The following is a 71,569-nucleotide window of genomic DNA, read 5'->3' on the forward strand; positions in this document are numbered from 1 at the left end:
GCCACCCACCCTCGGCCCAGGTAAATGTGGAATTACTCAATAGAGCTTGGCACTGAGGGTGATAATGGGCAATCCGCTAAATTAATCGTCTATTAAAAAAAAAATCGCATAGTTAAGGGGATGTGCACTTATAAACCCATTCTTCAGTAGAGAAGTACTTAGGGTGCAGTAAGGAGTTTAAACAAAATTAGTGGAAAAACAGGGAGTTTAAGGGAACAAGAGATCAAGTTTGCCAGACTCCCCCCCACATCAGGTGATTTAAGCTAAAAATGGCTTAAAATATCGCAATCACTTGAAACGCCTTACATAAACTGACCAGGAATCTGGGGCATTCATGCTAGAGACAATTTTCTTCTCCTCAAGATAAGGGATGGGGAATTAGTCATAGGGTATTTCCAGATAATGTAGTTAACACCTCGTGTAATATTAGGTGGGCAGGGAGCTGTGCTCGCGGGACCAAAATCGTTCCTGCCAGTTCTAATAAGGAATGTGTGTATTTTTAAAGTCTGGGTAGCCACTGATGAGTCATTTCCACAATATGCCTCCCTTGGGTGTGAAATGGGGCAGAAAGAGCCCCACACGGCTGTTGGGTGATCTGTTCAGGCATTCATTCATTCATTCATTCATTCACCACGTGGTTGCTATTCCCACGCACACTTGTATGCCAGGCTCAGTGCTAAGTTCCGGAGAGGCACGGGCGAATAAAATCTCATTTTCAAGGGGCTTTTTGCCCATTGGGACACCTGAAAGAGATGTGGGGTTGTACGTGGTGCGGTCCCTATTGGTCAAGGGTCGGGCGGAAAGCAGACCCTATTATGACCTAAAGGTCAAGTGTCCCTCTTGGTGGCAAGGTGATTTGGAAGCACCGGCAAAGCTCATCCACATCACTCTGTTTATAAAGGCAGCTTTCCTCTCAAATTGGTTTTGTTCACTTATTTTTGTACCCCTCATTTTAATTTCCTATGTGGAGCCTATCCCCTGTGCTTATTCTCAGTGCGAGAGAGAGAGAATGGCGAGGCGAATATGAACTTGGGGCCCAACCGTCCCTCTTCACATTTGAGTCCTAACCCTGCCACTTGCTGTGTGTCCTTGGGCAAGTTGTGTAACCTCTTTGAGCTCCAGCTTCATCACGTGGCTGCGGGACTGAGGTGAGGGATCAGCCACGGCCGTCGCCAGTGACTGGGGAGAAGGTGAATGACAGAAGGGTCACCCCGTACTCCTTGACCCCCGCCTCCTTCTGCTGCTTCATTTTGGCTGATGAAGGGTGGAAAGAAGTTGGTCTCCCTGGCTGTGAACCCCCGAAAGGTTGCTTATTTTCTGCTGTGTCCAGCCTGTCTGATCCAGAGACCATGTGACCCCGCAGGATCGTAGAGCTGTACATTGGAAGCTGTCAGGGGGCTGAGAGCCAAGGAGGCCTCAGTCGCTGTGAGGTATTTCCCCACGTGCCAGTGAACTGCAGCCCTCCTCCCTGCTGTTCTTGCTCTTTAGGTCCTTCTGGAACCTGGGTCAGGAAAGAGGCCTGATGAGAAAAGCTTCGCAGGCGGGCTGGTGCTTCTGAGCCTTGTCTTTACAGAAGAGCCCCTGTCTTATTTCCGTGGGCCCTCAGATTATGAGAGGCGTTGGTCTCCCAACTAATTAGATTCAGTAAATAATGGCCCGCGTGGTCGCTCTGTGGATAAAGCGTGTTTCTCATTCGGCTCTTAAAAATATTGTAAATAGGTACCCTACCCCCTTTTCTCATTGTGGGTCACCCAACCCGCCAAGGACCTTAGATCAGACCCCACTGATTTGAAGGAGAAGGAGCGAAGTCCTCCTCTCAGAGCGTAGACAAGGCGGGATAAGCTAGAAGATCGCTAAGTCCAGCCCTTGTCAAAAGGGTGGAATTTGAGGGGAAGCTAAATCGATAGGTAGGCGGGATTATGGCTCCCTTAAAACATACCTTGGCCTGAGCTCACTTTCGCACCTGCCGTACGACCTACCGCAAAGACCCCTGTGGATGTGACTCATGTCGGTTCTTCCCCCAAAGAGTCCACTTATCCACAGCCCCAGGTTCTGCAGGTGCATCGAGGCTGGCCCTCTGCTTGGTTGGGGCGCAGGACTCCAGCTTCGCTGGTCTCTCAAGAGTAAGAGGAGACATCAAAATGTCAACATGGCAGGGCCTTCTCTGAGGTGGTGTCTCTTCTCCTGGACTGAGACTCAGGACAGTGAGACAGGGCTCCAGAAGGCAGCCCCTGAGCCCACTTTCCTTCACTATTGAGTGCCTGCAGGCAACAGCTGAGCCCATGGGCCCGGAGCCGCCCAGAAATCTGTACCAGGAATGCAAGCTCAGGGACAAGAGGAATCTCCCTGGGACCCCACAGAAGCATCCTTAGCCCCTTGCCTGCCGTGCCAGCATGGCCTCTGGAGTCACAGGGCACGGGATCGAATCCCAGTTTCGCCAGTAAGAACCGAGAGAGTCCCTTAATCCCTCCTTGGGTCCTGGCTTTCCGTAAACTTGGGGAAATAAGAACAAACCTATTTCCCAGCGTTGTTGCAAGGACGACACGGGTGTGGTATGTGTGTGTGTTGAAAAAGAGAAAGAGAAAGCAAGCAAGCTTAGGTCAGTGTGGGGCACGTAGGAAGCGTGTAAAAGCAGCTTTCCTGTGAGTCATACCTTGCAGAGAAGGACTCTGTCAAAGTCACACCCACGACAGATTGGAAAGGAAAAAAGAAAATTGACCTGCGATTTTGTTTAGGCAGCAACTGAGTTCGGCTGATGGATTTTGGTTTTCCTTTGCCTCACAAAGGGTATTCAATCACTCTGCACTCATATCTTTAGAAATGCTAAGTACCCACTGGGGCAGGCTCTGGAGGGGGTGCCAGGAACCCCTCTCACCGAGGTCAGAGTCTAGAGCACACACATGACCACATCACAAGGTTCAGGACTGGCAGTGAAGGTGAAGAGAGGTGTCTGTTCTAGGGGGTGACATCTGAACTTGGTGATGACGGAAGGTGTCTCACACACGCCCTGCATGAGAACTCTGTGCGGACCTTCTCCGCCATGTGGTCAAGCCTTCCTGGTTCTCTTCCTCCTGGTCCCAGCCTCTGCCGCCCCCTCCGGTTCCCGAGTTCCACGGTGGGCACGGCTCGTCTCTGGGCGCCTCCGCCTTCCGTGGCCAGAGCTCTGCCGGGTCAGGAGTCCCCCTTGGTCCGTCTGCTTCTCATCTTCCAAAATTCTTGCTGATGTTTCTTGATCCTGGAGTTAAATAAGTTGTGCCCTCTTTATCATGCTTTTAATAGAGTTGCTGGAGGGATCTCTGGCAGACATGCCTGAATACAATGTCCCAACTGGAAGCTCCCCGAAGTCTGTGCTTTTCTCGCCGCACCATCTCCCCGCCGAGCCCAAGGGCGAGAAAGGATCTTGCAGGCAGAGAGGAACACGAGCCCCCGGGATGGCCGATACGTCTACGACCCCCGTGCCGCTCTTAATGTTGAGTGGGTCGCACACGCCAGCTCCGTGTCCGTGCGTTGCACGCGTGCTCTGACTTAGCCATCAAAATCGTATCGGAATCTCAGATTTACGGCTGAGAAGACGGCCGCACAGTGGCTGAGTGTATTTCCCAAAGTCAGACAGCTGTCGCGTGTTGGAGGTCGGCTGTCGGGGCAGCGGGCTGCGGCGGGGGTTGGCATGCATGATCGGCGGGCGGTGCTCTTGGGATCCGTGCGTGAGGGCCCATGTGGCCTTGGAGGGGCACAAGGAGAGGACTGAGCTGCGATGGGGGCAGACACATCAGCCAGTCGTAAGGAGATTGAAACGGGGCGACCCTTCAGAGATGTCGTCATCTGGGGCCAAGGGGCCAAGCAGTCACAGACGTGGGCTGCCTCCCGGAGGGGTGTGTCCTTGGGCAGGGCACGTCCCTTTGGCTGACAGCCGTTTCCAAGGAAGGACTCGGCCCCCAGCAGACATCAACCCAGCAGCTGGGGAAACGATTCCCGCCCCCCTCCCGCCCCCCCGTCCAGAATGGGGGTCTCGGCAGCACACTGCAACACCTGCTACCCCTGGAAGCCATACCTCTGTCACTTGAGTCTGTTCATGTAAGTGGGGTACGGAGATAGAAGAAAGGGAGAGGAAAGAGCTAGAAAGGTAGGCTGTCTTCTCTAGACCAAGAACTGGCCGGTGGCAAAGGGGCCGGCACTGAGCGGGGATAATGGTTATGTCAGATTAGACGAGTACTGTGTTTGGGGAAAACTCTCCGCTTGGGGGTACACGGGATCCTAGAGCAAATTCGGCCGGCAGGTTTCGTTTGACATCCTGAATACTCACGTATCTCCCTTCTCGGCTGAGAAGGGAGAGACAATTTCACTCCTTTCCGACATCATTGGTTTCTGTTCCCTGTTTGAAAACGGTAGTCCTCCCATGCAGGAAAGATTTGGGTAACTCAGGTGGCAAAGCTCCCTTTGTTTAAAATAGCCACTTTTAAGGCTGGGACAGCAACAACATTAAGTTCCAGCACAGACCCTCCTCGTGCAATTTCATCGGTAGGAACCTGTTTGTGCGTTCAGCTGAGGAAGTACCAAAACCAAAGCAGTTTCGAGGTTTAGCACCTTTGATGAAGTTACGAAAGTGCAGCGTGAATGAACACCTTCCCCTTCTCTGTGTCTTCGTCTGTCGGTGGACAAACTGGATGAAAGGCCTTCCGCTTCAGAACGTGTGCCCTAACCATGTACTCGAAGCTCCTGAGTACCAGGGGGCTGTGTCTGCCCACTAGGCTTGTGATGCTGGGCAAAAGGAGTGAATTCTGAGTCTCTATACCCAGCTTCGTTAATATCTGAAAAATAATAATTCGCTGTCCTGAGATTTCCAATCCGCCAAGCGGTCCCCATCTCCTCTTCTCCCTGACACCCCCCCCCACCTCCCCTCCTCTCATACCTCCTGTTCTTACCCACAACCCCATAGGTTCCCAGATCCGGTATTGCTCCATGGGAGACATGCTGGGGGCACATGTATTTGTCATGATAAATGGCTGGCCACATGTTGCAAAAAAGAACCTAAGACAAGAACCATGTGGTTTCCAAGGATGCTGAAATCAGAGAGAGCACAGTTCCCAGTGAGCCAGGGACATGACGAGGTCTGGAGTCAGGCAGATCTGGGTTTGGATCCTCGCGCTGCCTTTCAAGAGCTCTGTGTAACCTTGACCACATTCTACCTCCTTGAACTCCAGTTTCCTGATCTCTAAGGTGAAGTCATTCTCTACCTTGAAGAATTGTTGCAGTCGTAAATGCGCCAGTGTTTCCAAGTTTCTAGAAGGATGTTTAGGACCTATAACCAATTCAATACAACTATGTTGGCAACTATGGTCACCTCGGGCTGCGGGCGCCACCTGAGTGGAATCGGCTTTGAGATTATGGGGACCAACATGAACAAAATGTAAATGTCACAGGTCTGTGTTACTCTGGCCCCCGGGTCCCCCAAACCAACTTGGGTCTCTACTTTGCCGCTGTGCCTGCCCCAACGCTTAGAGTGTGGTTATACTTGGGGTCCTGACCTGTTTTGTCCTGCCTCATGACCTTCAAACTGTTGTTGGTGATGCGTTCTGTGGGCACCCCCCCCCCCACCGGCGGCAGTGTCACACGAGCTTGCCCAGGCTGAGTGTGTGGACCTCTTCCCGACCCCACGTTCAGACGGTCGTGTTGAGAGTATTTACACCACGGGTTTGGGCAGACACTGCGGATCGTCTTCTCTCCCCTCCGTGTTCCAGTGAGTCAGGTGTTAAACTGTCACCGACGCTGCTTTTCACAGACGTGCAAAGCTCCCCACGGGAAAGTAAATTGTAGTTATCTTGCTTGACTCCTCCCCGCCTGCCCCCCACCCCGCTGCCGAAGGGATGACCGTGGCAGTAACCCAGGATTTTTTACGGGCTTAGAAAGGCGATTCTACACTTTAGACAAACCCTACAGTTAGCAATTCATGTATTTGTTCTCTCCCATTGCCTGTTCATTACGGTGAAAGCGTGAACACCCAAGGCAAAGGACGGGGTACGTCTCCCCCATGATAGTGGGAGGTGGTTGATGCGTGGACCCTAGAGATACAGTGGTCCTGAGTCTCAGGCCCTCGCTTCCCAATTAGCAGGAAGTTACACTTCTCAGCCTCTAGGGAGGGATTAAATGGTACTGAAATCTGGAGCAGTTATGGATCTGCCCTTCTCTGTATTACACTTTAAATCAATTGGCCCTTTCCCCAAATCTGGGAACCAGAAGCAGCATTAGAGAATAGTAAATATTAAAAACAAGGGGGGAAAGTGACTCCCTCCCCTTTTTTTTCCCATTAAAAGGCTATCCTTCGTAGGACTGCCCCCTCCTCTGATCACAGATTCAAGGTGACCAGCACAAGGAGCCACTTTTCATTATTTTTTCACGAGTAGCTGAACCCCTGGCCTCCATCCCAGTTTTAGCCTCACGGTCCAGAGTCTGTGAGCAGCCAACTGGAGACATCTCTCCTAACGCAGGATAAATGACAAAGGTCATGGCAAGGGCCTGACTTCTGTGGCCCAAGATGCCAAGCGGCAAAGAGGTTAGGGGCATGGGCAGCTCAGGTGCAGATCCCGGCGACACCCCTTACTCATTGTGTGACCTTGGGCAAGTTCCTTAAGTTCCCTGACCCTCGGATGCCGTGTGTGTTCAACAAGAGTATTATAAATGAGACAGAACCCGTGAAAGGTGGAATGCCTAGGATGTTGAAAGGTCTTGTTGTTGTTGAAAGATCTACAGTGGGGTGCCTGGGGAGCCCGGGCGGTTGAGCATCTGACTTCGGCTCAGGTCACGATCTCATGGTTTGTCGAGTTCGAGCCCCGCGTCGGGCTCATTGCTCCCATTGCAAAGCCCACTTTGGATCCTCTGTCCCCCTGTCTGTCTGCCCCTCCCACACTCATGCTATACCTCTCTCTAAAAAATAAGAACAAAAGAAAGGCCTACTACAATGATAGTGTAAAGTCTTGAACACTAGATGTGCAGTGCTCCTATGTCCCTCTGGCACCTTCCCCTTTCTCCCGCTACCATTGTTAAGAGTGGGGTTCCGGAGCCCCAGGGATTAGGTTCAGCTCCCGACTCTGCTACTTATGCCTTGAGCTTTGCCTCTTTGGGACTCAGAACCCTACCCGTAATTTGGGTTAGTGGCCTCAGAAAGGATCTGGAAGAGCGGAGGGATGACCCTTACTGGAAGCATTAAAGTCACATGCATCCCTCAGCATGGGGGGGGTGAGCAGGTGGCACAAAACCAAAGTTCAATAATCAAGAATTATTTGTTAAGTGATTTTACTTGCTAAGATTCAGTTTACATGTCTGTAAAATGGGGATAATGATACTTCCATAGGGCTCTTGCAAGGATTCAGCAAATATTCTAGGGCTTGTCACCTGGAACGTGCCACAGAAGGGATCAGACCCCATGTGGATTCATCCATTAAGGGGCCTGCCTTGTAAAGCCGGTGGATTGGGAATCCGGAGGGCACAGCCAGCAGAGGACAGATTTTCCACCCCCTTGACAATTTGAGGGCCGGCCACACCACTGGCTTGTATCATTACTGCCACCTTGTTTGGTAGGTACGAGCGTATTTGTGTCCCTTCTCTTATCAGGACATCTCCCATCAGGTGTGGCAGCCAGAAGGGGAGAAAGCAGGGTAAGACTCTCCTTGGTGTAGCCGGTTGTCCCGAGTTCAACATTTCTCTGAACTTTGAGGGCAGGAGAGTCCCAGCCGCAGGTGGCTTGTCAGGGGCCCACCTGGTGGCTGCTGGGAGACAGTCCACAGTCTGCCGACTGTTAACCCAAGGCTTGCCAGCCTGCAAGACCTGCTTTGCCTGAGAAGCAATTGGTAAAAGAGGAAGACTGTAGGGGAAGGGCCTCAGACTCCTTCTGGGGTATGTCCCAAATCATTTGTGGGCAGAAATGATATCCCCAGAGGCAGGGGACACCGAGCCACAAGCTGGGGATTGAAGGACTAAGAAATGGAGATCAGAAAGAAGGAGGTTAAGTGTCCAACTTCGGCTCGGGTCAGGATCCCATGGCTCTTGAGTTCAAGCCCCACATCGGACTCTGTGCTGACAGCTCAGAGCCTGGAGCCTGCTTTGGATTCTGTCTCCCTCTCCCCTTCTCTCTGTCTCTCTCTCAAAAGTAAATAAACATTAAAAGAAAAAGAAGAAAGGAGGAGGAAGGTCCCTGAGGCTCTGCGAATGGCCACTTGGCCAGTCACTGAGCAGGGGACGCGAACACAGCCTGATGGGCCTAGTTTTCCACATTTGCACGTCATTCCAGGAAGCTGTACAGCAACCAGGGTGTGGAGTCAGCAGGAACATTCGTCAGGAACGAGCACACGGGCTCGAACCCAGACACGCTCAGTTTGGATCTTAGCTCCGCTGCTTCCCAGGTGCGTGGCTGCGAGCGGCTTCACCTCCTTAGCCTTTGGCTCCAGGGTAAGCCCTACCTGGTGAAGAGGGTCGGAAGTGCCAATAGGTCATTACCATCATCACCATTGCTGTGTTGTTGCTTGAGTCACACTTGGGATGGGACTCGCCCTCTCTGAGGTGGCTGTCCAGCCTCCCACTCATCCCAGCCAAGGACACAGGAACTCGGGGTGTGTCTGGAAGGAAGGTGATTCACGGGCTGGAAGGTACCTGCCGAGGAAAGACTATAACCGGGCTGGGGGATCGGCCAAAGGCAAGGGGCCGGGGCAGGTGACCCGTGAGTCCCCAGAGGGAAGACCGAAAGGTAGACACGTAGGCTTCGTATCTTCTAGCGTTTGAAAGGAAAGAGGTGAGGGTGCTGGGTCAGCCCGGAGGAGAATTTCCAACCAGAGAAAAATTTAAATATGAAGTTAATATGAAGCAGAGCATGGTTGACAGGGGGCACCTGCCCAAATCATCAGGACTGGGTTGAGATTGTCTTGTAGCTTCTTCTTTTGTTTTTTTTTAATGTTTATTTATTTTTGAGAGAGAGAGAGCACGAGCAGGGGAGGGGCAGAGAGAGAGGGAGACACAGAATCCCAAGCAGGCTCCAGGCCCTGAGCTGTCAGCACAGAGCCCGACGTGGGGCTCAGACTCACGAACCGTGAGATCATGACCTGAGCCGAAGTTGGATGCTTAACCGACTGAGCCACTCAGGGTCCCCTCTCATAGCTTCTAAAATTTGGGGTTGACCGTAGCGAGACGGAACTGTGAGCAGGAGGCCTGGCCAGAGGGTTGCTCATCGGACCATCTCATGCTCCCGTGTGGCCCCGATGCCAGCGGCCCCTGCCTCCCGCCTGCAACATCCTCACCCCTGCGTCTGATGCTGGTTCCCTGATTGTCCCACGGTGCTGCTCTCTTGTGCTCTGTGCCCAGCTTCCCATCTCAGACTTTTGGGTCCAAATCGCAGACACTTTAAACATGCCAGAAGGCATCAGCACTTCTCTACTGAGTGGGATGCTTTCAGCCAGGGAGAATAACCCTCTACCTTCAGGAACTCAGAGTCAAAAGCCAAATTAAGTAGCCACCAAATGAATGGATACAAGTCCACATCCCTGCACACATGGTCACTTTTGCGTGAGATCATTGATTCCTGGGGTCTGAGTTGGGGACCCCAGGAACTGCCATCCTGGTGGGAATACTGTGGGAAAACCAGTTTTCATGTTTGAAGCAGAAACCAGACTAGTAGAATCAGAGGGATGGGATTAATTGCCACTAGGAGGTGTTACAGAGATGCATATGGGCCTTTTATGGAAGGAACACCTGAGCCAAGTGGATTTCAAGACAGATGTCACCACTTACCAGGCAGAAGACATTAGGCCACTCAGTGCCACCTCTGTGCCTCAGCTTTCCCATCTGTGAAATGGGTATCATATCCCACAGGGATGGATGTGAATATTTCCCCAACATTATATCATAAAAGCTTTTAAGTAGAAAACTTGAAAGAATACTGTAGCAGTCACCCATCTACCCAACACCTAGAGTCTATATTTTTATTGCACTTTTTAAAAAATGTTTATTTATGTTTGAGAGAGAGTGTGTGAGTGGGAGAGGGGCAGAGAGAGAGGGAGACACAGAATCTGAAGCAGGCTCCGGGCTCTGAGCTGTCAGCACAGAGCCTGATGCGGGCCTCGAACCCACCGACCGTGAGATCACGACCCGAGCGGAAGTCAGGTCATCTGCTTAACCGACTGAGCCACCCAGGTGCCTCCTGCGGTTTTTCTTTTTTAACTGCACTTGCTTGCTCACCTGTGGGTCCATCCATGCGTCCCTTTCTCTAGACACCATTGCACAGGGAGATTTGGAGATTTGAAGGAGTTATGTGTCGAGGGCCTAGGGGCCGGATGAGAGGTAGGCAGTGGAGTCGGGAATTTTAGAGTGCTTAACAAACATTTGTGGCCGTTGTTCAAATATAAGTGTCCTAGGGATGTGGAGGTGAACTTGGGTCTCTGGTTGCTGCGGCCAGGGAACCAGAGGAGCAGTGGAATCCATGGCCAGCACAGCACCCAAAGATGCTGGATAATGACAGTGAGAAAGATGACTGCCACTTGAATTTTGAAGGCAGTATCCATTGCCCCCTACAACTGAACGTCCCTCAAACGAAGGAAAGGGCAGTCTGGTCTGTATGCTTCCTTCTTAAAACTCTGAACAGAACAGCAGGCCCCTTTGAACTAGCTATCTATTGTGAACTCAGGAAATGGCCAGAGGTTATCACGAATCCTCCCAAGACCACGTGAAGGCTGGTACTATGCCCATTCACAGCTGAGGCTCGAGCCTCAGGATTCGGGTGCATTTCTGGCTTCAGCTCCTGGTCTTTCCCTACCCTCCCATGGTGCCACTGGACCACAGAACACGTGGTCTTTCCTCCTCCTGCTCTTCCTCCCGCCCCTGGTCCCTACAGGCCCCAAGAGGCGATGTTGATTCTTGTTAGAACAGAGGCTAGAGGGAGTCTCTCCCAGCCAATGGTGAATTCAGAGGGCTTCCTAAGGGGAGAAGTACAGGCAGTGAGGGCTGGCTCTTCACTTGATCCGCAGGAGAGTCAGATATTGTACAGGATGCCAGAGCCGGCTCAGTTTTCTAAAGACCTACCTTTGCCGCCTTCTTCAAGGGCTCCAGAGAGTTCCCTGTGCCATCAAATTAAGTTTGGACACTTCAATAAAAAAGTCCCGAAGGAAACTGTCAATTAATGCATTTACACTGAAGCATCATACTTGGGAAAAACATCTTCAAACGCCAATGCTGTTTTCCAGCCATTAAAAAGTTTGCGTGCTGCTTGGTTTCCATAGATACCTGAGGTAATAGGCTCCTTCGCCTCATTGAAGAGTGAGTGTCGCTCCCTTTCTCTCTTTCTCTTTTTTCTTTCTTTTTTTTTAACCTAGCCTTTCATACTTTCTCCCTCCGTCCCCATTTATGAAAACAAAAGATAACTAAATTGAAACCTGGCAATGAGATTTGTCTGAGAAAGACAGCTTGATTTATAAGCTCAAGGGACTTCAATTTTTGCTCACCTCCTTATTATTTCATGACTTCGACAAATAGTGTTGCTACCTGCAGGGAAGAAATGGAGTTTTCAATTGATCAAATGACTTCCCCAGTCCATCAAACACATAAACATACTCGAAAGGGAAATGTTGAAGAGCACCTGAGTTTTGGCAAGTAGAGCAGGGCTGGCAAACTGGGGCGTGTAGGGCAAATTCGGCCCACCGCTCGTTTTTGTAAATAAAGTTTTATCGGAACACAGCCATGTTCCCCGGTGTGCATGCTGTCGGTGCATGCTGCTTTCCTAACAGTGGTAGATTTGACTTGTTGTGACAGAGACTATATGGCCCGCAGAGTCTAAAAGATTCTCTCAGACTCTTTGCAGAACAAGTTTACTTACCCTTGGCATACAGGAAAGCATCAGGGTTTGGAAGGCACTTTAGGGACACGTTAATCTCGCTGTGACTCAGTTTCCGCATCTTTGAAATGGGGACGACAGGATCCTTTCATAGGGTTTTGGGGATGTGAATGATCTAGAACTGTGCTTGGCACCTATTAGGGGAGCAGTAAATATGAATTTTTTTTACCCCAGATTCTTTTGCTAGAAAAATCCAGAGCCACCTAGCTTATGATTCTAGAAGTTCTTTAGAAAACTCAAGGAAAGTGGGAAGACACAAAAGCTAAACAGTTCTACATTATTCCTGGCCCAGGTGCCGGTGCCTGGCCATGTGTCTCCTCCCTGGGAGCAGGCAAGGGAAACTGAGTGGAGCACTGTTCAGGGATGAGACAGCAAACAAAAGAAACCACAACCATCTAGGAAGAAATCTTTAATTTCTATTCAGCTTTAAAGAGTTTGAGAGAGTTTTTTTTTTCCTTTAAACAAACCAGTTCAAGTACATGCCTTCAGATTATAAAAGTACCTGAAATTGCCTAGAATATCAGCATGCATAGCTTGTTAGTATTTACATATATTTACATACGGAAACAAGAGAAAGATCTACAGCTATTTACAGTCTACATAGGAGAAGAGAAAGGCAGCCTAATTGTATTTCCTAAAATACAGTAGATGAGTCGTCAGCACATGCATATTTAGATAATATTTGCATGATAGAATACAGTTTAAAAAAAAAAGACATACCTTTGTAACTTTCTATGCTAAGGTGTTGCATAATCAAGGTAATTTTTTTTGTTTGTTTTGTTTCTAGTCTATTTGCATCAAATGCTTTAAAATGTTCACTAACACCGAGGCAGAATTATTTACCCTGGCAATTAAAGCAACAGCACACGTGATCATTTCCTACTAACTAGCAACAAGCTGCTGGTGAATGAAATATCTATTGTTTCTCATTACCCATCGACCACTGTGACGAGATCTCTCTGTATAAAGGCAGTGCCTAAGCTATCACCATTAATTATGGAAGTAATATAAATGAGATGCTCTCCACAGTATGTTCTAAATGAAATATTAACAAGGCCAGCGTCTTTGAGCCTGAGAAATGATCCGTTGTAGAGAGCTCGCTATAAAAACGCGCAAACCTAATGCAAACAGCGGGCCAGACATGGGTGCCTGCCTGTGAGATCTGAGTTCTCGCAAAGTCCATTCTTTTCATTGGTTTCTGGAAGACAGAGTTAAGAGTTAATGCCTCGCCATGATGTGGTCCCATCACAAGACCCTGTGGGTTTTATTCCACCCCCTCCCCATGCCTTTCGGTGCTACAGTTGTGGAATATTTACATGACCTCGGTGTAAATGAACTGTCAACCTTAAAATCTAAACAAACAGCTTGTTTGGGGTTTGCCCTGAAATCTGGCTTGCTCGCAAAAACAGTCAGCTCTTGGCTTTCTAAAAGATCCAACGTGGCAGGCCAACTCAGCAGAGTCTTTCCATGCAGAGGAAAGGAAGGGGGGAGCTTCTGTTTCACCTGTACTGTTAAGATATTCTCTGCATCATTATATTGGAACGGAACCCATTAAGTCTGCCTGGCAATTATTTCAAAGGTTTATTTCAGTATACATGGCAAATACAGAGACATACATTTATATACAGTATACAGAGCTACTTAGAACTGAGGATAGGAAGTACAGTAAAAATGTAAAATGTTTCAAATTAACACAGGCTAAGTATTTTCTTTTACCTCTTAAAACACCCAGCCATCTTTCAGCACTAGAGTCGAGGCGACCTGGTTGGAAAATTTCAGTTTCTAGCCGTCAGATTTGTCCCGTACGGAAGCATGATGCTATTTTGGGTGGCAAAGTTCTATGGCTCTTCTGCTTCGCCGTTTCGAACTAACCCGTGGAAGCGTGGCTACCCCAGTGCATTTTTCCATCCCAGAGAACTCCCCATTGGAAAAGAAACTGTACTTTGAGCAGTGTGGGTTTTCCGGGCAGCCCTGGCAGGGAATGCCCAGGGAATTCTTCCATGGCTGTGAGGCCATCAGTGGTATCCTCTCTTATTTTTAAGGACACCATCTCTCAGGCCCAGTCCTCTTTAGGTTCTGGTGGGCATGAATCGAAGGGGGAATAAGCAGGATTAGAGTTGCCCACCTGGAATGCACCTGTGCTGTTCCTCTTCCTTCCCCTCATTCGGAGGAACCTGGATGCCTGCCCAAAGCAGGTCTCAGAAAGATGAAAACCATTCTAAATATTGTGCCTCCGCTCTTTTGAGACCAGACATAAATCTGTCATGGAGCCCTGGCAACATTTATGGCAGGGATTCTGGAACACGGAAGAGGTATGAAAAGGGTCTCATTTATTTCAAGGGAAAGTTCAGAACAGTTCATTGAATCGAAAATGCAGGTCCTGAAGCCCTACCAAGGTCACTGCGCCCTTAAATCCTGCTGCTAGCCTAAGTGAAAATCCTCCCGTGCCTGGCCTGCCCAGAACAAACATGGCGTCGGGCCTATTTGGATGGTTGGGATTGGCTGCCTTTTGCTCCCCAAAACTTATGGCTAGTGAGGACAAACATATTCTGTCTTTAAAAACAAAAACAAAACCTTTCCAGCTTTCCGTTCTGAACCGACCAGTATCTGAACTCGTTCCTGCAAATGTTTCTCAGAGGAATAGCAGTGATGTGCCTCCTGACTTTCCATCTCATTCTGCCCTGGTCTCCAAGTCATTCTCTTAAAACTCCATAATGACGTTGCTAGAAATTCATGTCTTTGGTCAAGGGGAATGCTGTGGTCCTTGTAGTCTGACTTGGATTTGGGGACCTATTTGGGATGCCTGAAAACAGACAAGAAAGGTTCTGTGTCACCTTGTGGACTGTCTCTGAATGGAGGCCTGTGGACATGTGGCTTTTTCTTGAAAGCTGTACCACAACTGCTCCCCCTCAAACATTTCACTCAGGAGACCCTTTGAGTTTGGGGCTGTAGCCTGTGCTGGGACCAGCTGCACTCATGGCAATGGATTGGCCTACCCTATTGCTTGGTCCTCCCCTGGAGCCATTGCCATCAAGCTCCTCCCCCCCCCCCCCCAAGGCTGTGTCCTCACTGTCACCTGGGGAATGACACTGCTTCACCTGCTGTGGGGGAGACAAGTCAACCGAGCGGAACCTCTGAGGTTTTCCGCACTTGAGAACCTGTTTTAGCAAAGAAGCGGTTTCCCTGTGGCAAGAGGAGAAAGCCCATTGCTTTAGAGCAGGATGCATTCTCCTCTGTAGGGCTAAGAGTCAGAATGGGACCAAAATGGATGCTCTGGAACATTCTCTCAGACTTTTAAAGCCTCCACAGTTAAAAACAGGTATCTGCACATTCCTGATCTTCTCCACTTTTCTCTATTGGAGAAATTGAGTGTGGTTTGCAATCAATGTTGAGAACAGCCTGTGAGCAAAACTCCTGAAAGTACTGGAAAAAAGTTCTATTTTGACGCCAACAGGAAGTATCCACATGTATCCAAGCCCGTATGGTTTGAAGCCTTTGTGGGAATCAATCGTTAGGAATTAATTAATTGGGGGGCAGGGGGAGAATGGGGCATGGGGACCACAGTTTCCTCTGAACACTTGATGTCACATGTCAGGTATTGTCTTCCAGAAGGCCACACGCATCTTACATGTATGCAAACTTATAGAATGGAGATTTGCTTAGGTTTCACTGGTCTTGATGTGGTTCAGTTCCTGCACTGAAAAAAAAAAAAATACAAAGTCTAGGGTCCAAGAGGAGCTTGGAGGTGGCATTTTGAATCAGGTGACCTTTTCGTGAAGGTCATTTGCTATTGGATCTTCTGAGGTGGTGCTGAGCCTTCAGGTTTGTTAATCCAAATGGATATAATTTCAATTTAGTTCACTGACTAAACCAACAACAGAAAAAATCTCCTTTTAACATTTCTCAGGTGAAAGCATGACAACCCCACTTAATTGCAGGCCATGTTGGGGTATCACACCGTGGCCAGACATGGCTCGGCTGCGAGGAGGGCAAGGAGGCCCTCATCAGGAAGCTTCTGCCAAGGGGGGGGAGACAGGCAACAGGGAGCAGGCAATAGGCGAACATCTGTGTCACCTGTTTGGGAAGGAGGCTTGGCATGCCGACCTGATAAGGCTTCCGGGTGGTTCCGTCTGTGTGGTCATCTGTGTGGCTTTGGACAAGTTGCTTTTAATCTCTGATGCTAACTGGGCTTCTCTGTAAATGGGGCTACATCATAATTGCCTCTGGCTTGGAGAGCTGCGTGGGGGTTAGAGAATCATGCTTATAAAGCTCCCTGGCGGGGCCTGACGAATTATAAGCTCTCGGTACATGCTATCCACTGTTACCCCTTGAATAGTCCCTGTTTGCAACCACTCGTTAGAAGAGCATGACAATTTGGAGGACAGGGTCCTTTGGAATTCTCTGTTCTAGCGTCTCCCATAATTTAGGTAGAAGCTGGTGTGTTGGTTGATTAGCACTTACTTCACGACTGTCAGTTCGATTGCACAAGCATCACGGTGGAGGAAGGGGGTGACTTTTTGGCTGTGGTTGCACTCCCGGGGAAGGCCCATGAGCCTCGTTCCTCTGCAAGCTCCCTTACTCCGTGTAATGACATACGCAGCACATTTTGGGGCTTAAAAGATCGTTCTCAGATGGGAAGGAGGGAACTGATAACATTTGGGGGCCAGTTTGCTTTTGTTTGCCTTTCAAATCAGAGATTCAAACTGTAATTGTTTTTGGAGGAACAGATGTGTACCAAGGTATCCGGAGATGAACTCCGAAACACTGCATTGAGTTTTTCCAGCAGAATGGTTACAGACTCTTCTTTCAGGAGTGTTCTTGGGAGACAGGGAAAGACAGGGTGTGGAGGCAGCCACTGATTCCACCCGAGACACGTGCACTCACTCCCTCTTCTCCACCGAGGCTGTGATAAGTCACTCTGCCACATTCTGGAGCCACCGGACAGGTGGCTGGTTTCGTATCTGGCACATGTTTGCCTAGCAGACCGTGGCGGAGTAACGGGGACAGCTCTGAGGGTTCCAAGAGGCACCTCTGTTGTCTTCCTGCCATCACTGTCCGGGAATTCAGCACGATAGTCACCGCTCATTTCCAAGAGGGCTCTTCTCCCCTGCCCTTGGGTTTCCAAGCTCGGGCTAACTTTCGTGACGGGTTTCTTTACCCAACTACTTTCTGTTGAGTCGATTCACTCAACATTGGCTGTGCGATGTCCTGGCATCAGTATGTCTATAATAAAGCAATCTCCGAACATCTACTGTTCTCGAAATCATTGAATATACAGATGTTCCGTGACTGTGTGTCTACTTTTTTATACGTCTCATAGTTAAATCTACGGCAAGACAGGAATATATTCTTCCTTTTAAGTAAGCATGCATTTTAAAACAGAGAAACTTGAAAACTGAACGTCGTGTAATATGTGTCCTTATTAAAACGCAAGTTATATTAGAGTTGCTAACCAATGCATCACAAATATGAATATGTGGGTTTTTTTTTTCCCTCTACCATATATCATCTATCAGAAACCTCTGTACCTTTCCTTTGAAAGAGTCCATATTCATTTGTATTCCATGCTGACAGCTCCAAAATGATGGCCGGTGCTTCTCAAATAAAGGTTGATGAAAAGCAGCCACTTAACATCTTTATCCCCACAAAGGGTTTTGTGAGGATGGCTCATTTTGATCTCAGGGTCTCAACTCTACATAAACAACTCATTTTTAAAGCCCACCTTTCTGGAGTTGAAGACTGGGCTGCCAATCTGACAAACGATGCCTGAAAGAGAATGACGCACCCTTATTACCAAGATACTCTTAACTTAATCCCCCAAAAAAGAATCGTAGGTGATTTTACATACACTATAAAGATTGAGGGCATACTTCTCCTCTGGCAGCTCACAAATGTTTGACTCGATCCGAAATGGCATTCAGGCATGATTAAAGGTTCTGCTGGGCTTACCCGAAATTCTCAGTCTTGCATCATCCGCACCCCAACTCATGCCGTGCCTACAGGACGGGGGCCACTGCACTCCAGTTCCCAGGGATCGCAACTGCCTGGAACCTGTGAGCTTTGGGTGAGCTGTTCTTAAAACTTCACTTAGGGGAACCCACAGCTCCAGCCGGTGTTGATGTGTCAAGGTATCGCTATTATTTTATCATGCTGGATCAGTAAGCAGTGGTGATAACCACCCGGACGTCGCTTCAGATATTTCATAGCACAGTTGTTAACATTATTTCCTTTATATGGCTCTTTCATCTTTTCTGAATTATGTACTGATGCCCCAAAAAGTGGCATGAAAGCCATCTGATGGTGATTAAAGCACTCTTGAAACAAGTTTTTTTTTTTTTTTTTTTTTATCCGTTTAAAAAATGTTTTATCTTGTATCAGCAGTACCGGTTTATTTACTAATGAGATTTCCCTAATGTGGCTCTGTCTCATTCTGATGATAGGCAGACCAAAAAGCTGATGAGCCAAAAATGAGAACTTGTTATTAAACTGTCATCACATCCGATCATATCAAGATGTCACTCAGGCTGCCACTGGCACAGCCGAAAAGAGAAGAGAATTCCCCGAGAAGCCAGAAGGGGAGTGGGCTTGGGACTGAAAGGTATGGTCACTACTTAAGTGTCCCGACAAGAGAGGCAAGGGAAGTGGGCACCAGCCGAACCGAGCAAGACCCGGGAGGGTGGATGTGCCAAATGGATGTAGTTCATCTTCAGAGCAGAGGTGGTCTTTGCTTTCAGGGATCCCTACTGCCCCATGTTCTTCTCTAGAGCCGGAGTTACTTATGAATGCCATCAGGACTGTGGATCACCACCCCAAGCCTCGTGGCAAAGGAATCAAAGCCAGCTCTTGGGAAAAGACTGGGCTTTTCTAAAACCCACCGAGGGAAGACGCATGCCCCCAAGCTCCCTCATCAGCCTGATTCTGAATCAACGGAAGTGCCAAATTTCTTTGCAAAAATACCATCCCAACAACGCAAGAGCGCCATCCGATACCATTTTAGAAGGTCACAGCAGCAAGATACTACCTTGGGTTCAGAAGAATTCCGCTTTTCGCTTTCCCAAGCCACCTACTTGGATCTTCTCTCCCACGATGTGTGAATGCTGATATTGTAAGCACACTCGCCTGGGGGCGGGGAGCCTTAGTTTGGGGATGAGTTCACTGGGTTTTCTCACCACTTGGGAACTGATGGCAAACCACCCGACCACTCTTTGGTGGTTTTGGCAGCTGCAAAGTAAAATGGAAATCGTAGATATCCTGAAAATGAAGCAAAACACTATCTCCACCTGAACTCTGCTAAGAATCGAGGCCAAAGTGATGCTTGGCTTGAGTTACCAGGCTGAGCCTCTCAATTCTTCAATTTGTCTTTAGAGGCGGTCCGCTTCCCTTTTTCCCCACGTGGCCTGAAGAGGAGTCAGATCAGCCGCTCGGAATTCTTTCGATAAATGTGCCAGGTGCTAAGCTAAGGGTTATTAGGAAGGATAATTCAGTGAGAGGGAATTTGGATGACACACACTTATTTCCATTACACTTGAGCCACACAAATCAATTCGAAAAGAAATAGCTGAATCCAAGAAAATAACTGAGTATCTGGGGAGTGGACATGGCCAGGGGGTCGGGGAAATGAGACACCCATTCCTGTTTAATTAAATTGGAGTCATGTCAGGTGTTCGGATTCTGGACTAATGGGACTTGTCCAACCCAGTCAAGCATCCAGCTATCACTAGGACTCAAGTCGGACGCTCTCCACTCCACAATGCTCCCCACAAAATCCTGTCGCTTGACTGCGTTTGACCATTTGCTTTTCAGACCAATTCAAATGTGACCCTAGAACCCGACACTGAACCTCTCTCCCCCCCACCAAAAAAATAACAAAAAAACAGAAACGAGCAAAATACTCAAGTCTACTTTTTAGCACTGTCCTAAAATGACGACACCTGGACAGAAATGCGTTTCCCTCTCAAATATCTTTAGTGTCTTCCCCTAATGGTGACCTTATCCCCATTACCTTTTTCCATCCTCTTCTGCAACCCCCCCTCCCTATCAGCTGATAATTAGTTGATGCAGCAAGGGCTGTGATCCATATAAATAATCATAAGATGCCAGATAAACTGTATTGGTTTTAAATTAGAGCCGTGCCTATCGTGTCTCCCTACGAACACCAGCCTATTATTTTTAATTATGGCTTGCAAAGCAAAGTGATTTCTTGCCCTCTTTACAGCGTCCCTGACAGCATTGTGTCAGCCGGGATGATATGGTGCCCCATCGGCACACACATCCCTAGCCACAGCACCAACTGTTACTCAGAAGGTGAATCGAAAGTAATCAATTGTACTCATTGCAACTTACAGTTTGAAGTGGCCTGGGAGGAAATGTACCCCCTTAGTCACTGTCCCCTTGCAAATATGGGATGAATATGAAGAAAGGTTTTCATGGGATCTGGATGAATTACTACACGTGTCCTGTGTCTGCTTGAGACACATATGCATGGCAAGAAGAACGTGTGTAGGCGTGTTTTAAACATGTTCACCCAGCAAACCCTTCTCCTAGCAGCGCCATGGGCAAAAAATAAATAAATAAAGAGAGGATCTGGCACCAGGCCCTCCGTGGGTTTTCTATCTGATGGGCATTAGAGTGGTTGGTTTCATTCAGACAGAAGGTTCTGGAAACATCTCGGGGTCAAATCACATCATGCATTCAGAAGTCAACGGGTTGGATGAACTTGTTCCTGCATGTTCAAAGGCATATACCAGCTTTTTCTCTTGGCTCAGAAGAGACCTTTGATGTGATTTATTGGGGCGCGTATTTATTTCTGAAGCCTTTTCCTCTATGAGGTGTAAAAAGTCACACCAGCTTTACGAGCAGCGTTTGTGAACTTGCTTTTTTCCAGGATGGTCACCGCATCCCTTTTACGGTCATGTGCTGAGTTCAGTACCCTCTGCCATGCTGAGATCCGGGTGCAGCCGAACCCGACACGGAGGGGCTTGCTCATGCCCAGACAGGATGAAGTCAGCTCATCACCTCTTTTCTTTAAAAAATAATCACAATGACAATAAGGAGAGTAATAATGATTTTGGCCTTCTTTTTCTTTGATTTCCAGCAACAAGGAGCTGCCACCACCGTCTACTGTGCTGCTGCCCCAGAGCTCGAGGGCCTGGGAGGGATGTACTTCAACAACTGTTGCCGATGCGTGCCGTCCCCCGAAGCTCAGAGCGAAGACACGGCCCGCGCCCTGTGGGTGCTCAGCGAGCGGTTAATCGAGGAAGCTCTCGGCAGCCAGTCCGGCTGAGCGCGAGCGGCCGTGAGCGTGCTCGGCACACACACCGGCCCTGTGCGCGCGCTCACTGCGTGTGTGTGTGTGCGCGTAGCTGCCGACGCTGGGCCCCTGCCAATTTACGATCCCGGGCCTTTCCAGGTATCCCCAGCCTCCCCCCACCCCGACCCCCGCCCCTGACCCAGATCCACCAGACAAAGGAAGTAAGAGCAGTCACAACAGAGGGAAAAATGCCAAGCGCCGGTGAGAAGCTGGGAATGGCAGGGCCAGGGGGACAATCTCCCTTCTCTGGGGCTGGGTGAGGCCCGGGTCTCTTTGCTTTCCTGGTGGCGGCCTGTTTGAAAGCGAACGCTTAGTTGGTATGCGGGTCCCTTGTCTCACTGTGGAAGCCCAAGCAATTCTCTCGCACTGTTTAGAGTAGCCAGGTGCCCCCTGTCTCTCCCCACCCTGGCCACCACCACAGCCATGGCCTTACCATCGCCACGCTGTAGCCAGGAGCTGGTCTTCTCCCGTTGAGGGCAGAAGAGGCGAGTGTCTGTCCTTCTTTGCTGCCTGGATCCAGGAGATCATTGTTTGACTCACCCTGACCAAGCCTGAGCGGGCGCGGTGATGACTGGGGGCCCTTGTTCCAGCCAGCCAGGAGGGAGGTGACACTTAGAAATGGGTGCCATACACAGAGCTGGTGGGTCGCAGAAGGGCTGGCCCGCCCACTCCCTCGCCAAAGCTGCACCCAAAATTCTTTAGAGATTGTAACAAATTCTGCAAATCATGCCCTAGACACCTTGGCAGGCAAGAAAGGAAGCATTGCGTCCGTGAGAATATACAGGATATTTGCGGGAGCAGAGGATAAAAAGTCCTTTCCATTCATTCCTCATTTGCAGTTTCTAGAAGTAACCCGGATCACAGAGGTTCAAGACCTCTGCGTTATCCTGCTGGAGATTTCTGCTTAGACTTCCTGTCACTCCTCCCATCCTATGCTTAATAAAAGAACATGCTTGAATATTATCACCTGAAGTTCGCACTGTTTCTTTAAATGTTTGTTTCAGTTTTGTTTTTTGTTTTGTTTTGTTTTTTTAGAAAAGAAATCTAGAGGAAAAATAAAGCGCTTCTTGTAGACGCCAGGAAAACACCGTTCTTGTTTCTTCTTCTCTGAGTTTGTTTTGTTTTTGTGCTTTGTGGCTGTCTGTGGGCCAAGTTGTCTCCCGCGATTAGCATGCCAGCATCATATTTTCTGTTGAAGAAAGAAGAGAAAAAGAAAAATGACTATTGTTTAATTTCACCTTGAGAGGTTTTGTTATTACTAGCGGGTTATTTCAGTCCTCAATGGCTTGCTCCCCCTGCAATTACCAAGTTCTCCGTGATTAGAGACTCTATCTGTGCATCAGAATGGGGGCGATTGAGGTCTCTTTCTAACTAACCCCCTTTCCCATTCCAGCAGGGATATAGGCAAGTCCACAATGGCATGACAGAATGCTTTGGCCGAAATACCAAGCGGTAGGGTACGTGTGTGTCATTGTTCACCCTGACGATGGCAGTTTCGGGTCAGGCAACGTCATGAGTCTCTGGGCCCCTGGCCCTGTGGTACGGGCAAACACCGGTGCTTTCCAGGGCCCTGAGTCTGGCACATCCTCTCCTCTGGCTACAGTCTCCCTAACAAAATCCTTATTATCACAGCTCCTTTAAAACCATGAACCTGATAATGTCGCTTTTCTGGTCCAAACCCTCTAGAGTTTCTGAGGTTGACTGTTTGCAAAGTGGTGCTCACAGTTCTCCTCCTGGTCCCCACACCTTGGACAGTCCTCTACTACACCGGCTCTGGCCTGGGCCACATGACTTGCTTTAGAAAATTTGAAAAGTGCCTGTGCACTGGGGCTTGCCTTTGCAACTCTGGAACCACAGTCAGGTGAATGAGCCTGGGATAGCCTGCTGGACGATGACATGTGGTTGCTACCCTAAGTGACATCAAGCTAACCATTGGACCTGTGAGTGAGGCCACCCCAGACTAGTCAACCCCAGCCAAGCCAACCGAGATGAGAAGCTCCCCAACCCCAGTAAGAAGAACCCAGATGAGAAGCAGCTCCCAGATCCACAGAACGGAAAAAAAATGAAAGTTTGTCATCTTAAGCCACAGAGTTTCATCATTACTTGTCACGCAGCAGATACTAACTGATACAACTTCTCATCTCATTGAGTAAAGTCCACATTTTTTACCCTACCCTAGGGATTCTTTCATAAACTGGTTCCCAGCTAGCTTTTCAATCTCATGTTCTAGCACTTTCTCCTCACCCGCTACACGAAGCCAATCTAGCCTTCTTGGGTTCCTGAAATATGCCAAGCACACTCCCCGCTCAAGGACTTTGTACTTGCTGTTCCCTCTGCCAAAATGCTTTTCTTCCAGAGACCTGCATGGCTTCCTCTCATACCACATTCTGGTTTCTGCTCAGATGTTACCCCTTTCTGATGAGGTGATATCCAACATATCAAAGTGAACTAAGGGAGAATGTGCTGCCTGCCTGCCTGCCTCCTTGCACTGTTAAGGTTGCTGTGCTGCCTGATTTCCATATGGATCCTGCATCAGGAGGATGAGATGAGGCTTGGGGGAACCTGAGGTGAGTATTCCCCCGAATCAAGAACCTCTCGGGGTGCCTGGGTGGCTCAGTTGGTTAAGCATCTGCCTTTGGATCAGGTCATGATCTCACGGTTTATGAGTTCAAGCTCTGCATCTTCTCTTTCTCTCTGTCCTTTCTCTCTTACCCTTCCCCACTTGCGCGCGCTCGCTCGCTCTCTCTCTCTCTCTCTCTCTCTCTCAAAATAAATAAATAAACTTAAAAAAAAAAAGAGGCTAAGTCAGGTAGACTAAGTCTTCATTTACTCATTCACTCAACATATACTCTGTGCTCCATTGTGGAAACCCAGGGTTTAGGGTAACTATAAAAGAATTTACATCTCGGGTCTGTAGGCGTCTTCACCTTGAACAAGATGAGCAGGTGCAAAGGTGAGCCAGCAGGTGGGCAAGAGCCTCACTCCTTCTTTAGCTTATTCTAAGTCCGAGGCTGCTAGTGCTCACCAGAGGCCAGGTGTGTGTGTGTGTGTGTGTGTGTGTGTGTGTGTGTGTGTTACAAAGAGCACATATGTAATATTTATGTACAGGTAATATATATTTTAATCCTATAATAGTGATCCTACCCTACCATTGTCAGTACTAAATGCAGATACTATGTAGCGAATATGTGCCACTTGCTGGTCTAGGCACATCACGCTCATTTCATGCTCACATCATGGGACTGAGGGTTACAGAAACAAAGTAACCTTCCGACGGTCCCATAGCTGGGGAGTAGCAGAATCTGTAGCAGAACCTGTATTGGAATCCAGGTCTATCACCTTCAAATCCACGCGCCTTCTGCTACATCCCACTGTTTAACGAGTAGCCTATCGACCAGCGGTCGATGCGCACTGAATTTATACAACGAGTGAACGATTCACGAAGGAAGATTATTTGGCGTGTTACCCAAGCACGGGACCTGGCCGTCCTCCCGGTGCCCAGCGCCTAGTATAGACCTGACAAATTATTTCTGTACGTGCCATTTATCCGGTGTCAGCCCCACGGACCTTTTCTCTTGTCCCGGTTGTGAATAGGTCTGCATCTGGCCTTGGTTCCCTAGGATTAGCTTCTAATGGACTCAAAGTCCAGAGTACTCCACCATTGCCCAGCGCCATAGAATCCACCCAGAACAGGAGGAGCCAGTTTCCCGACAGCCATCTTCTTTGGAGGCACTCTCCCAAAGGCAGCCGATTTTCACTTCCATGGCTGATTAAGAGAGACCCCTCTATCAATAGGAAATCAGAAATTGAAGCATCCCCGGTAAAGGCTGAAGCTGTGGCTTGTGGTTTCGCTGTTTTCAAATGGGGTTATGGGTGGTTTTGTTTTGAACTTCAGTGAAGGAGGCCTGATTACTTTCATTAAGGTCAGCACTAGGCCAGAACGCCTTGGCTTGTAAACTGTCTGCCCGTTCTGGTCACCAGGAGGGACCATTTTTAGAAGTTTGCATTAAACACACACACACACACACACACACACACACACACACAGAACACATCTAAAATCACGATACTTCTCCCATGTGTTAACTCTTTGTGCCTTTCAACATGCCCAAGCTAGGTTGGTTGGGTTCATTTTAGAATAGTAAGAGATATCACAAAGTATTTTCCACATGATCACTTAAAACACTGCTCTGAATTACGCCTGATGATGAGATAATGTGCTAACATTGAAGCAGTTCTTAAAAAGGGAAAGAAAGGCTCCAAGACCACCATTCCAACACAGACAGTTTCTTCTTTGTTTACTACGTTGGAAGCCTTCAGACTATTGGGTTTCCTGTCCCCTCTTTTCCCTTCTTCCTTCCTCAAATTATCTCATTCCTTAGTTTTCGGTAATTGTAATGGATGCCGGATATATCCTCTTGCTGGGGGGTTATCATTTGGAAATTCGCATGATGGGGCATTTAGGTCATTTCTAGTTTTTGCTGTTAGAACTAATGGCTTAATTAGCATCTCTACGCGCACAGCTTTTCCCTTCTGTCATTTTACCTCCTCAGCATACATTTGCAGATAGGGAACTATTGGGTCTCAGAGCTTATTTGGCTCTTGCTGTATATTGCCTGATGTCATCTGGATGGGCTACAACCAGCAGAACATGCATGTTTCTGTGTTTTTTCACAACCTCATCGGTGTTGGGTGTTGCCATTTTTTTTTTTTTAACATTTTGACTTCACATTTTCACAATCTGTAACTATTCATACAAAACACTCCCACGCAGACGGTCTCCTTATTTAAGGCAGAAGCATTTTGTCTTTCATTTCCCCACTGGACCACGTTCACAATTTTAATTAGAGTGGAAATTCCAGGTGAACCTACGTTTGGTTTGGGTACATCTGTACCACATTATTCAACCAGCCAATTCCCTGACTTCTTTTCCTCTGTGATCACCGCTGGAGCACTACGGGGACCCCCTCTGCATGCCGTGTGAACACGACAACTGAACACTCAAACCTCTTGGGTTCCTTCCGGCTTCTGCATTTCCCCCACGAGCCAAAGGACTAGTCCGCTCTTGTGAAATGTGCCGCGCCACTCAGGTAGACTGTCACACCTGTAAGCCGATCTGTTTACGAGGCCGTGCCCTGCTGCATCTTGAATGGGAGGAAGTCAAAGCTGCTTTTCATTTTCAAAATAGATATATGCAACAGGAGGATCTCCATCCCTCCTTCAGATTAAAGAGGCTCTGTGTCTCCTCTGGCTTTCCTGATTCCATCTGATGCTCATGAGAAGTCTGTCCTGTTCTTTGGAGCTATGACCACTGCTTCTCTGACGCTGGACACCCGAGATGAGAAAATCCAGTTTTATCAAGTATCACTGCCCAAGTGCTTGCCAACCCTTGGTGCAAAACGTTGAACTGGAACGCTCCGTTGTCCTTTCCCACCTCACATCTTTTGAATTAAACGTCAGTGTCCCCTTTTCACTAGTGAGGGGGACATCTGAATCCTGGGGCCAGCACTTCCGGTGTGATACCGTCCCAGAAATCTCACCTGGCTGAGCCCACGAGGCTCCAAACCACTCTGCATTTGTGGTTTCTCTTGCCCCTCCGATGTCATCCCTCCCTGTTGTGCTTCCTACATTCAGACTTGTTCGGACTCCTCTAAACGGAACAAATGTGGTTTTCATCAGTAGTTTACCTGAACGTGGTTTGATTCGTTCTCTACATCCTTAAATATGACTTATGAGATTGGTTTGGGGGGAGGCAGGGAGTCCTATCGCTGTATTTAAGTACAGTTCATCCTGAAAACCATCGCCGAATGATTTTCTTTTCAACAAAATTCGTTGCTGTTTTTATTAGAAGTGAAAATGAATCCTCGGCATTTAAGTTTGGTGGAAAAAAATCAGAAAAACCGAAACCGCCCATAGTCTCACCGCTCAAAAACAACCAATATTCTGAGATATTTTCTTTGACTCTCTCTTAAAATTCATTTTACACTGTATTAGTATCTTTTAAGTTTTAGCATCATATAGTTCTGATCATAGTACACGGTTTTATAGATTTCAAAATAAATTCTTGATAAATCTCTTATCAAGACTTACGATCCTGCATTCAGTGAACCGATATCCTGTGGTGGCAAGATCATTTTCTTGTTATTGGAGAGTTAAGTTTCCTCCACGACCGTAATCGTTAATATAAATAAAATATAAATATATTTGCATAAGATTTCAGGGGGAGGTGGTTTGGTTATTTTCTTAGCATGGACCCCAAAGAGCATGCAGGGTCAAACAAGTATGGAAATTTTTAAGGCTCCTGGCAAGATGCCTTTTCTGAGCTGCCCACAAGGCTGGTTGGAATCCCTGCCAAGTGTTCTTCTAGAAGAGCAAGTGTGTTTTGACCCAGGTGCATTTGCTGCTGACCAGTTCATTTTCCCCGGATACTCTGCCCCTGGGGCTTGGAAGCGTTGACCTCACTCAGGGCTGCCTGTCAAAGTCCTGGGGCATGGGGGCGCCTGGGTGGCTTAGTCGGTTAAGCATCCGACTCTTGATTTCGGCTCAAGTCATGATCCCAGGCTCATGGGAATCAAGCCCCACATCAGGCTCCACACTGTTAATGCAGACTGCTTGGGATACTCTCCCCCTCTCTTTCTCTCTCTCTCCCCTGCCCTTTCTCTCTCTCTCTCTCTCTCTCTCTCTCTCTCTCAATAAATAAATAAACCTAAAAAAAATTAAAAACTAAAATCCTGGGGTATGGAACACTCTTTCCCTCTGGAACCAAGACGGAAGAGGATAGGAGCTTTGCGTCAGCGAAATCGAAAAGGCTGAATGTGAAAGAATCCAGCTAAATTTTGGGTCAGCCAGCTTTGCCAGCTTCTGGTAGTGTTACAGTATTAATTGTTCTGCTATTTCAGAACCTACTGAGAAACTTTGAAGACTTTCTTGGCGACGCTGGTAAATGCTCAGAATTCCCAGCCTGGTTTTCTGAGACAGAGCTCGCTCTTAGACGTGGTCCGGGGGAATTTTACTGGTGTGGCCTAGATTTGAACGATTTTATGATGAAGCACTTGGCTTCTCCCTCTTATTAGTGGCTGCCTTCAAACCCACTTCAGGGAGACAGGCTGAGCAGATCCTTCTAGATGACTTAGGAAAATTTTCATTCAGATCACCCTTTTTCCCAAACAAGATTCCCTAACCTTCTAGAAGCCTGCATACACATCCCAAAATATTCCCGACGACTTCAAAGCTTCAGCACTCTCAAAACATAGAAATAACAGACATGGAAAAGCAGCAGCAACATACAGCTTTATATTTATACAGTCCTACATGTCTATCTTTATCTCGATATGTTAAATCTCAATGTAAAAATAGGCACTATTAGTGATAATAAGTACTATTTAAAATAAAATTATAGTGAGCATTTTTAAAAATAAAAACCAGACCCTCTGACCCAGAAATTCAAGTTCTAAATGTTAATCCTAAAACAAGACAGTTCTCCCAGCCTGGACAGATGTAGCAGTGTTTGTGAGTATGTGTTTGTGAGTGTGTGTGTGTGTGTGTGTGTGTGTGCCACGCACACAGACATGTCAAGAGCTTTGGAATCTGAAAACTGCACTAACATACTAATGGATCTGAAAAGGCTTACTTTTAAAAATAAGCAATTTAACGATGTTTAACCCCAAACCCCTTGAATACAGGTCATTGCTTTTTAAGATACTAACAGAAACAATACTGTTCTCCAGGACACAGGTGGAAAAATGTTTTTCTTAGAGCAATAATAATAATAATAACGAATAATAGTCATGTTGAGGGATGCCTGGATGGCTCAGTTGGTAAGCATGTGACCCTGGCTCAGGTCATGATCTTGTGTCGTGGGTTCGAGCCCTGCGTCAGGCTCTGTGCTGACAGCTCAGAGGCTGGAGCCTGCTTGTCCACCCCTCCCCTGTTCATGCTCTGTCTCTCAAAACAATTTTTTAAAACTTAAAAAAAAATGTTGAAAAACTGAGATCAATTGAAATCTCTAACTTGGAGGCAGGCCTCCCTGATTACCACAAAATGATGTTGTGGAAGAAATGTGATTGGCTGAAATGACGTTTAACATATTAGGTGGAAAAAAATCCAGGTTATGAAAGAGTTGATAAGGTATGATCCCATTTTTGTGAAACACACGAGCATTTGTGCTTCTGTACCTATAAATTATGTATTAAGAGAAAGGACTGAACAGCGTTACTAACGGTTATCTCTGGCGAGAGGAAACCTAAGTGATTTTTTGTCTTTATGGTTATCTGCATTTCCCACATTTTCGACAATGCAAGTATGTCCCGCCACATTTTAAAAAGGAAAAGTTATCAAAAGAAAAGACAAAACGTGCCAATGATTTTGTAGACGTGCCCAGCTGCTTCCTGAACCATTAGAGCACAGCTGGGGGCTGATTGGAGTCCCGTCATGGGTCCTCCAGAAGGTTCTCCGGGGCTGGCACAGTGACACAAACAGAATGGAAGAGGCTGGGGGACTTTTGGGACTGCCTGACACGAAGTACACGCGAGAAAGAAAAGCAGCTTCATTCTTTTGGGTCGCTTCGTGTCTTAAAATAACTGGCCGGCGGTCAGAATGATACTCTCGTGGCCGTGTGTGTTCAAATACCACGTCCCTGTGGCTTTGGTCAGGTGAGTGGCCAATAAGAGTCTCTCTCCGCCTGAGCCTGACATTCTGCCAGGGCTGAAACACAAGCTCCCACTGTTCAATTCCTCACCTCTCCACCTCCGTGCACTCCCCTTAACCTTGAACGTTCATATCCAGCTCTTGCAGACGCCGGACTGCGGTCCTATGCCAACCCCCGCCTCACTTTTCCTTCTAGTGTTGCTTATTAAAACTTTGTACTAAGTAATAAGCCAAAGTATTGATTCTGTCCATCCACTTGATGTCTGCTAATGCAAAGTCTCTTTTAAAATATTGCTTGTTGGAAAAGTAAAGCTAGATATGCTATGTTATACTACATAAATATAATCATCCAAAAAAAACTTGAAAAAAGGATTAGGACGTAAAAATATCACCAGTGGCCATATAGCTCCTGAGTAGAGACAAGTCCTAGGTGTGGACAGCCTGTCTTGGAATCTGGACGGTAACGTAGGATTTGGGGACTTACAATGACTTTTTCTTGAGTTTTATGACATTCTATTTGGAAGAAAAGAATGAAAAGTACACCAGCTAGGGGCACCTGGGTGGCTCAGTCGGGTAAACACCCTACTTCTGCTCAGGTCACGATCTCACAGTCCGTGAGTTCAAGCCCAGAGCCTGGAGGCTGCTTCAAATTCTATGTCTCCCTCTCTCTCTCTGCCTCTCCCCAGCTCGTGCTCTGTCTCTGTCTCTCAAAATAAATATTTAAAAAAATGTAAAAGTACACCATCTAGAAAAAAAAGAAAAACTAAAAAAATAACAATTCATCCGACAACTATCCGTCTAAATGAGAGCAGGATCAGTGACAAATGGCCTCACCAGTCCTTGCTCTGACTTTTAACTCCAGGACAGTATGATGAACTGATCTTTCGCAAGGCTTTGGAGAGCATCACCTCACAGACCGGCCTGAGCGCGTGACCGCAATTGCACTTTTTCAGACTGGGTTTCGCGATGCCTGAGACCCCGCTTCTCACCGGCCGGTGCCCTTTTCAGTCATGGCATCTCTGCTCATTCACACTTTTACAAGACACACACACAGTGCAAAGGTAGAACGGAAGGGCCTTCTGCTCACATTCGGTGTGGATGAAACCTCAAACCTTTCTCCTAAGCGTCCACTCAGGCTGGGTGACGAGTAACTTTGCTCCGGGAGACCAATGCGACCGTGGTGGTGGGGTGTGGGTGTAGCTGACGGCCCCTCTCAGGGCTTCGACCCCGGTGCACTTTTGTGGAAATCAGAGCCGGAAGATCACTTACATCGACTCCCCAGAGGGCGATGACCCCAGCGGTTGTGCTAAGTGGATCCCCTTTTCACCTCCCAGCAACACTATGCTGGGTCTGAGATGGGGCAAGTCAGTAACACCAAGGCAGAATATTAGGTGTCAAAAGAGGGATCACGAAGAACAAAAATATTCTTGGAGAAAGAATATAAGGCAGAAGAGAAAGCCTAGTGAGATGGCCCTGGTTTCTGTCCTCACCTGCCCAGTGATGTGACCCTGGGGCATCATTTGCCTTCCCCCAGCGCCCAGGCCCAGGGACTTGTGAGGATGAAGCCTGGTTCACAGAAGCAGGTTAGTAACTAATTTAATTTAATTTAATTTATTATTTATTTTTTTTTTTTAATTTTTTTTAACGTTTATTTATTTTTGAGACAGAGAGAGATAGAGCATGAACGGGGGAGGGGCAGAGAGAGAGGGAGACACAGAATCTGAAACAGGCTCCAGGCTCTGAGCAGTCAGCACAGAGCCCGACGCGGGGCTCGAACCCACGGACCGTGAGATCGTGACCTGAGCTGAAGTCGGACGCTCAACCGACTGAGCCACCCAGGCGCCCCTATTTATTAATTTTAAATCCCTCCTCCTTAGACCAGAATCACTGTCCTTCCCTTTTGGAAACAGGGCTTGATGGAGCCATAAAAACAGCAGTGACAGTAACAATTGTGGGGGGTGGGCTCATGGATGCTCAAGAGTCATCTAGAAGACAGGCATTTTGCAGAGCATCTCCTTGATGGTCTACTAAAGATCGGCCCTGTCCCTGTATCTGCAGTTTGAGCTCCCATTGTAGCTGGGATTCACCCTGCACTTTAAGGGGGCTCCTGCTCTGCCGAGAGCACCAGAGCCATGAAAGTGTCCGAAAGTTACGAACAGCCTGAGCCCAGGGCCGGATGCTCTGCGCCGGGCAGGGACGGGGCACTAATGGTGCGCGGTATGGAGGGTACCTCGGCGGAGGTGGGAGAGTGTGGAGAGGGGAGTGAGGACGAGGCCAACAGAGCCCAGGAATGGCGAGTTGCTTGAGCCCTGGGGTTGCTGTTGAGCCATCCAGAGGAGTGGCCGTGGGCTGGAGCTTGGTGCTGCACAAAGCATCTAACGAAAATGTCTCCCTCTGGGACTCCTCTCCTCTCCATTCCATTTATTTTATTTTTATTTTATTATTCCTTTTAATTTTTTTTCTAATTTATTTTGAGAGCTAGAGGGAGCACAAGTAGGGGAGGGGCAGAGAGAAGGAGAGACAGAATCCCAAGCAGGCTCTGCACCATCAGTGCAAAGCCCAACGCGGGGCTCGAACGCACCAACAGTGAGATCGTGACCTGAGCCGAGACCAGGAGTTGGATGCTTAACCAGCTGAACCACCCAGGTGCCTCACCTCTCCATTTCAGAGTGCAAGGTGCTGGGGGTTTTATCCTAACCTCAGGGTGAGTCAGGTCCTAAATTCACTCTTCCATAGAATGAGCTGATTTCTGTGGCTCCGAGCTAGCAGCAGCCTGTGTATTAATTTAACTCCATTTTTATAGGCCTTTTGCACGCCGTGTGAAGCACAGGGCACTACCATCTAATTAAAAGGAACGCTTATCAATTTGCAGGATAGTCGCTTATGGGAAGGCATTATAATAAAAACACTACACCAAATCCTCCGTTCTGAAGAGGTAAACATCAATCACCTAGTGAGAATATTAGCATTTAATCATATACTTGCTGAGCGAATCTGTAGAAACGTTCTTGCCTTGAGAAACATCCCCGGTTCTTAAACAGTTAACTCTCTAGAATGGAACTGCACAGAGCCTTTCTGAAGATCGGACGCAGGAGGAGGTAATGACAAGGGTAGCTCTTTCTGGCGCCCTAATTTGGCCAGGACTTCTGTCCTTTGGCATGCTAAGGCGGGCTGCTTATGCGGGTACCACTGGCAGCGACGGAGAGGACGTGCAGGATGTGTGACCCACAGACATGACTGAGGCATAAACGCTATGGCTCAGAGACTGTTTCGGCACTGGAGTGGACATCAGGCACAGGAAGCCTGGCCTTGACCCCACCCTTGCCTTGCTGGGTGGCCTTGAGCAAACTGGGCAAGCCTTAGTTTTATCATCTGTGAAAACAGACCCACTGACTTCAAAAAAATTGCTACAGTCATGAGAAACCTTGCAGTATAAGGGAATGAGCAGGGGTCAAATCCTGGTGCTACAGGTGATCAACCCTCAGCCAGAAAAAAAAAAAAAATGCCTCGCTGTGTCTACAAAGAAGCTGCCCTGAAAATGCCCACTCCGCATGCTTGTTCTTGGAGACTGAAAAAATCAATCAAGCAGGGGGAGAACAGTGGACACTCAGGCTTGAAATGGATGTCAATTTCCCATCGTGGAGTATCCTTTCTAAATTGAACATGCTAAGATGATATCCCAACTTTTCTGAACAAATTGCCCTTATTTAACAGCAGGAGGGTCCCCTGAGATCCTCGGCTGCCCTTGTATTTGAGGGTGAAGTCGAGCACACTCATTAACTCCACCTCTCCTCAGGAATGTCTTTTTCTAATTCGACAGGGTAGGGCTGCATTCTGTAATATCTCTTTGCCCCCGATTTACAATCACCCCTTGTCTAATGCTGGCTGAGGTTTGTCAGGCTGGGCTGGTTCAAATGTCTATTTTAAATATCTCCCAAAAAGCAAACTAAAATAAGAAACGTCAAGTTCTTCTGTGTAGTCCCATTAGCTTGGCCTCTGGAAAAATAGCTTCCAGACAGAAAAAAAGGAACAGCCAAGGGACTGTTCCCACCTGGATCCAAAATCCGGGAGCAGCCCATTCACTCTGCCACTGGGCTCTTCTGGGACAGGAGACGGACGTCTCCAAAGCCCAGTGCTTTGGGGCGCAGACTGTTAATGACCCAGGCGAGCGGGAGGGAGATGCCGCCATTTTCGTATTCCAACCCGGTTTCTAGGGTAAAACTGGACATGACTTCTTGCTGCAGAATCTCTTTTACCCTAGTATCAGATAAGTACCTGAAGGAAGTCCTACAGGAGTGCAGTCAAGATCCCAAAAGCTGGAAGAAGTGAAAATAAAATGACCTACGTCACAGGACAAAAGGCACTGATCTCAGCACCGAGCACAAAGGGAAGATGCTTTGCCCATTTGATTCAAGTGTGGTTTTTATCTACGCGTCCAGTTATCAGGCATCGGCCCGCCTATCTTCCTACCTATCAGTTCACTCCAACCCATCGGTAATAGGAGCACTCACACGGCAAAACGAAGAAAACAGGAAAGCAAGTATTAGAGAAGTATAAAGATAGCTATGGAGACAATATACACACAAAAAAAAACACAAAGAAAATACACTGTGATCTATTAAAACGGCTGCACCAGCGAGAGATGAATGTGGGGAGATATGAATATAGGCGCATTTCCTTCCTTCCCTTCCACTTATTTGAAACACTTAACACACTTTACCAACTTTCTACAAGAACATTTCCACGTTATTAATGCCACTTTGAAAAAAAATGTTTTCGACACTTACTTGTTTTTGAGAGACCGAGGGAGACAGAGCGCGAACAGGGGAGGGGCAGAGAGAGGAGACACAGAATCTGAAGCCGGCTCCAAGCTCCCAAGTTGTCAGCAGAGACCCCGACGCGGGGCTCAAACCCACGAACCATAAGATCATGACCTGAGCCGAAGCTAGATGCTCAATGGACGGAGCCACCCAGCCGCTCCTAATGCCACTAATATACACCTGTATAACATTCCAGAATGTGGGTGTTCCCTAATTGACTTGCCAATTCCCCTATTGTTTAAAGAAAGGAAGTTGGACTCCTGATCCAGTCTGACTTCCCAGTCTGGATCACAGAGAAGTTAACTGAGAAAGCTCGTAGAAACACACTTCACTCAATAGTGCACAGAGGTTTGGGGCTGATGCTGTCCCTGCCTGGCACCCGTGGCCCGTAAGCTTTGCGTGAGGTTTGGCTACAGGACAATTAAAAATCAGAAAGTCCAGGTAAATGTGTGTCTGAAGTTATCTGCTCTCTGAAACAAATTTGTTCCCTGAGGACAGCTGAGATTTCCTTCCAAAGCGACCCGTGTATCCAACTTTCAGTAATAGTTGGAAAAATGTTATCGTAAAGACAGGCCATTCTTAATGAGCAACTACCCACGCAGGTTTTTCATGCGATGAAGAAAGGCCCTTGCCTCAATAACGGGAAAGCCCATTTACAGGCTGGGTGGTTTATTCACTGAACAAACAATTGTTAAGCTTCTCCTAACATGGGTCCTGTTTAATACCCTGAAATACAGGCACGGCAATGTATTGTGTGAGCTCTAGATCTCAGACCGAGGGTTGGAAACAGATCCATAAACTGGTGACTTAGAGACTCTTGCACACCTGCAGGGGCAAGAGTACACTGGACTCTGAAATAGGGGTTCAGTTTATGGAGATCAATGGGATCTCTTCTCCCAGAGTCTTGCTACCGGAGCTGCGTAAATAATGAAAGCATACATGATTAACGCTTTGATTGGCATAAGCAGAGGCGCAATGGGATCAGAGGAGAGGACCCAGCTCTGCCTTGCCGGGAGGAGACGGGTTGCCAATAAAACTCCCCATCAAAGGTGACAGTGACACTGGAAAAATCGCGCAGATTCAAGAGTAAGTATGCAGAACAGAACGGGATTGAATGCTAATGTTTGCTTTCACGCGCTAGTTTAAGAAACTGATCAGACACCTCGCAGCCGCCCAAGACCCTCATGGGGAAGCCACCTGTTCATCTTCAAGGCACCACTGGATCTCCTCACGCTGTCCTTGGCTGCAGCCACATCTCCCTTCACACTTGCGTGTCAGTCACACGCAGTGTTTGCTGCAGGGCCTGCCAGCTGTGACGCTTGTTTGCAAGCCACCAAACATCGGTAGTTCAGCACGGACCACACAATTAACTTCATTTTTGCCCTCAGCCAGATTTCAAACAAAGACCCCAGAGATGCCTGGAAAATTAATTTATTAAAAAAGCAATAGCTCGACAATGTGCATGATGGCAGAAGTAATGAATATGTTCAATATCTTATAAAACAGTTGGCAATCACATAATAGAGCGTTCATTGTCAATTTCAGAGCTTGACTCATTATGCTCAGCAAATAGTTGTAAAATAGTGTATTATTCATGAACTAACATGTGTTAATTACTTTTAGTGCACATTTATTTTTCAAATGCAATAAGAGTTATAGTCATGTAGAAAAGCAACTTATTTTGCTCGTCTGCTCTAGGATGCTTTCAAAGAAAGAGCCACTGCTGTGTTTCTCAAGCTTGAAAATACAAACCAGTCAAGTCAGCATCTTTGTCCCAGCAAAAAACAGGCAGGGACAGCCCCTGCCTTGGACCACCCAGCAAAGGGCTAGCAGACACTACCCTGCCCCCCGCCCCGGCCCCAGATATAGACCTCACCCGGTGCCTACACCAGGCCTGATGGAGATGGTTAAGAAGCAGTTCAGCCACCTGAGTCTCATCATGAACTTGGCCATGTGAGTTGCTTTGCAATGGGATATGAACAGGCAGACAGGCAGGGGATTGAAACGCTCTTGGGGCCCCTGGGTGGCTCAGTCGGTTGAGCCTCCAACTTCGGCTCAGGTCATGATCTCGCGGTTCGTGAGTTCGAGCCCCGCGTCGGGCTCTGTGCTAACCGCTCAGAGCCTGGAGCCTGTTTCAGATTCTGTGCCTCCCTCTCTCTCTGACCCTCCCCCACTCATGCTCTGTCTCTCTCTGTCTCAAAAATAAATAAACGTTAAAAAAAAAAAAAAAGAAATGCTCTTGCATTGCTAGATGTGCCTTTTTACACTCCTGCCCTTCGCCGTGAGGGAAGCGCTCCCTGGGGAACACTAGTCCAAGGAAAATGAGAGACACATAAAGTAGACACGAACCTAATCCGAAGCCTGGAGCCAAACCCAGCCTGGATCAGCCGACCCTCAGCCTACAGACAGATAAGTGAGTGATGATAATGATCGCTGCTTTAAGCTACTACATCTTCTACATTTTGGGGGGTGGTTTGTTATGCAGCAAAAGCTGACTGATACATGTGGCATCTTCAAATTTTACTTTGGGCTGCCCTGAGGGATTCCTCAAAGCAACTGGCAGTCAATTCACCTCTACTGCACCTACTCTGGAGGGTGTTTGGCCCGTGGGGGTGTAAACCCAAGAGAGAAACCGTGTGCGGTGTCGAAAGAAAACAGATGTCTTTCAAATGTGAGCCTCAGATGGAGAACCAGTGGGGCAAGTGCCCTGTGAGCCTTGATGTGTATCCAGCTGCTTCCCACACTTGGTGACTCGCTAGGGTAAGGTCACAGGAGGAACGGATTTAGTTGATGATAGCTACAATTCTTCGATAGCTACGATTCTCCACCGCAGTGATGGGAGGAAGGCCACTCTTTATAAACACCCGACCAAGCAGCGATGTTATAAGTATTAAATAACAATGGAGAAAACTACCTATCGTAAAGGTCCCAGTTAGTGGTGCTGGTAGCAATAATAATCACGGTCGTTGTTACTGTTTGAACTATTTGCTGACAAAGGAATTCAGGTGCACAGGGAAGGACCAGAAGCACCCTCTCCCATCCCCTGCCCGTCCGGCTGCCCCAGAATCCAGATGTCCCTTCTGTCCCTTTCCCAAGATTCTCTCCTCCGTGCCAGTGCTGTTGCCCTGGAACACCACTGGCCTGACACCCCAACACTTCCACAGTCCGTCCTAGCCGGACCTGGGCTGGTGGGGTCGCACAGCGGGCTTCACCAAGTAGAAGTTCTTCTAACCGACCATCTGACTTCCAAACTGAATCACTTCCTGGCATCTCTCCCTGCCATAGCTCTGGGTCAGAGGAGTGCCTGCACATCCTGGGTTCTGGTAACCATCCCAGCTCATGTCTGTGTGTTGGCACAGGCAATGTCCTCTGCCCGGAGACGCCTTTCCCTCCCTCCCCTTCCTCTAGGCCCACCCAGGTCCACATCCTTCAAGACCCACATCTTGGGAAAAGACCTCCAGTTGACTCCCCAGGGAAAGGCCCAGCCTTCCAGCCCTTTGGTTCCACGGACACCTGGGCATACTTCTGTAGGATTAAGTGAACCAAAGTGCCGTTCGGTTTCTTCTGGGTCGTCCTTCTGTCTGTGGCATTCGTGCATGACCTCTCTGAGAACATCCACCACGTCGCAGTCATCTCTGGGTGCCCAGCCCCTTGCACAGCCCAGAGACACAAGAGGGGCTCAGAAAACGTGGTGAATAAATTAATGAATATTCTAGCTGGGGCCAGCTCCTGAGGCCAGACGAGAGGCCCTAGCCTTTTTCCTTGCCGACCCAGCCCGGCTTCTCCATCTTTCCCTTTCCCCCTGTTCTCCAGGTTCCCAGAATTCCCTGTTGAAGATGTAGCAGCAGATTGTAGCTCCTTTTTATTAGGAGTTAAAAAAAAAAAAAGTACATGCCATCTCCAATGACTCCAAGCCCTCCAGGGACAACCTATGTGAGGTTCACAGAGATAGGGAGCATGTGAGGACATTTCTAATTAAATTCTTTAGTGCCTTCTACTTGACCTCATTTCAACTGTGCCATAAATCTGAAAAAAAAAAAAAACCCTCAAATCCAAAATTTTAAATAATGCTTACGATTTGGTTTAGAATAGCGACTCTCCTTAGTAATCCAGGAGCTGAACACACTTCGGTTGCCAGGGTATATTTTAAGACAGGGTCAGTTAAAGGCCACTGACCGTTTCAATTAAAATGTTTTCAAGGATTTCTAAATAATAAACTGATCTTGCCTATAATTACAGATGAAATAATAATTAAAAAACCCCTCGTAATCCCGTGTGTAATGTTACGGCACGATGTGGGTGTCCACGTACCAAGACAAATACCTCCGCGAGACAGGGAGCCGTGGAAACAATTAAAGTATAAATCCCAAGCACCCATTAACACCCAGGCTCTATTAGGCTGACTCTGTCTTTGGTCACATTAAAGCCCCATAGAATTTGCTAGTGCTTGGGAGGGAATGGTATCGGTCCTACTTATATGAAAATGTAATTTCACTCTGTAAATCTCGGCCGTAATTGGTTAATAAGCATATGCTTTGGCAACGTTACCACTGGGGATGACTGGTTGGAGGATTCCCCACCCAAACGCGCACGCGCGCGCGCGCACACACACACACACACACACACACAGTTCTTTTCTCACTTCCGATGGTTCTTCCTGCTTAGGGGTTTTCTCCTTCACGGCGGGTCTCCCAGGATTTCAGAGTGCGGGGACCCGGAAGTCCCAAGCACATTAGTTCCTACTCAGAGCCCAGTTCCTACTCTTCTTCTTCCTGGTCACACATTTTCCATCTTGTTGTCAAGATGTGCCAGATTCTTCTGGTCCCCCGCCTCGCTCACACTGCCCCTCTCTTCCCTGCAGTCTGTCTTCATGGTGCCATTTTGATCAACCTCCTCATCCCCTTTGAAAAGCCACCAGGACTCCATTTGCCCCTCAGCACGTCTCTAGCCAACATCATCTTACCCCTCTTCTACCTCTGTTCTCTCAGTTTGCTGGGAAGCAATGAGCACACCTATCTCATCATTTCATATTAATTTGTAAATGACTGCATGGCCCTATATAAATTTAAAGAGTTGCCTGCTTTTTAAGAAGGAAGCATTTACCTGTCTGGCTTTCCCATTGCTTAAAAGTCTCTAACCCCACAAATTATACCAAACCACCACCTGACACTATAACTGATTTCATGGGATTGATTCCAGCAACACGGTGACCCCGCACACAGACACCCACCATAGAGGCCTGTAAAACAAAGGTTGAGTCCTCTTCTATGCTTGGCTTTATTTGCCAGGTTGTTTTGTTTTGGGGCTATGTTTAAATATTTCAATACAGTCTCCAGTTTGCTGTTAATGAGAAACGAGAGGGAAAACGGAGAAGAAAACCCAGAAATTGGATAGGAAACCCAATTTCCAACAAGAAATGGTTAAATTTTAAGTGCATTTCAGTGGATGTCTTGGTGCATTGAGACATTTGACATGTGGAAAAAATATCCAGTGGTATAGGAATTCAACACCTGTACTTTGCCCAAGAAAAATGCCAAAGAGTGAAGGTTACCCCAACTGGAAATGTTTTATGCTTATCCATCCACACATCCACCCATCCATCCATCCATCCACCATTCAATAATTTTGATTGCCAATTTGCCAGGTACTCGTTTTAGCTTCCCAGATGGCTCTCGTTCTAACAGAACTCACATTCTGTAGACAGAAGGCAGAGTAAATAAACAAACAAAATCAATCGATAAACAAGAAAACATCAGCCAGTAATAAGTGCTATGAAGAAAATAAATCATGGTGGATGGAGCCCAATGGAGAAGTGGGAGGGGGGACTGCTTTGGAACAAGTGGTCAGGGAAGACCTCCCTGAGTTGGTGATATTTCAACCGAACCAGGAATAAGATTCAGAAAGTGAATCAAAAGGAGGATAGTTTAAGAAGGAAGAAGCTTGTGGGATCAATGGCATATCAGTGGAGAAAGAAAATGTGGGTTATTTTTATAGGAGTAGTGAACCCCGCATCCACAGAGAGGGCACCCCCACCTTCTCCTTGCTGATGCCCACATGCACCACGGAAAACGTGCTCTTGCCTTGGCTCAGCCCGATGAAACCAGTCTGATTCAGTAGCTGACTCTTTGCTGAGCTTTGTGAAATCAGGCACTTGGTGAACTGGCATCAGGGAGGAGGGAAGAGGGTTTTTGCCGCCACAGCCCCAAACGTTCTGTGCAAACGTTTCCCGAGGCACCACTTCCCCAGTGGAAGTAATGGGTGGCCATTTGCAAACTGCTTAGCCGGCCTAACCACCATCAACCAACCCTCATTAGCTAGCTGCATCTGGAACGAAGGCACCTTTCCGAAGGCTCTGTTGGTTAAAACGCAACAAAACAAAAGTTTTATCTGGACGTGCCTTAACTAACTCCCTTTGGTGTTTTGTATCAAAACTATGCAATTGACACAATGGAAGATGGGGTACTCTTTCAGCACACCCCAAGCAAACACCCACTTGCTGAAACAATTCTGTTTAGAAAACAGTCGCTGTCTACACAATTCTGGAATGAGCTAAAACTCTGTTTCCTTCTAAGAATGCTTATAACGGCGATTTTCAAGACTTATCTCAATAGTTCCTGCTTTACCCACCCAGTTTGGGACACGTGTTTGCTAATCTCAACATCTCCTGACACATAACAATACGTGTAGTTTTTTGTTTATTTTATTCTGTCCCTAGGAAACTGCAAAGAAGTTTCGCCCCTGTGCTTGGATTAATTTTTATTTGGATCAGAATACAAATGCACCACATGTCACATACCTTGGGATTATTTTGTTCCTTAACTTCTCACGGTGAAGACGCACAGACTCATGCAGAAAGGGTTAACGGAGCCACTTAGAATTAAATGGTACTACCTGATCATAAATTTTGCTTTTTGTAATAAAGCAATTTTCTCTGCATTGCAGTCTTACGAATATGATACAGTGTCTGAAATAATAACTCTATTTCAGGCAGCCCGGACTCTCCCCCTTCTCTCAGCTAATTTCTTACATGATTTCCCTGGTTTTACAAGTATTTTTAATAGGGTGGATGTTCCAGATTCTTCCACATAGTCAAATCCTTTCATAATCAGAGACTTGTTTTTCCATAGGAATTTAATTCCCTCTGCAGAATTGTAACGTGGGTTGGCCTGATCTGGTTTACATTTTCTGACATGTTTTCCCTCCCCTGAAGATTAACTTAACTATCATTTGGCTCCACTGCAATCCTTTTCATCTCATTTCCACTTAAAAAAAAAAAAATCTGATTTCATTCAGTAGGGTATCTTACACTGTTTTCTGAAGATAGGGATTCTACTTCTGGGAACATGCTTGGTTCCTGCCAAGTGTTTCTGACTTGGATTCTAGATGATGCTCAGATTGCCTGAAATTAACACGAGTCCAAGATCCTTTAAAAACAACAACACTCAGCCCGGTGAATTAAGCACGTGGTCAAGTCAGTAAAATTTTACCCAAAAATTCGGTGGTATAGTCATTTATCATTAGGTACAAAACACACTGAGTTTGGTAAGACAGTTAAAATATTTCTTTTAATTATCTAAAATTCCATTAATTCTCTTCTTTAGACTCTTTTTCATGCCTTGGGATTCAGCTAAAAAAAAAATCTCCTCTCTGGAGATATAATGGGTTCCTTATTACTCCATCCTTTTTCCTTCTTCCATCATAGATCCTAATTACAGCTTGCTTTATTACAGTTGCTTTATTTTTTGTGTGGTCTGTCTTAGCCACGACTCCACGTTCTGTGAGTTGGTAACATAATGGTTGCAGAACTTACTGAACCCAGACGAATGCCTGACATAAAGCAGGTGCTTAATAAATATTTGGTAAATTAATACAAAAAAAAAAGCGAGCCTCAGAGAGGGGGCATTTTCTCCTCAATTCTCTGATCTCACTTCCTACATTAACTGAATGGGCCAGTGACCAGCATGGCGCCATTGTTCTATTCCCAGTTAGCAGGTGGCAATGAACTCTCACTCCTCTGCTGCTGCCATTTAAAAACTTTTTTTAATGTTTATTTATTTTTGAGAGAGAGAGAGACAGACAGACAGAGCATGAACGGGGGAGGAGAGAGAGGGAGACACAGAATCTGAAGCAGGCTCCAGGCTCCGAGCTGTCAGCACAAAACCTGACTCGGGGCTCGAACTCACGAACCGCGAGATCATGGCCTGAGCCGAAGTCAAATACTCAACAGACGGAGCCCCCCAGGCGCCCCGAGTCCATTTGAGAAGGCAGAGTTTTCACTTTTCCGACCAGAGGTGTTCACATCGGCTCCCTCCCAGGTGGGGAAACTCACCACCAATCTCAGGCCTCCAGGGTCCCTCCTCCCCTGTGGTCAGGCTCCGGGGCCTGGCACTTAGAGCACACACATTTCTCAGAGCTATGTAAACGTGCAGAGGAGGCTGTCCAAGGAAGAGAGAGTGCCACGATTTGCATGCCACACGTAAGGCGATCTACGGAAAGCCAAAAGTGTCAAAGCAACCGCTCAACGGCTCAGCTGTCTCCAATTTGCCGAAAGTCACCTGACCTCTTTGGGCCTCAGTCTTTCGATCGCCAGATCGAGGGGCTTGGACCCTGTAAACTCCGTATTGTTTCTCTCTAATGCGCTAGCCTTTTGCAAGTGCTTCCGTTATAGCGAGGGGCCGCATTCCTTCCTCAGGTGGGCACCAGTCCTTACTGTGGCACTTGGAGGGCACTCGACCTCTGCATGGTGGGAGCAGTTAAAGCCCATAATTCCATGACGATGAGCACCAGGTCTGAGGTTCTTGAACAATTCATGTCTATTTATAGAGAATCTGGGATCCCATCCAGATCCCATCCAGCAGTCCTGCCGATTGCATCAACCAAATAATAAAACGTGCTTGAGAAATCCGTTACGTGTCAGTTCCATGAGCTTGGGTTACCAGCTCACCTCTCATGGCTTGTTAGCCTGGCTGGCTTTAGGAGGGTGGCCAACCATCCTGGTTTGCAGGGACTGGGTGGATCGCCAGGACTCAAGGCTCCCAATGCTAAAACTGGCAGACTGCCAAACGCATGGCCATTGGTGACCCAGCTCAATTTATCTCTAACAATGCTATGATTATCACATCATTAGCATCAGCGATTAAGAGCTTACCATGTGTTACCTTTCATAAGGACTTTACCAAGATCATCAGACCTTCACAATAGCACTTTCTACATTAGAATCATCCTCTTTCATAGATGATGAGACACAGATTGAGAAGGGTTACATGATTTTCTCAAGGTCACAAAGCTACAGAGAACTCCAAACCCTGACCCACCTGACCTTCCTTTCCACTTTGTGTCAAAATTGGAGATTTGAAAACTGGATGTTTTCATAAGAGACTTTAAAAAAAGTTTTTAAGATTTTAAAAAAATATTTTTTTAATGTTGATTTTGAGAAAGAGCGAGACAGAGAGAGAGAGAGAGAGAGAGACAGAGCATGAGCCGGGAAGGGCAGGGAGAGAGGGAGACACAGAATTTGAAGCAGGCTCTGAGCTGTCAACAGAGACCCATGCGGGGCTCAAACCCATGAACTGTGAGATCATGAGCTGAGCTGAAGTCTGACACTTAACTGACTGAGCCACCCAGCCTCCCCTCCAAAAAATTGTTTTTAGTGTATATTTATCTTTGAAAGAGAGAGAGACAGAGTGTGAGCAGGGGAGGGGCAGAGAGAGAGGGAGACCAGAATCCAAAGCAGGCTCCAGGCTCTGAGCTGTCAGCACAGAGTCCAACACGGGGCCGAACCCACGAACCATGAGATCATGACCTGAACCAAAGTTGAAAGATTAATGGGCTGAGCCACCCGGGCGCCCTCGTGAAAGACTTTTAAATACAGAGAACAAACTGAAGGTTGCCGGAGAGGTATTGGGATGGGCTAAATGGGTGATGGGCATTAAGGAGGGCACTTACTGGGATGAGCACTGGGTCTTATATGTAAGTGATAATCACTAAATTCTACTCCTGAAATCATTATTATACTTTATGTTAACTAACTTGGATTCAAATTTTAAAAATTCATTAACTAAAAAAAATGAAAACTGGGTGCTTCATAACAGTAAGTAATAATTGTTAATTGTTCCTTGGTGTGATAATGTTATCATGGGTACTGTTTTTTAAAAGTCTGTATCTTTCGGAGACACATTTAGAAACATTTACCGATGGAAAAAAATATCAAATAAAACCCGGGTCAGTTAAGTCTTATCGGGCTCAATTTCCCAAGAGTGATCTCCACGAGCACCAATCCCACACATCAAAATAATGCCCAAGTGCCAAACTCCGGGCCCGTGCTGGGTCTGCCTCTAATAAGCCAAGTGACCTTGGATGAGTCACTTGGTCCCCTTTGGCCTCTAAATTAAGCAAGTGGACGTGATTATTTCCATGCCCATTCTGTGTGCTTCTTAGGCTGAGTGATGTCAGTTGCCTGGGTCTGGTGGGGCAGTTTTCTGTATAAGGGTTCTTTGATAGACTATAAACTGTGACTGATAACGTATTTTCCGATTTGCCTGGGTTTAGATATAATCATCACAAACTTTTCTTGGGGGGGGGGGAGAAAAGTCTTGATATTCAAACTTCTTAGTGTTTATTTGTTTAGCCATGGAATCTTTTCTTCAAATGAAATATTCCCAGATGACGAACTTTACAAAACCTTTAAAGAGAGCGGCTCTCGTGTAAAAGAGAGCCAAGAATTCCCAAAATAGCATCTTTTGGAAACTTCCTGGTCTAGGCCATCCTAGCCAGCATACATCTAACAAGACTGAAAGAAATGTTCAGTAATGCAGTGATTACGTGAAAAGGGCTAAACAGTAAATAAGAAAAAAGAAAAAAACAACAGTGGGCCATTAAGTATCTGTGTCCTTGATCTATAACATGAAAACAGCTACAGACAATCCAGAAAAGAATGGATGTGGTCAAGTTCCCATAATACTTTAGGGGCACAAGTGTGAATTTCACATACTTTTCAAGCGTCACAAAATATTCTCCCTCCTCCTTCCGCAACCATTTGAAGATGGAAAGACTGTTCTTAGTTGGTGGGCCATGTAGAAACAGGTGGCAGGCTTGATCTGGCACATGGGCCCATGGCATGTGGACCCATTGTTAAAGCCTCGTCATTCATAGGAGTCACTGAAAGGTGTCGGTAGCCTAATTTCGAGGCTTGCCTCTAACAGTTATCATCTGCACATTCGTGGGAGAGCGATGTAAGCCTTGCAGGCCTCAGTTTCCTCAGATGTGAAAGGGGCATAAAATACAACCTAGGGGACCAGGGATATATGGGGACTCTCGACACTTGCCACGCAGTATTGCAGTGAACCGAAAACTGCTCTAAAATATAAACTCTATTTTAAAGACCAACAAGTAAAGCCTATTTCGTGAGTTTATTGTTAGGATTGAGAGAGATGCGACGAGGAAAACTCTTAGCACCTGCCAGACACTCTTAAACCGTTATTACCGAGCGCTCCTGGAAAACACAGACCTGCCCTTCTCGGCCCGACTCCTGATTAACCTTCAAAGAGCTGTGACCCCGGCATGCCAGAGCCCCCAGCAACGAACTGGATCCTGGGCTGGTTTTGGCACAATGAGCTGACCTAGAATCGGTGTGGATGAAACTCACAAGTGAACCCCCCCCCCCTCCCATCTCATGACTGGCTGAACCCTGGGGCCTTTCCCCTGGGCGACAAGCTTGTTTTCCTTGTTCTGCAACTTTTCCCAAAGGCCTGGGCAGTGTTCGCTGAAGCATCTTTATCGCTCTTGCCTCCAACTCCTGCCCTGGTTTCACCATCTTGGCAGCGAGATCTATATATAACCCACTGCCGAGGTCGCCGTGGCCTCCCTCCTCCAGCCACCTCCCTGGGAGGTGGGGGTCGCGTACACACACTGATACTACTCCTTCATTTTCCCACTCCTTACCCTAGGCCCCCGAGCTGCTGCTTCTCCGTGCATCTCTCTGCCCTTGAAACGTGGAGCCTCCCATTCCTGTCCTGGCCATGCCCAGCCTGTCCCGTGTGCAGGACCCCGGGTCTGGGCTGCTTCCCACTCTGAGTCCTGTTAAGTTGCTTCTGACCCCTTTATTGGGATCACCGAAAGATGCCCGGGGATTCAGCTCCTTCTCTCTTCTCTCCCCCAGACCCCACCAGAACTCTGCCCACGACGGCTGGCTCTGTGCATTCGAAATTCAAGGCACACGCCTATCCCCAGTCAAGTTCATCGCGCCCCTCCCATAGGGCTGGGGCATCTGTAAGATGCCTCCGCAAGCCTTTTAAAAATAACTCTGACTAAACTTTCCTTTTTGTTTAAAAACTAAAGCGCATCCTTGTATATTTACATTATAAAAGTAACCCATACGCCTTATTCAAAGTGCAGAAAAGTTGAAGAGAAAAATAATCAACCATGCCCTTATTCGGCATTTGGAAATGATTTCCTACTGAAGGATTTAGAGGTATTTCTGGGCGTAGAGGAGTGGATGCTGATATAGTCATTTAACACAGTAGCACCAATATTTTTCCGTTATTACTCTCCTAGCGAGCATCACTCTATGACTTCATAATACTTCAACCAGGGATCACATTATGTTGTATTTAATTGTCTCCATTTTATTGAACATTTGTTTCCAGAATCTACCATTATAAATAATACTCAAAACAACGTATTTGTGCATAGATGCTTTTTATTGTATCTTCAATCACTTATTTATGGGTGATTGCTACCGATGGAATAGCTATACGAACATCTTAAAGGTAGTTATATATATTTTTTTAAGGAAACATGGTCAGGGTATGCGTCGAATGATGCGCTTGGTACTGACATGCTGCCTTTTTCCGATGAGTCTAGAATCTCGGTCTTGGACTGCTCCCCCAGAATAATCCTCAAGAAAACTCCCGCCCAGTTCGCCACCTCTACACCAAAGCGTGCTCTTTCCTTCCCTTTCAGCTCACTTGCCCGCAAACTGTACCGGATGGACTACACGGACCAACTTTTGTTCCAGAACACAAATACCAGCTCGAGCGTTTATCATCTCGCCTGACCTTTCCGAGTTCGTCAACTTGTCTCTGATCTATGGCAAAAACTAACTGCTTTGTTTTAAAAAAATTCCAAGAACGGAATCCCCAAATCGGCTCATGTGGTGCAGCCTTTCCCCCAGTAAGTGGAGCCAGAATATTGTCCTGCTAATGCCTTTAAAGGGAGGTCAGCCGTCCCACTGCTCTGGCCCCTTGTCTGCCACTGTTGCAGGGAGCTGAGACCTTTCTGTACTATTTTTGTTGCTTCTTGTGACTCTAAAACTATTTCAAGATAAAAAAAAAAATTAAAAATGCAAGTCCCCGTGCCTTGCCCCATCCTTCTGGAAATTATCCTAAGGAAATAAAGATGCGTACAGAAATAGTCCTAACATCTACCGTAGGAAGTTTTAAAGTAAATTCTCATCCAGCTAGTCGCTGGAGTACTGAGCTTAAGTCGCCCTGTGGGGAGGACGGTGGTTACAGTGAGGGGCGAAGGCGGGCTCTGCAACGTTGGACCTGTGGGACCGTACGTGAGCTACTTAGCATTTCTGTCCTCGGACTCCTCATCTGTGAAACGAACATAAGGTCTACCCTGTCGCACTGTTTGTGTTGAATCTATATATGCAACGCATGTGTGGAACAGAATCTGGCACCTTGATGTGCCCAATAAACACGAACAATTGTGTGAAAGAGCATTAATGATATGAGAAAATGTTGCTATTAGTGAAAATTGGAGGCTATCAAACTATATGTAAAATATCGATGCTCTTTTTGAAGGACACAGAGGTGCACGAGGTCACGACTGGTCGGTCTTACCAAATACTGACAAGTGTTTATCTTCAGGTGTGCTTTTTTATTTCCCTGTTACGATTTCCAAAAATAATTCAATAGCACTAGGGGTTTGAACTTCTTAGATGAGGATAAAAGGTGACCCTTGGATAAAATGAGAGGAGACGTGATGCTACCTCAGCCGCTCCGTGCTTAAAACTTTAAGAAGTTACTGGGGCACCTGGGTGGCTCAGTAGGTTAAGTGTGCAACTTCAGCTAAGATCCTGATCTCACTGTCCTTGAGTTCGAGCCCCGCGTTGGGCTCTGTGCTGACAGCTCAGAGCCCGGAGCGTGCTTCGGATTCTGGGTCTCCCTCTCTCTCTCTGCCCCTCCCCCACTCATGCCCTGTCTCTCCCTCCTTCAAAAGTAAACAAACGTTAAAAAAATTAAATTTAAAAAAATTAAAAAGTTACTTCGCCACTGCCCGTGAGGCCCAGACGTCAGTTTCGGGGATGCCCTTACTTCGGGAAGAAAGAAGGAGTGCATGTAACCCTCTGGACGCACAGTTATTGGTCATTTGCTATTGCGACTCTCAGTGTTACCTACGAGCTCTGGGGGCCCCAAGTGCACACGGTCTGCCCATAAAACATGTGCCACGCTCCAGAGGCTGGTAAGATGCAGTGTCCAGGGAGCTGGCCCTGGCAGGACGGGTCAGTCACCTGCTCCTTGGAGACCAGGGCCTGCCCCAGCCTCTACCCTCCCATCCCCGTTCCCAGCCAAGGGACACAGGCTAGCAAAGGGGGGCTGCCCTCTGCGCTGCTCAAGGGAGATGCTTCTGGGGCCCAATCCCATTTTCTTGGCTTTTGTGCTGTCCTCTTTTCTCCTGTAATTGAGCCAGCCCACAGTGGCTGGGCTTCTCTCCTGGGGCCTGGTTGTTCTCATGAAGGTCTCTCATGGGCACTTGTGGGCACTCAGGCCGCCTATTCATCCTTGTCCGGGGTTCTGGCTCCTTCTCTAACCCTATCAATGACCCTCAGCAGGCTCTGGAAAAGGAACAAGGGGATGCCAGGCCCTGGGGGTGCAGAGGAATTTAGGGGTCAGGCCCCCGCATGGCTGCAGTGGTTAGTTAGGCCAGGCAGGAACACAGAGAGCTTGTGTGATCTAAATAGACACCCCCTGTCCCTCCAGGAAGCTGCCCCCACCCTGGCAAGAACACGCTCAAGAAGCCCCTTTCCAACCCAAGGTCTTCCAGCCTGGGTAAGGCCCAGATTCAGTCTGCCAACCTGGTGTCCCTTGGCCAGAGGAGTGGAGAGGAGATGGGGACACAGCCTCAGAGCTGATTCCCCATTCCTGGAGGACCCCAGCATCCACCACACCACGCTAAAGGGAGGGAAATCCCCTCAGATCCCATTTTGGAGGTTCAAAATTCTCTCCATTCTCTACCCTCACAGGCACCCCCTAACTCCTGGGACGAGTGCCTACTTGGGGCACTTGTACACTTCAAAGTCACCAGTGGCTTTCCAGGACATTTGGAATAAAAGCCGAATCTTGGGGCACCTGGGTGGCTCAGTCAGTTAAGCGTCCAACTTCGGTTCAGGTCATGATCTCGCGGTTCATGGGTTGACCCCCACATCCGGCTCTGTGCTGACAGCTCAGAGCCTCGAGCCTGCTTCCGATTCTGTGTCTCCCTCTCTCTCTGCCCTCCCCCACTTGGGCTCAGTCTCTCTTTCTCTCTCTCTCTCAAAAATAAACATTAAAAAAAAAAGCCAAATCTTTACCAGGCCTACTGCTTCCTGCCTCCTCTTGATTTGCCCTCTCCCTTCCTTGAGTAGCTCTGGTCCCTTTGGCTTCCTTTCTGCTCCTTCAATGCATCAGTCTCCTTCCCAGCACAGGGCCTTTGCACATGCTGCCCCTACTCCCGGACAACTTGTCTCTCCTACCTGTCTCCCCACCTAGCAGCATGGAGTCCTGTCATTCAGGTTTTATCACCTCAGAACTTCACCGGGGCCCCGCAAGGTCACCCCCTTCTTCATAGTCCGGGTCACAATACGTAACTGTAAGACGTATGTGTTTGTTTGATTAGTGTCTACTCCCCTGCACCCTCCCCTTACTGGAAGGTGGGCTCCAAGACAGCCGAGTCTGTCGAACCATCCACACATCTCCCCAGGGCTACGAACAGGGCAGAACATGTAGTAGATACGGAAGGAAACAATGGAAGAAAGAGGTTTCCCTCGGTGGCTCTTTGTTGCACGGGAAAACCTCCTTCCCTAGAGAAGGTGGTGCCTGTCCTGGGGCCTTGGGACCAGGGTGGGGGGTACCGGTGCCACTGCCCTGGCCTCTGGCTGGCAGCATGGGAGGACCCTATCGCTGTGATCCGGTGGGTTGGCTCCCAGCTCCCGTGGGCCTCCCCACCCGGCATGGGGCACCTCGGGGCCCAGGCGAGGGGAGGTAAGACTGGACTGGGGCAGGGACAGTGGGAAGAAACAGAGGGGACAGTGTGAAGAAAGCACGAGCTACCAAAAGGAGGCAGGTTAACGCAGCCAGACTGAGGAAACGGCCTCCCTGCAGACTGTCCCAGCGAAGGTCATGCTACCTGCCCTGCCCTGGAAGAGAATCTCCTCACTCTGTGCATGTTTTCATCTCTAGGCGGAGAAGAACCGGGGGAGGGCATGTACTTTCTAAATGACTTGTTTCTGTAGAATTATTCATTTCGAACTTCTCAAAAGAGGCAACACTGTCCGAAAGATGCCGAGGAGGTGATAACAGGGAGGGGCCGGGCATCCTGCCCGCCCCCCGACAAGGCACCGCCCATAAACACTGAGGTTTGGCAGAGAGCCTGAGTAGGACCGCAGGGGCCCAGGCAGGCTGCTGGGCTAGGCGGGGTGATGTGGTCCAGTCCTCCGTGGCCAGGCCTCTAGTTGTGGGTGGGGAGGCAAAATGTAGGTGGCATGGCCCCAGCCTGAAAGGGCCCAGGCGGAGGGGCAGGCACGAGACGAATAAAGCACAAAATTGGCTGAGAAGGACGACTGCAGAAACGGCCCAAGCTACCCAGGTTTAACTCTAATGGGGACAGGGGACCAGGGGTCAGGGAAGATGATGTCCTGGTGGACTTGGAACAATAACGATGGTTTAGCCAGAGGCTTATGTGACAAGGGTGGTCCTGGCAGAAAAAAATTAACAGGTAAAGGCAGGCACGTGGGAAGCGACGTGTGCATTGTGGGCAAATGGCCCGGAGCATTGTGGGAACTACAGGCCCCAGTGCATGGTGGGAAAATGGCGTGAAGCAATGTGGGGGCTGCGGGCCATGCGCAGGTGGGCACCAGTGCATCGTGGGAACCGTGGGCCAGGCGCTTTGAGGACACCAGTGCCTTATGGGCGCTATGAGCACAGGGAATTGTGGGAATCCTCTGCACAAATTCTGGAATAAGGGGGTAGGGGTAGGTGGGCTAGAAAAGCGGGAAGGGTTATTTAGTACAACTGGGGTTTTCCTGCCCCTTTTTCTCTTATTTGGGTTTCCTCTTAATAGTTAAGAGGAAGTTAGTTAAAAGCCTGCATGCACTTGACTCTTTTGTCTAATTTTTATTATCTGTTTTTCCACCAGAAAAGAAACTCTAAGAGGGCAAGGATTGTGCCACTTTTGAACTCTATCCCCAGTACTGCTGGGCATGTAGGAGGGGCTGATGGTCATCCTCCGGCAACATTGCCCAGGGAAGGTAGCATCATTGCCTGATAGCCTTAGATGTCTGCAAATGTTCATTTTATTACTTATGTTAAAAAACCCACACTCGTCTAATAGTCAACTGGCATCCAATGTGTGACTTCATGGATGATACTGCTTGGAGTAAGGCCAAGTGGGGGGCGGGGGGAAGTCCACTCTTTTGAAGAAAACCTTAGGTGTAACCGAGGACAAGGTCCAGGTGGGAAACAACCCGCCCCACCCAAGACTGACAAGACCAGATGGACATTCTGGAAAGGTGACTCAGGCAGCAGTCCGGCTTGCCAGGATAAGGGAAAAGGGTAGAGAGGCTATTCTAAGGGGCCCGAAGACAAAATGCGTGTTGAGCCAGTGGAGTGTGGTGAGGGGCAGTGGGATGGAGGGAGCTGGCAGACCCTGATCGGGTGTGGAAGCTGGGGCAGGGTGGGCGGTACCATGGCTCCCACCCATATCTGTCTCAAGACTTAGCCCAGGACCTTCCACGTAATAGGTGCTCAGCAAATACGCGGTGAGGGACCCTGTGAGTGGATGGATGAATCGCTGCGAGCCTCCTCACTCATAATCCGCAGGGGTTTCTCATGCCCCCATGGAGGGGGCAATTAGAAAAGGGTCAGGGGGCATTGTAGAGGGTTGGCCAGCCCCCCACGGCTCCACAGGCGCAGGGGAACTGGCTTCTTGCCATCCCTCGGGGGCTTGGCAGAGTGACAGGTTCACAAGATGGGCAGGTCCCACAGCAGACTGGGAAAGTGATAAGGGCAGGGCCTGGCCTGAAGGACAATTTCTTTGACACCCCCATTAGCCCTGTCTAGGGCTGAGAGGGCCTGACTAAGCAGCTTCTCTCCTGGCAGTGGAAAGGGGGAACCAAGGACTCTGCTTCTCCTTCGGTTGCTCACACGGACCTGCCAGGAGCCATTCCAGATTGGCTGCAGGAAACGTTCTATACATATGTGAGACGCCGTGTTTCTTCCTCCCAGGAAGGGCGAGGGCGGCAGATGTTTCTCTAGAGAGAAATCAGTTCCCCTCACCCCCATCCTGCAGTCAGAATAGCAATGCAAGGGGACTAACGTTTGTGGGGTTCCTACTATGCACCACGTTCTACTACAGCGTCAGCTTTCCGCGTTACGATGTCATTGTCATGGCAACAATGCAGGATGGGTGTTTTTCGCAGAGGAAGCCTCTGAGGTTTGGAGAGTTGAGCTCCGTAGCTAAGGCCATACAACCAATACGTATCAGAACTGGAATTTGAACCTGGCTCTCCAACATTCTACAACTCGTGTTCTCTCGAATACAGCCTTTGGCTCTGTTCAAAATAGTCCTCTGGGCTCTGTGCCTAAAGCAATAGAAGATGTAGACCAAGGACATCAGACTTGGGACAGAAATATTCCGGGACATTTTTGTGGCTGAAAGCTCTGGACCTAGGGGGAGAAAGCCTTCAGACAAATCTGGTAAGACAAGGGCCTGGGCAGACATCTCCTCTGTTCATTCAACCCATCGGGAAGGGTGCTCCAGGCAGAAGGTACAGCATGTGCCCAGGCCTGGAGACACGAGAGCGAAATGTGCTCGCTGCTGTTAGAGCAGAGCAAGCAAATGAGGAATCGGTAGGAGGTGTGGCCAGGGGGCTGGGCTGGATTCCTGGACCCTTACTGTCATACTCTTTCTGGAGTAGTAGACTCTGCCCTGAATCAGGCCATTCTCCTGGGTGCCCTGGAAAACGATCCGGTGACCGTGCTCTCCAGAGCGCGTCTGATGGTAATGAGGCTCAGCCCGGAGACCATCCGAGTGGGTGACAGACTCCCAAATATCAGAGGCTGGCATATTTCCTCTACAAGCCAGTGGGTACACGGTATCGAAGAGAAGGGAAAAAATAATCGTAGCAGTGTCTGAAGAATGTAGACACGGTGTCTTGCTCTCTCGTAATGTATGTTTCAAGCAGCATAAGGAGTAAAAAAGTCAGATTCACATATCTCCTGCTGCTCGTGCAAAGAAAACGAGCGGAAGTTCCAAGGCAGCCGTTTCACCCATAAGATGCGTGATGTTGGGAGTCGTAATAAAAAATAAATATTTGGTCTCCGGGCCCTTTTCTGGCACAGGGCTCCTAAAACCTTAGGAATTTCCGGGGAGGAAGGTGATATAGGTGTCATTTGTTACGTTAACGAGGTGACCTTTGGAACCACCTAAGGATGGGGCTGGTTGCCAGGAGAACTAACCATGCGATGAGAAGGTTGGAGTTTTCAGTCCCTCCCTCAACTGCCTGTGAGAGGAGGAGGCTGGAGGTTGAATTAATGGCCAATGGCCAATGCTTTAATCCATTGTGACCATAATGAAGCCTCGGTGAAAATCCCAAAGGACCAGGTGTGGCGTGCTTCCTGATTGGTGGACAGCTTTCAGAGAGCTTCCTGATTGGTGGAGACAATATTCACAGTGCTTCCTGATTGGTAGACAGGGTTCGAGCGCTTCCTGATTGGCTGACAGGCGGAGATTCGGGAAGAGTGGGCTCTCAGAGACCGTGGAAGCTCCACCCCATGTCCCCACACCTTGCCCTATGCATCTCTTCCACTGGCTGTTCCTGAATTATATCCTTTTATAACAAACTTGTAACCTGGTAAGTAGAACGTTTCTCGGAATTTTGTGATCCCCTCTAGCAAATTAATGGAACCCAGGCAGGGAGTCGTGGTAACCTCTGATCTCTAGCTACTTAGTCAAAAGCCTGGGTGGCCCCTGGATTTGAGACTGGCATCTGAAGTTGAGGTGGGGGGGACAGCCTTGCAGGACTGAGACCTCAACCTGTGGAACCTGACGCTGCCTCTGGGTAGATCGTGTCCTGAGTTGAATTGTAGAACACCCGGCTGGTGTCAGAGAACTGCTTGGTGGTGTGGGAAAACCCACACACACACACACTGGAATTGGGTACAGAAATAGAGACGTGACTGGTATTTTCTGTACTAACACAGCGTGGCCAAATGTCAGTGCCAAGTCATTCAACGCGCATTACCAACTTCTTCCTGTGTGCCAGGAACTGGCCCTGCCCCGGAGGACAAGCAGTGAACCCTGTAGACACAGCCTCTCACTGAGCTTGTAAGTTAGGTGTGAAGCAATCACACTTGAGCTCCTTGGCCAAGCCATTGCTACTTTTCCACCTTAGTCTTTTCGCCCGCAACATGGGGGTTATTTTATGAGTGAAGTCAAGAGATGGCTGGGGACTAGGTATATAGGGTGAGAAATACTAAAACGGTTCATGGAGCCATATCATTTGATTTCTGCCTCTGGCTACTCTTAAGACCTCATCTCTTTTCACATTCGCCCTAAGAAATCCAAGAATATTTAGAGTTGAGGACAGAGTCTTCCACCCTGAAGCAGCCCAGGCAGGACCATTCTGAATTTTAACTTTGTTTCCTAACGCCTCTCTCTCTAACTCTCTCTCTCCCCCTCTCTCTCTATAGATAGATAGATAGATAGATAGATAGATAGATATTTTTTTTGCAGGATACTTTTGTTTTCTCTCTTCCTCCCTCCACTACGGGTCAAAGTGTCTATGCTACTTTCTGAACCACAGGTTTTTCAACATGTTCTCTCAGGGATATACGGGAGGGAGGGTGTCTCTTCAACTCTAAGATTCCATGATGAGGAGCCTGGAGATTCTTGGGAGTTGGCTGCTTGTCCAATGCTACTCTCGCCACTGTCTTCTCTCTGGCAACTCACACTTCGCAAGAGCGCCGCTCCTAGGCTACACAGCAGGTTTCAAGTTATTTCGTGTTGGTTTCCGACCACCATTTCTAGGTGGTCCCAGACCTCTTTATTCCTCTGGTCTCGTGAAAGGCTGGTTCTGGCACCTGGATGTTTGTTTCCTCCTGGAGGGCCCCAGGCCCACCAGCAGGCATACCAGACATGTGCTTCACGTCTGTGGATGGACGAGATCAGGGGGAAACACATCTGGTCTGTGTCGTGACAGAGAGATGGCGAGAGGCTCGGGAGCGGATGCGGGATGGAGAGGTGGGGAGACAGGGCTGGGAGATGAGAACGTCTGAAGTCATTCCCCATCAGCAGGACTCTGAACGGAAAACTCTTTGTAGAGGAAGAGATCTCAGCAAGCTTGTAATCCCTCAGGCCCATTTGACAGAAAGGAAGGGGAAGCTTGAGATGCGAGACTACGGTGTCATAAATGCCAGAGCGGGGACTTGAACCTAGGTCTTCTGCCTCCCAGTCCAAAGAGAGAAGAGACCAGAGGAAACCCCCAGGGGATGTGGCCAGTGGTAAGGGAACAAGAAGAGCTGCTTGCCCTTGAAAATCACCGTTGCCTCAGTCACTCAGCCTTTTCACCTGCATCCATTTTATGGGTGAGGTTAAATAACTTGCTCGAAGCTTCCCACTGAGAACACGGCATAGGCGTGATTGGAACCCCAAAGCCATGGGGCGCCCGATGGCAAATGTTGCCCTCAGGGGATCAGACAACATGAGCGTTGTTTTGCTCTTAAGACACAGTCATCCTCTGAGAGGAAACCAAACCTTCCTCCAAGAAGACTTCCCTGAATGCGCCAAGCCACAAAAGCATCTTCCTGATGCAGATGTCTAAACTCCTAGGCAATGTGCTTTCTTCCACCTTGTTTCCCATGGATCTGAATGTCCACATCTTAAAGTTGACTACTGCCTGCTTCAGACTTCCTGGTCCCAGTTCCCCGCACCCCGCACTTCCCACATTTTCATTCAGTACCAAACTCTTAGGAGATGCTCAAAAAAGATGTGCTGAGTCACGGGGGAAACTCAGAGGAAGAGAAACCATAGGAATAAGGACTTGCCTGTTACTGATCCTTGACCTTCCATTGAGAAGCTCTAAGAAAAAAAAAAAACAACCGATTTTAAAATCAAGATGACTTTCGTCATCTGCCATTGGGGAGAATACAAGTCAAAGCCCGTAGGCCCACGTGGATATTCCAGAAATGGACTGTTACCTCCATTGGTTGATTGAATTAGGAAGTGTTCCCTCTGCGTCACCTAAACTCGTTACGTGTAAGATGGTGGGCAAAACGTCATGGTGTAAAGATAGTCATTTAATCCTGACTGTAAGCCTCAGGCACATGTCCCCTGGCCTTTCTCAGTCCTAAGTCCCTTAATGTTTTCACCTGGTGCTCACTGGTGGACACTGGGTCACGGCAATGACTGACACCTGCCCCACCTCACCCCCCCCCCCAACCACCTCTCTCTTTCCTCGGGGTCTCTAAACTTGACCTGTCAGCCCCTTGACTCTGAGGGAGAAGTGAGCTGGATACAGAGACTGCAGCGCGGGGTGGCTTCAAACTTCGGGATTCAAGATGAGCACGGCTGGTCTAATTGAAAATAACCTGGAGAAATGATCAGCCCAAACTCTCAGCTGAAGGAAACCCAGCTACAGAAGCGCCATCACAGCAGGGAGCCCGCACGGCACCCTCAAACCAGGACAGAAGGCCGGGAGAACTAAGTCCCCAGTACCCTGCCGGTCACAGAACAAACTCACTCACAAGCTGGATGGCCCCATTCCTCTGCATCGGGGCTCTTCCTCTGTCACTTCCTAGCAGCATAACCATGGGCACGTCACTTCCCCCTTTCGAGCTTCCGTTTCTCTCCCTGAGAAATGGGCATAATGATCAGGACCTCTTTAGAGGGTAGCGGTTGGGACAAAAACCCTGCGATGGGGCCTGTTCCAGGCAGGCGTTTGATTTTAGCTAGTTTCCATTCTTTCAGCCTTCGCTTGCCCAAGGGCCTGGGGAAAGCCACTTTAATTTCTTTGTACCCCAGGCTCTGTCCCCGGTGTAGGGCTTGTGGAGATTTGCTGATCACCCCAAGGTGTCTTGTGTTTGCCTGTCAGAACTGAAAACAGAGCCCGACTCACGGATGGAAAATGGGTCAGGCCCAGGGGCTGTTTAGCCAAAGAGTGGCTGCTAACCGCACCTTACGCTTCTGCCTTAGGATCCGGAGGGGGTCCACCCTCCCCCTCTCGCCGGCTGCCCCCAGGGCTGAGCCTCCAGTGTCCAGGTTTGAAGGTGGGTCACCTTGGCCACAGATTTTACACGTTTCTCTCTCCCTGGCAAATGGGGGTGTCGGGGGGGGGGTGTGTGTGGCAGGGACCTGAACCACAGCTCCCACACCAAGAGTTGTTTATTATTATTATTATTATTATTATTATTATTATTATTTTAATCTAAGAACTAGTTGTTCTTAGATTAATAGCAGCCTGAGCTTCTGAGGTTCCTGGTGCAGAAATAAGGTCACGGTGAAGATATGGCCATTTTGAAACCCTGGTGAACTTCAAGGACCAGCGCAGAGTGGTAATCACTCCGGTTTTGTCTCATCTTCCCTCCCTGTGGCCTGTGACTTCAAGGCCTGGGGCTGTCCCTACCTTTCAGACTTCCTCTCATGCAAATTGGCCCAGGCAGGGGTGTGTGGGGTTGGGGGGTGGGGTGCTGGCAAAAGAGAGGAGAGAGCAGAGGGAAGTAATAAACTCCAGCCTCCCCAGACCTACTTTCTGTCTCACAGGCAGACCTCTCAGGGGTCCACCCGAGCCCCAGCACGGCCTCAGTAAGGGTCTGCTTGCTTCCACTAAAGTCCCAAACCTGGAGGGGCACACCCCATCCATCCCTCTCTCAAGAAATAAATGCATCCATCCCATTCAGAGAAAGATCACAGCTCTGAGGGGCTTATGGGTTTTCCTGCAATCCGGTCCTCTCGTCATCCCACATCTGTAGAGTCTCGAAACTGCCTCTTCCTGACGAGTGGGGCTGCGAGAGTAAGGGCCTAACTGAGCTAACAGGCACAGAGACCGGCGATCATGGAGCCTTTGGGAGAGGGGGCTCGAGGGAGCCCTCCCAAAACAGGTCCCCTTCCCAGCCAGCCCCCACCGAGGACATCGCAGCAAGAATCATCCCGACGGAGGAGTTTGCGTGCTGACCCAAAGGGTGCAGGGGCTTTTCCCTTTGCTGGCTTCAGTTTAGTGGGACACATTCCTCGAGAGCCCAAGGCACCACGGTTGCCCTTGCAGGAAGGAGAAGTGGACAAGGACACAGAGGAGAGCAGGCCAAGAGCCGGCAGTCCCGCCTCTGTACTGAGTCTGTGAGACCTTGAGGCCTTCAACCTCTGGGCTTGGGGCCTCAGTTTCCCCATCTGCAAGCAAGGGTGCTGGACTACACCAACTCTCCAGTCCTCTATTTCATCGGCACGCCAGTAAGGAGAGATCTGGTCCTGGCCCCATCCTTGCCTTAGGCAGGACTGACTTGTTCCCAATAAAAAAATCTCAAATCCAGATTCAGTGGCTTTCTGGCTCAACCATTTCTCAAGAAATAAACGCGCTGGTGACTATGGGGAGGAGAACGTCCAAACTGGCCCTGATTTGTGTGGACTGATGCACGGGCCCCTTTCCTGCCGAGCTTTCCAACTGACTGAGTGACTCCCGTCTGGCTTGGGAGGCCTCTGCCCACTGGGATTTGGAAGTTCATGGTGAAGTCTTGTGAGTACGACTCACGGCAGGGTCCCTGCCACTCCATTTACAAAAGGGACACAGGGGCCTCAAAAAGCCCACAACCTCCACAGGTTTCTGTGAAAATTTCCAACCCTCCTAATGTATGCAAATACCTTAAAAATATACATTTTTTTAACATTTATTCATTTTTGAGCAAGGAAGGGGCAGAGAGAGAGAGAGGGAGACCCAGAACCCGAAGCAGGCGCCGGGCTCAGAGCTATCCGCACAGAGCCCGATGCGGGGCTCGAACCCAAGGACCGCGAGATCGTGACCCGAGCCGAAGTCGGAGGCTTAACCGACTGAGCCACCCAGGCGCCCCTGTAGGCAAATATCTTGAAATCTCAGAATACGCATAAAACCCTTCAGTGCAGCAGAGCCAGTGCCCGGTGACCTTGGCCAGGTCACGTAAAGCTTTTGGGATGGCATTCCTTTGGCTACAAAATAAAGAGGTTGAGCTGAATTACTCAATCTCCAACATCCCCCCCCCCCCCCCGTCCTGCCTCTATAATTATGTACATATGAGTAGACGGCCGCAGGCTCTGGGTAATGAAAAAAATAATACGCACGAGCCCTCAGTTGCTTCTTCCCTCTCATACACAGGTCTGTGGATACAGACTGACAGTTGGCATGGATAGAGGGCCATCAATATACATCTCTATCAGTAGACGTCTCCGTGGCTGAAACTGTCCTCAAATGTGACACAGGGCAAGCTGTGATGTCACTGTGGGTTATGACTTGTGCTCTCTCTCCAGCTTTCTTGCTCCTGTTAGCCCGTGGGACTAATTCTTTTCTTTCAAACATGTCCTCAGTGGGGAGGGAAGGAGCTCGGCGGGAGACCCAGAAAACTCAAGGGCGTCTCGCAGCACACGTGGGACGCGACGGGGAAAGAGCTGCGATCTCAAAGCCGTAGAATAAAGGGTGGGGGTCTATCACGTTCCCTGCGGGCTCAGGAAGAGCAAGCCGGGGGGCCATACAGGATGGGGGGCCCCTCAGTGGCCTCCAAACCCTCCAAATAAGTCTGCTCCGAGAAACAAAGGTGCCTTGTTCTCCCAGAGAACAAGCCTGTGAGCTGAGGCTGGAGGGGAGAGGGCGGGCGGGTTGGGGAGAGAAAACCTTGGCCCAGGGAGCAGCAGCAGGGGGGGTGCCCAGCCGGGGCGTCTCTGATGAAAACGTTCAGCTTGATGTGGCCTCTCTGGGTTCCTCTGAACACGCTCAGCGACAGGCACCGAGCAGCGCCGTCTGTGTTTGAAGGTATTTCTCTACAGCAAACACCAGGCGGGGAAGAGAAAAACCCAAACCACTTCAAGTGGATTTCAATTCTGAAAGACGCCACATGAAAAGTGCAGAAACCTAAGCCCCCTGTAGTCCGGGCCCAAGAGGAACAGAGCCAAGGGTGGGGAGGGGTGCCGCCTGGCTCCCCAGCTGCCCTCTCCCTGGAGGCCCCAAGCGTGCCTGAGGGGCTCTCACCTCTGCACCCAGATTCGGATGCGCTAAGAACCAGACCACGGCGTCGCCCCGTGCGGAGGCCCCAAGTAGGACAGCTTTCATTTGTCACTGGGCCGTCCCACCCTGCCCAGAAGGCCCCGGGACTTGGGGTAGACCTGGGAAGGGTTATGGCCTCCAGTGAAGACCCCAAAGCAGGCCAAGAGTCAAGAGTCTTGGTCACCTGTAACTAACAGAGCTGCTCCGGGCCACCCGCTGTCCCATGGAGAGGGGTCCCCGGCTATTTTCTCCCTATTGCCTCGTGTCTTTGCCTGCTGCCCTCTGCTCTGACCTGGTTCCCTTCTCTATGTTCAGAATTCTCGGGCGCATCCTGGTCCCTTGGACTTGGTGCTCCCTCACTAGCTCCCCACAACTGATGTTAGTCGACTGGCCCTCTGCCAAAAGCTGATCAGAGGCCCTAAAACTTAGGGTGCAATTATTTTGTCCCTCTCCCTTCACCTGCATTTCACACAACCCAAAATGTTTCAAAATACAGCACCATAATGCAAAAGGAAGAACTATGCTGAAATCAAAATAGGGTCCCTCTGGACTTATTGATCGTAAAGGCTGCAAAAATTCACCCACGTTGAAATTCTTTTTGTTGTTTTGTTTTGTAGTGTCATTGTTTTGGCCAAGGCCCTAAGTTCGATTCTCAGGTTATCCAGGGCCGCTCTCCACTCACTATTCCTTTACAAAAAGATTTTTTTAATGTTTATTTATTTTGAGAGAGACAGAGAGAGAGAAAGGGAGGGAGAAAGGGAGGGAAGGAGAGAGAGCATGAGCAGAGAGGGACAGAGAGAGAGGAAGGCACAGATTCGAAGTAGGCGCCAGGCTGGGAGCTGTCAACACATAGCCTGACGCAGGGCTCGAACTCATGGACCATGAGATCATGACTTGAACCAAAGTTGGACGCTTAACCGACTGAGCCCCCCAGGCGCCCCTCCATCGCCTATTTCTAACCACATGGGAACCTCCTGAGGCCCTGAGCCCCGCTGGGCACCGAACAATCCACTGACTTCTGTGAAGGTCCGAGCATGGACCCAAGCTCAGACGGTGCAGAGAAAAAGCGACCTATTACTCAGAAAGGGACTGGACTTTACCCTTTGTGCTGTAGCCACACAAACCCACTCTCCACTTCTCTTGTGTATTAGATTCCTACGGCTGCTGTAACAAATCCCCACAAATCTGATGCCTTTAAGTAACACGGATTTATTATCTTACAGTTCTGGAAGTCAGAAGTCCAAAACTGGTCTCACTGGACTGAGATCACGGTGTCAGCAGGGCTGTGCTCCTCCTTGAGGCTCTTGGAGAGAATCTCTCTCGTCACCTCTTCCAGCCTCTGAGGCCACCTGCATTCCTTAGCTTGTGCCCCCTTCCTCCATCTTTAAAGCCACCAGCATCCCACTCTGACCTCCTCTTCCTCCCTCTTCCACTATAAACCACCCCTGCGATTACATTGTTCCCACCCAAATAGTCCAGGATAGTCCCTCTATTTTAAAATCCCTAATGAGCTACCTTAATCCCCCTTTGCTGTATAACACAGCATATTCACAGGTTCTGGGGATTAGGACACAGATATCTTTGGGGTATCATTATCCATACGCAGGTGTCTGTAGGATCCAGCTGGGTTCCAGCTACTTCATCTGCTGTGTGTGCCCTGAATGTTGCGGCCCCCCTCCATTTAGCTGAAATTCTAATCCCCAATGTGATGGCATTTCAAGGTGGAGCCTTTGGAGAGGGATCAGTTCACGAGAGTGGAGCCTTCATAAATGGGATTAGTGTCCTTAAAAAAGGGACCCTCCAGATTGCTCTCTTGCCCCTTCTACCATGCAAGGACACGGTGACAAGAGGGCCATCTATGAACCAGGAAGCACACTCTGACTAGACTCTAGTTCTATTGGCCCTTTGATGTTGGACTCTCCAGCCTCCAGAACGGTGAGAAATCAGTTTCTTGCTTAAGCTCCCCTAGTCCAGGGCATTTTTGTTATAGCAGCCTGAATGGACTAATACCTATCTTTTTCATTTTCAGGTAGATTCCCCCCGCTCACACACCCCCACCTTTGGCTGTCTTGGCAGAGAAACAGTGAACATCTACGGTTCACAAAGATTCAGGAGAACCCGGTCTCTGGGCCACTGGTTAATAATGCGGACACCTAGTTTACCAATGGAGGTTGAGATTTAGCAAGTCTAAAAAGAGGCCCAGGAATCTGCATTTTAACCAGCCTCCTAGAGGATTCGAATGCAAATGGTCTAAGAGCCACACCCTGGGAGACCATGGCTTCTGGGGAGCCATGGATAGCACATGGATTTGGGGATCATCAGTCTAGTTCCACGAAAGAAGCCTGCTTGTCCAGGGCAGGACAGTGGCCCCACCACAGGCTGGCAGTCACTGCAGTCTATAGTCCAGCCTCACATGGGTCGCCTCTGGAGCCCAGAGAGAACTCAGGAGTTTGAGCCTGAGGGGCAAAGAATTATTTATGTGCCATGTGCACCCCAATGCTGCCAGATGAGGGTGATCAGAAGGCTAGAGCCTTCTAAGGCTCACTATAAAGGGTCAAGACCATGGGTTATCTTCATATGGAGGAAATGTGTTTTGAGTAAAAATATTCTGAACAGTCCAACATGGTATACAGGAAAGGATAAAGACTTTGGGCTCCAGCCAGGCTTCAGTTCACGAGTAGCCGTGTGACTTTGGGCACACTGCTTAAATCCTGTTCATTGGGAAATAATGCCTACTATTACAGGTAGTAATTCTAACGGAGATGTATGTCATTCTGACATATGGAATGGGCAAAGTAAAGGCCTTATCTCTCTGCAGAGGAAAAAAAAAAATAGTAGGGATGTCAGGGCGGCTCAGTCAGTTGAACAGCGTCTGGTTCTTGATTTTGGCCCCGGTCACCATCCCAGGGTCACAGAATCAAGCCCCATGTTGGGCTCTGTATTAAGCATGGAGCCTGCCTGAGATTCTCTCTCTCTCTCCCTCTGCCCCTCCCCCACTAGCACACTCTCTCTCAGATAAAAAAAAAATAGTAGTAATTAATATTTATTGAGAGCTGACATGACTGTCACTCTGTCACTTTATCAAAGTCTTTTTTGTTCATTATATATTAGCTACTCATAACTCTAAAATGAAAGTGATATAACAGCGCCAACTTCGTAAAGAGGAGGCAGCAGAGACATGGGCACGTGAAGTGACTTGCCAAGACTCACGGGCCTAAGATGGGACCCCAATTTAGGGACTGAGTCTAGAGGATGCTTTCATAAGCAGGTTGTCTCGAATAATTCACACTTTAAATTTCCTGTCCCACTGTCAATCACGGCTTCTTTTTCTGCTTTTTTTATTTGGAAACTATGGTCATTGAGCCGAGAGAACCTACGGCATCATGATTTTCTATTTCCATTTTTGGTGAGAGGGGACAATAAGGGGGAAACCATGGTGAGATGTCTCTTCTGTCCAAAAATTGAAACAAAGGTCACTGGCTACCTTATGTGGATTGAAAATAATAGCATATGAAATGGGCCACAGATCCCATTTTGGAATTTATGTGCAAGCAGATTTTATCCAAACAGTGTATGTTAAGGGACTTTTTATATAGCAGGTCCTCGACCCTTTAGACTGATCCAAATAAATGTTTGAAGTGGGCCTCCTTGGGATTTGGGGGCCCCACCACAGATTTGTCATCCAAGAAAGGAAGGTTATGAAAGGAGCTAATGTTTACCCAGTGTTCTGCGGCTACCATTTTTCCGTCTTTCTGTCTCTTGAACATTTCCCTGGGGAGAAGTCTACATTACACAAGTCAGAAGGAGCTTGGGAAAGCATCAAAAAGCACAAATGTGTGTGTATCATTAAAAAAAAATCTTTTTAAACTTTGGATAGAAATCAAACCAGTCTGCATCGGGTGAGTCCAAGTGGAGGATATGACTGAGACTGGGCAGCCCCATCACCACCCCTTAGCACCAGTTTGAGGTCACTGTTCTCTGATCTGAGTCTGATGCCCTGCCTCACAGTCTACAAGATGATGGTGATGGTGGTGATGACGATGGTGGCGGTGGTGGTGGTGGTGGTGATGGATGGTGATGGTGGTCTTGGGTATTGATGGTGGTGGTGATGATGATAGTGATGACGATGGTGGTGATGATGATGGTGGTAATGATGATGATGGTGATGGTGATGGTGGTGGTAATGGATGGTGATGGTGGTCTTGGGTATTGATGGTGGTGTTGGTGATGATGATGCTGGTGGCGGTCTTGGGTATTGACAAAGATAGGAAGAGGGATAAAGCTTCCATATGTGTTTCTTAGGGCCACACTAACAAATTAGCACAGACTTAGTGGCCTAAAGCAATAAGAATTTATCTTTTTCGCAGTTCTGGATGTCCAGAGTCCAAAGTCAAGGTGTTGGTAGCACCACATTCCCTCTGTAGATTCTGAGGGGAATCCTTCACTGTCTCTTCCAGCTTTTGGTGGTTACTGGAAGTCGTTGGCTTTCCCTGGCTTGTAGCTACATCACTCCAATTTCCGCCTCTGTCCACAGGGCCTTATCCCCTCTGTGTGTCTGCGTATCTACATCTCTCCCCATACAAGGACACCAGCCATTGGATATAGGGCCCTCCATGATCCAGTATGACCTCATTTTAACTTAATTACATCTGCAAAGACCTTATTTCCAAAAAGGTCATATTTACAATACCAGGGACCATGTTGTCAGCGTATCTTTTTTTTTTGGGGGGGGGATACAATTCTACCTACAATAGCGTCTAACGATACTTAACATTCACTGAATACTGCTTTATGTCAGGTACTGTACCCAACATTTTACAATTATTAAATAGATCCATTTGACATTGCCGCATTTGTAGGTTATAAACGGTTGAGTGTCGACAACCTCATATGGCTAAACTTAGTATTATCTCATTTAGCCTTTTGGGATTAGTATCTGCTCCTACTATGATCTTCCTGTTGTATCTGCTGACAGATGAGGAAACACAGGCACCTGTATTTGTCAGGGAGGTGGAACAGTGGTGGCTTTAAGAATTACAGAGATGGGGGCGCCTGGGTGGCGCAGTCGGTTAAGCGTCCGACTTCAGCCAGGTCACGATCTCACGGTCCGTGAGTTCGAGCCCCGCGTCGGGCTCTGGGCTGACGGCTCGGAGCCTGGAGCCTGTTTCCGATTCTGTGTCTCCCTCTCTCTCTGTCCCTCCCCCGTTCATGCTCTGTCTCTCTCTGTCCCAAAAATAAAATAAACGTTGAAAAAAAAAATAAATAAAAATAAAAATAAAAATACAAAAAAAAAAAAAGAATTACAGAGATGAACTGGAGGAAGCTACCTACCCCCTCTGAGCCTTAATTCCTCCATCTATAAAATCAGACAAAAACTCTTTTGTGATGAGGTTTTGTATGTATCAATACACCAGTCACATCAATGATTTGGAGGCTAGAAAAAGCATCTTGCAGGGTGGCTTTAAGTGCGGTGTGTGGTCCCGGGAACAGTATGCTCAAGAATCACCCGGTGGCCGGGCTTGAGGGCGTTTGTTAAGAATGCAGGTTCCCAGTCTCTACTCGGAGCTGCTGAATTGGAATCTCTGGGAGCGGGGCCTGGAAATCTGCATTTATTTGGGGTTCCCGTGAGTCCTCTGCTTGAAAACATAAGGAAACTGTTGCACTAAGTGAACACAAGTCTTTCATCCCTTTGAACCAAACGCAGAGGTCGAATAAGGCCTAGGTTGAGAGGTCCAGGTGCCCGTATCCCGCCAGTTCCGAGAGAGCCGCGAGAAGTTCAGGGACCAGGCGACAGCCCTCTTGCCGGCAACTGGCAGGCTCGATGGGCGTCTTTTGAGAGGAAAGTGAGCCTGTGGCCCCGAACCTTCTGAAACTGCGCGCTCATGATTTTTCCATTACTCGAATGGAAATAAACGCCACGCTTAAAAATTGCGTGTTTAAAACCCAGTGCCACGTGCCTCCTCGAAACTGAATTTTGTGCCTTGTGGGTAGAGGGAAGAAAAGAAACGACACGAAATCCTTCTCCGAGATATTTTCCCCTCCGACAAATCCTCCAGCCTGCCTTCCATCCAATCACCCCCTTACCTAAGCACCCGGTTTCTCGTGCTCAGAAAGAAGAGGCCCTTGGTATGAACACTGAGCTTTGGGGAGTAAGACGCCCTCTTGAAGCACCCTTTTCCTGTGTCTGAAAGCACAAAGGGTATTTGTAGCCTCGCTGAGCGGCGGGCTCGGGGTTTCGTGGGGACCGGGGACCGGCGGTTTCAGAAAGCCAACCGCGCTGGCTCTCGGGGGGTGTGATTTGCGCAGTCAGGAAGCCTGGGGAGCTGCCCAAACAGGAACCCGCCCCGGCCTCGGCTCCCGGCCTCCCTGCCTGCCCTCCCGCCCGCCCCCGGGGATCTGCCTCCTGGCCGAGCCCCAGGATCTCGGGGTGAAGCTGCGGCCCCCTGAAGTGCCTGTTAAATGTCCACGGATTGTGTGCCAGGGACCGGGAGGCAGGTGGGTGGCACAAAGCCCGCAGCAGGAGGGACGGGGGATTCGCCGTCCAGCACCACCTCCCAAAGAGACCACTGCTTCCTGCTTTCCAAGGAACGCGGTGGACCCTCCGACCGTATGTTACCCTTTGGTTCTCGCCTCTGACTTCCCGAGACACAGCCCTGTCATTAACGTCGCTTGCACAGACACCGGCAGCATAGCGGGTTAGGTGACTTCTCCCCGGTCACACACAGAGAATGGTAGGGTATCGATTCACCTGACCCCGTCATCTGACTACACACACACACACACAGGATGCTAGTCACCCATCCATTTTTTTCTGGCTGTGTCACTGCGGCCTCCCTGGGCCTTCCTGTTCTCTTCTGGGAAGTGGGATGATGGTAACACCAAACTGGGGGCAGGAGGAAACGGGTGTGTCATTTAAAGCGCTCTCCTCTGGTAAGGGGCGTGTGCCTTAGCGGCTCCCGTTCCATTCTGCTCAGGGTCTCTCCCAAGAACACATTCCCTGAGGGTCTGTTTTCTGAGCAGCTGAGGGGGCATGGGGTCTGGGGCAGGGGTGGAACAGGCGTGCTCAGCTTGGGGACAGAGCGGAGGTGCCCTTTGAGGGCGGATCCCTGGGTCACAGGTGAAGGGCCCAGGGAGAGGAACACTCCGGGATTGACCTCTACTGGTGTCGCCGCTGGGTCGCAAGCAACTGGAGGGTAAGGACCACATCCAGATCCTCTACCAACCGGGAGGAATGTACAGCTGCCTTCAAGGGGGGAAAGAATTACATTTATGAACATCCAGAAATGGTTAAGCTCCTTGCAGGTGTTGCTACAGGGGTGGACAGCAGAAGGCACTCCATAGATAGGACTTTTGTGATGAACCTACTTTTGTGTAAATACTAGAAGAATAAAGGTCCGGGGCAGGCTCACCCCAGTATTGGTGGTGGGGCGGGCAGGGGATCTGGCCGAATATAAGGCTGGAATCTTAAATTTCTAAAAGTTACAAACCAAACTAATACACTTATACAAAAAAAAAAAAAAAAAATCTCTGTTCTCTTCCCTTGGCAAATATATGTGGATAACAATCCGGAGGACCAGGTTTTAGCTGAAAGGTTTTAGAACCCCTGGAGTTCTGCACCAAACCCCGGAGTACAGGGAACCCTGTTTGGGCCGGTCACCCTTCTTTTCCCACATGAGACTCCCTGTCCTGCCACAACGGGCCTCCTGCGGATGCATCGTAAAGGCTTCCTGGGATTGCCTCCACCAAGTACTACAAACCGGATGTTTAAAGCAACGGGAATAGATTCCCTCACATCTCTGGAGGCCAGGAGTTGGAAGACAAGGTGTTAGCCTGGCCATAATCCCTCTGAAGGCACTGGGTGAGGGGCGGGGATCCTTCCTTGCCTCTTCCAGCTTCTGGAGGTGGCTGGCCATCCTGAGTGTTGCTTGGCTTGGGGCCACATCTCCCTCCAATCCCTGCCTCTGTCCTCACATGTCCTTGTCCCCCGTGCATCTCTGTCTCTCTTTGTATAGGGACGCTAGTCATGGATTTTGGCTCCACCTGAGTCTAGCAGGACCTAATTTCAACTTAACAACATGTGCCAAGACTCTATTTCCAGATAACGTCAGGTTCTCTGTTTCCAAGTGAGCGTGAATTTGGGGAGACACTATGCAGCCAGGTGCACCTTTCCGTACTCCTGCGTGCACACCCAGCTACGTCCGTGACCTCTCCTGATGGCCACCCACCAACCCAGGGGTGCACCCACTGCTCTTTGTGGAGCGTCACCTGGGGAAGAGGCCACACAGGACCCCGAGGCAGGCCAGGGGGCAGGCCAGGTTCCCGGCTCCCCAAAGTATGGTCTAGAAGGGGTAAATGGGTGAGCATGTCTCAGGGGGCCCCATGAAGGGCTAGGGGCAGGTGCTCCGAGATGCATTGGCACAGGTGGTCCCAATGATGGCCATGAAGCTGGTGGAGGGTTGGCATGATCTAGTCTGGCGGAGGAGATTCAAGGGTAGTAACAGGTCACCGTACTAACAACGTTCACAGAAATGCTCCGGACGCACAGAAACAGAAATAATGAAGGGCACGTCCTGATCTTACAGATGGCTTTTGAGCGCGGTCAGAAGAGCATGAAGCTTCCAGAGGCAACCCAGGAACGCCTCCAAGATTTGTAATGGAGCCGGAAGGAGCAGACGATTACAAGACGAGGAATTAATGCAAATAAACACAATGCGGGTAGAAATTAAAAAGAAAGGGGGAGTTCTTAATTCTCTTGAACTAAATGGTCCTTGAGGGAATACATAAGTTTAATGGGGAAGATAAGGAGCCCGATGATTCTTGAGGGGGTTTTGAAAGGGTGGGTGCCGTTATGCTGCAGATGCGATGCTCAGATTCCGTTGGTGGGGTTGGTGCACAAGACCCACAACCGCACTGAGCGTGCAGCCACGCCTTGTACGGAGATTTGCCCTTGGCCATCAGAAGCCTCCGTCTAAAAATGCCTGGAGGTTAGGCCCTGCCCTTGAGGGCAGCAGCAGTCATTGGCTGACTGATCTGGGGGGATAACTCCAGAGCCCCCCATAGGATGAGGCTGAGACCACACTGCAGCTGAAGCCACATCTCTGTCTGGCATCTTCCCTTATCCTGCTTCCCTCCCCCTCTCTGGAGAATCACCTTCGCCTGCTTTACTTCTAGGGAACCGGGCCTGAGACAGCGTGGGGCAGGTTCAAAGAGTCTGAGGCTGATTCTTTATTGGTTATCAATTTCCTCTGGAACATCCGATTTCTCTTGTCCTTGATCCATTGTGACGACAGTCTAACTCTTAACCACCCCTCGCCATGATGAGTTGAGTAGGTCTCCCAAATCAGCATGAGGGGCAAGTAGCAAAGAGAAAAAAGCAAGAGAATCGGGAAGGGAGAGGAAATAAGACTGAAGAGTAAAGAGCAGAGAGCCAGAGGGAGAAGGAAAAAAAAAAAAGGAAGAGAAGAGAAAAGAAATGAGTTATTATCCAGAGGTAACCAGAGGAACAATCAGGAGCTGGGAGGTTGGACAGGATGTGTGCACATTTAATAAATACTTGAGCACTGACAGGGAAAAGAGGGGGTCGGCATGGGGCTTAAGCCCATCGAGAGAGTTCTTTGAGGACATTTTCTAAGGGAAATCCACTGCAATCCTTCACACCTAAGGCACACTGCTCTCATCTGTGGTTTTACTTACAGAATCCTGCATTTCTGTGGACAGCAAGGACACTACTCTGTAGTCTCGCACCAGGGTGCTTTGATAGGCAACACGGCTACAGGGGCCCCATGGTAAAAAGGCTAATGAAGAAAATGGCAGACGGTCATCTCTCGGAATCATGACATGAAGATACTGTCACCGTAAAGGGCGACAAACTCTGCTCCTGAACTCTGGAAATGGCATTTGGAGAGGCAAACACACTGCCATTTGGGAAGCAGAAAGTCTGTGCCCAAACCCAGCACACTGGTGGGTTTCTCAGTGGGGAGGAGATTCGGGGCGGGGGGGATCTCATGAGCAGCCATGGCCTGGGCCTTGGGGAGTCACTCCACTTCCCTGGGAGAGGGGGTTCTAAGACTGATAGGAGCTTGGGGAATTAATTCTCTTCTAGCTTTGAGATTAGAGCAACAGCAGAACTGGGGGAACCACAGATGTGGCATCAGATTCTTGGGCAGGAGTACCCTCTGCAAATTCAAAAAAATTAATGGAAATGCCAAAGATTCTGAGCTGCTTGAGCTAACAAAAGTCTTGCGACCTGGGAGTTGTAGGAAGCAAGTGTTTGTAATTGACTCGAGAGTCATGAGTTCTCCAAAGGCTGGGGGAACAGGGTGAAATCATTCCCTCTAGCCTTCGATATTAGTGCTCATGTGCACGTTCTCAAATTACTCAATATCAGTGTGTCATATAATCTTTTCCATTCAGAATTTAAGTAGATCTCTTTAGTTTCTCTTTAG

The 71,569-nt window shown here is 48.6% G+C and overlaps 1 protein-coding gene and 1 long non-coding RNA gene across 3 annotated transcripts in view; both read left to right on the forward strand.

The window, feature by feature from the left end:
* Nucleotides 1–22,215, forward strand: part of WWOX (WW domain containing oxidoreductase) — a 982,315-nt gene extending 960,100 nt beyond the window's left edge. Inside the window, exons 9-10 of the mRNA XM_049622482.1 lie at nt 20,964–21,278; nt 22,019–22,215. Coding sequence (XP_049478439.1) covers nt 20,964–21,152 — 189 coding nt within the window. The 3' untranslated portion in view covers nt 21,153–21,278; nt 22,019–22,215. The remainder of the gene's footprint in view (nt 1–20,963; nt 21,279–22,018) is intronic.
* A 29,814-nt stretch (nt 22,216–52,029) lies between these two features.
* Nucleotides 52,030–59,428, forward strand: LOC125916333 (uncharacterized). Of its 2 annotated transcripts, none has more exons than XR_007455873.1 (5): nt 52,030–54,758; nt 55,108–55,231; nt 58,097–58,170; nt 58,350–58,455; nt 58,664–59,428. It is a non-coding gene; the product is annotated as an uncharacterized LOC125916333 (long non-coding RNA). The 2 variants fall into 2 exon arrangements; XR_007455872.1 differs by having other exon boundaries at nt 52,034–54,758; nt 58,873–59,428.
* Nucleotides 59,429–71,569: the final 12,141 nt, after the last annotated feature.

The sequence above is a fragment of the Panthera uncia genome (genome assembly GCF_023721935.1).
Source record: "Panthera uncia isolate 11264 chromosome E2 unlocalized genomic scaffold, Puncia_PCG_1.0 HiC_scaffold_20, whole genome shotgun sequence".
Classification (NCBI taxonomy): Eukaryota; Metazoa; Chordata; class Mammalia; order Carnivora; family Felidae; genus Panthera; species Panthera uncia.